The 72,089-nt window shown below is 35.7% G+C and overlaps 2 protein-coding genes across 2 annotated transcripts; one reads left to right on the forward strand and one right to left on the reverse strand.

Annotated features, from left to right (window-relative positions):
* The first annotated feature begins 17,058 nt into the window (after window positions 1–17,058).
* LOC137387178 (putative tyrosine carboxypeptidase MATCAP2) lies at window positions 17,059–30,902 on the forward strand. The gene is made up of 6 exons (XM_068073503.1): window positions 17,059–17,339; window positions 19,537–19,686; window positions 20,885–21,011; window positions 24,851–25,059; window positions 28,103–28,199; window positions 30,130–30,902. The coding sequence occupies exons 1-6, from the start codon at window positions 17,067–17,069 to the stop codon at window positions 30,390–30,392; spliced, it is 1,119 nt and encodes a 372-aa protein (XP_067929604.1). The 5' UTR covers window positions 17,059–17,066; the 3' UTR covers window positions 30,393–30,902.
* Window positions 30,903–31,155: 253 nt separating this feature from the next.
* LOC137387590 (signal transducer and transcription activator-like) lies at window positions 31,156–41,424 on the reverse strand. Its single transcript, XM_068074057.1, has 4 exons — window positions 41,299–41,424; window positions 40,286–40,422; window positions 35,052–35,283; window positions 31,156–32,364 (listed from the first exon to the last, which is right to left on the reverse strand). Exons 1-4 carry the CDS (start codon window positions 41,382–41,384, stop codon window positions 32,265–32,267), a joined length of 555 nt encoding a protein of 184 aa, XP_067930158.1. The 5' UTR covers window positions 41,385–41,424; the 3' UTR covers window positions 31,156–32,264.
* Window positions 41,425–72,089: the final 30,665 nt, after the last annotated feature.

A 72,089-nucleotide genomic window follows, 5' to 3' on the forward strand; every position in this document is an offset into this window, starting at 1 on the left:
TGGAGTGGATCTGACTTTGCACGAATACGAAAGTATCGATCTGCAACTAGCATGATCCTGATGACACCCTCTGATTGACGCACCAATCCTCCATTGTTTTGTAGCTCAAGTACAGTATAGACATGTCGGTGCTGGATACTTGACAGTGGTAACCAGCGACTGACGGCCAATGTCACGTGAAAGCACTTTAGTTAGCTTTTGCACAATGTACCCAGCTCTTTAGACTATACCGTTACCTATAACAGAAATTTGACATCTGAAATCATTGTGAGCTCCACCAACTGATCAACTTCTGAAGTAGCCTGTATGATGAGAATCTCGTTTTGAGCAGTAACATTACTTGTCTTACCAGCATCTGATTTTGCACCACTTATGCGGATAAGTTTACGAAAGGTAGTCTTAAACTGAGTAACAGTAGGATTATTATTCCAACCACTTAAACAAAAGCATCAATTATAACAATTACATAAAATCAACATAAATGAATGTCTTATTCGCATAAACATAGTACCCTTAAGACACAACAATACAGCTAATAAAATAAGCGAAAATAGTATAGGTCAAAATGCTACCATATCTCTATATAAAATGAAAATGTGGCAATTTTTACTGGAAGTCATTCACACACATCTTAGGCATAAAGCTTAATGGAAATTTCTTAATCAAGTATGGATTGCATTCATGAGATTATTTCAATAGAAAGGAAAACAAAAAAGTTGCAGAAATACTGCAAAGAAGTACTAACCATTGCCACAGATGCATTGCTAAAGAAATTCACATCAACATCTTCTGCTAAGCTGTAGACATATTCCTAAGCACTTTCTGTGGCAGCTGTCGCTGTTTTGCATACTGTTTGAGGTTTCTGAAAAATATTTAGATATATTTACTTTAACTTGAACAACCTAGCAGCACTGTGCTTGACACTAAATATTGTTTTGAATTCAATCATTGAAAAGCACCATTCAACATTGAAAAATAAACCCTTAAATGACTGGGCAGTGTAAACAGTGTGGGCACAGCATCTGGTTTCAGTCGAACATTCTGACCTGTTCTTGCGCTGTTATGGGGTTGATGTTAGCAAGATAAGTGTCTAAGCATCAGAAAACAGGATTATATTTTATTTCACACGCCTAGCGCTATGTTGGGCTCCACCGGAAGACGCACGACACTCAGACCTCATTTAGGTCATCATAATACAAGCACCTGTATACACAACATCTTCCTTTTTAGGTTCAAAAGAGTATGAAAACATTTAACATAAAGTAACTGATTGTCTTGCTAATATAAAGATAATGATAGTATCATTGAGTGACTAGAGCACATGAGTACGGTATAATGTAGCTATCTGATTAGCGTTGAGTAAACTAAACATCTCTTGTAAATTATCCATAAGCAGTATCGGTATCCTTTATACTCCTTGGTAATTAGTTACAAATTTTTCATACTTCTTGGGCCTAGCTTTGACCCTTTTAGGTCTGTTCATTGAATGCCTGGCATCAGACATCTGGCTGGCTGGATTGGCCTGACATTGCCCTGTGCGCTCAGAATGCCTGATGCTGCCTATGGTGTTAGACTGGCTGGATTGGCCCGACATAGACCTGTGCTCTCTGCACCTGAAGACACCACAGACGAGTCTTGTCCTTCTTGTAATTCCACCAGAGCACTCCTGTTCCGACGCACTTATTCTTGAGGGATCTGTACCAGTACTGACCGCTGACTTGCAGTGTCGGTTACTGTTCCTTCCCTGGCCATGTCCCTGATAAACACTCGAGATCCGGTGTCCAGAGTCGGTAACTGTTGTGCTCGGCGTCGCTCATCAAAGCTTTCTTTAGTCTTCATGTTGATGGACAACTCCTTGTCTTGAATTTGTGTCCTCTGTATAGGCTTGATTTCTAGATTCCCTGGATAGTTTGGAAGTGTTGTCTACAGCATCCGTCCCATCAAGAGCTCAGATAGCGTACACCCGTTTTCTAATGGAGTGGCACGGTAAATCATCAAGCTCAAATGGAAGTCATAACTCCTTTTTCACATAATTATTATGTAGGTTATTTCAATAAACAACATTTTATTGGAATAACCTACCTGACAGATTGAAGAAAATTGTAAACAAATTTGACTTTAAAAAACAATTAAAATGCTATCTCCTGTCTCTCTGACTGGGGTGGGCTGAGGCCTGCCTTTGTTCTGCTGCTGTTGGCTGTTTTTGGGGCTTGCACGACATTAACTGGGCTACAGTGCACCTATGGCTCCATCATCATTATCTCATGCTCAGTTTGAGTGAATTTTACTATAGTTTTTTTATTTTCTCACTAATTTGTATTTAACCTGATATATTTACTAATATGCAGTTTATTTTTCTGTATTGCTTCTGTTGATGAAAATAAACACACACGCACACACACACACACGTTTGACTGTACCAAATGCACGTTCTGCTTCACCGTTACCTCTAAGGTATCTGGGTGAGCTAGTCGCATGTGTGAAGCCATAGGATTTTGCAAACTCCTGGAAACCCTTGGAGCAAACTGTGGTCCATTGTCAGAGATAATCTGATCTGGAATACCATGAGTAGAGAAAATAGATTTCATAGCTGTGATAGTAGTGAGTGATCTCATAGAGCTAAGCTCTCGAACCTCAATTCATTTACTGTAGTAGTCTATAACCAATAAGAATTGTTTCTTGTTGAATTCAAGAAGGCCAGCTCCTAATCTTTGCCAAGGTCTATATGATAAGGTGGTTAGACAGAGTGGTTCTGTCGGCGTTGGTGAGTTTTTTCTACATAATTGGCATTGCTGATTCATTTCTTTTATCTGTGAAATCATGAAAGGCCACCAAACAGCCCTCCTGGCACGCCCTTGGCATTTTACAATACCTTGGTGCGCCTGGTGGATTTGTTCGAGCACTTTCAGTTGTAAACCTGTAGGAACAACCATCCTGTCATAGATTGAGAAGCCTTTCACGCATGTAAAATGACTTTGTTGCTCCTAGTATGGATGTATTGCAGTGTTAGCATCTGTCTTGTATGGCAGCTATCTTCTGTTACAGTAGTAAGTCACCTGTTGACAGATGGGGTCTTTCTCCTGTGCTGAACATATCTCATTCACTAGATGGCTGTGAACGAGTAAGTCTTCACTGCTATTGAGCTGCTAGCTTCGATCTCCTTTACAAGTAGTATTTCCTTGGTCGTCGGCGGGCCTACAGGTGCTCTAGATAATGCATCAGCAATGTTATTCTGACATCCTTGAACATATACTACTGCAGGAGCGTATCTCATGAGTCTTAGCGGCATCCTTAATATTCTAGCTGGTACTTGATCTAAATCTTTAGTAGTTAAGATAAGCACTAATGGTCTATGATCAGTTTCAATAGTAAATTGTAGATCTCTTACATATTGATCATAACGTTTGCAAGCCTAGATAACTCCAAGAGCTTTCTTTTCTATGACAACATAGTTTTTTTCAGTCTCTGTAAGTGATCTCGAAGCGTAGATGACAGGCTTCCTTGTTCCGTTCTTTTGAATCCGGAACGTGGTAGCCCCCAACCCATCATTGCTGGAGTCTGTAGCAATAATAGTTTTGAGCTTAAGATCATAATGAGCTATGGTTCCTGCTGAAGTCAGCGCTGCTTTGATTTTGTTAAACGCTGAATCCTGCGCTGGTCCCTAAAGCCATTCTTTCTTTTCCTTAAGTAGCTCTCTCATAGGTGAATTAGAAGTAGCCAAGTGTGATATGAATTTAGCCATCTGGTTGAGCATTCTATTTATTCTCCTCAACTCTGTTTTGTTAGTGGTTGCTGGAAAGTCCTGTATAGCTTGCACCTTAGCTGGGTCTGGTCTCAATCCATTAGCTGCTATAAGATGTCGTAGGAAGTTTAAGGTACGCTCCCTAAACTGACACTTGTTCATATTTAGAGCGAGTCCTTACTGTTGAAGTGTTTCTAAGACTTTCTCTAGGGCCTTATCATGGCTTTCTTCATCTTTTCCATGTACAAGAATGTCATCCATATGGCATGTGACACCTTCAATACCACACAGTACCCTAGCCATTGCCCTCTGGAATATCTCTGGTGCGCTGGAGATGCCGAATGGAAGACGGTTGAAGCAATACCTTCCAAATGGTTATTAGAAGGTTGTAAGTCGTCTAGAAGTCTCATCGAGGTTGATTTGCCAGAAGCCGCTGTTAGCATCAAGCTTTAAAAATAACCTGCTGTTGCTAAGCTGATTCTCCTCTTTGGTAACCATGGGGTGTATCTCTCTTTTCACCGCATTGTTCAGACCAGTGAGATCTACACACAGCCGGACATCTCCGGACGGTTCAACTACTGTTCTTAACCCACTATACCATTCAGTGGGTTCTGTAACTGGCAATATCACTCTTCGATCTGCCATTCGTTCGAGCTTCTTTTTGGCCTTTTTTCTGAGCGGATGTGGTATGTTCCTTGGAGTATATATGCATCGAGGCTTGATATCATCTTTTAGTGATATCTAGTAAGTATATTCTTTCCGCAAACCCAAGCATGTAAACAATCCTGGAAATTTAGGGTGTATCGTATCTTTAGCAGTGACAAATCGGTTTTCCTGAACATTGTAAGTCACTAAATTTAGTGCTGAGCAAGCAGATCTACTGAGTAATGAAGTAGGTTGATCTCGTATGACATAAGCAGTCTCCTGGTGAGTTTTGTTTTCTTATGTAAGTTTAGCCTGGAAGGTTCCAACAACATTAATTCGCTTCTTTCCTGGTCCTAGTAGTTCTACTACTGGCTTGTCCAGACGAATGTTGTTTAGCCACGGTTGGGTTGAACTTACTATGGTTCTATCTGCACCTGTATCTAACTTGAACAAAGTCTGGTAACCATTGACGTTGATCTTTGCATTCTGGCTATTTACTTCTCCAATCACTAGCTCTCCAGTGAAAAGGTAATTTCACTATTAAGGCAACCTATTTCATGTCTATAGCCTAATAAACATCCACGCAGCGGAGAAATATTTTGCCTTTAGGCAGGACGTAATCAAAAGTGCGGTATTTCCCAATTACAGCAATATGTTTTATTGCAGCCAATCACGAACAAGAGAACAATGATGGGAAACAAGAATGCGGTGTAATATTTCTATTTACTAGCATTACGAAAGTAATTTGAACAGTCAATGCATAAATTTATCTATCTCTCACTTGATCCCGACGATATAATGTGTCGTTTGTATCACATAAAATATCCTCAGTGGCTTATCGGTATTTTGCCTGTCCTCCATCATCTAAGGCAAGTGAGTCCTTCTTCAGTACGACTGGTTACATCGATAGTGATAGAAGATAGAGACGTCTCACTGAGGGAATTGAATCACTAACGGTAATTAAAAGAAACATTGATTTACTCTAAACTTGTACAGGTGCAGCAGTTCGTTCAGCAATAGAAGAGAGACTTCATTATCTCAGAGAAAGCGGTACCACTAACAGTAATGACCATTATTAATAACAAATTACAAGAAACATGGACTGTTTTATTACTAGATGCACGGTATGTCAGTATTTGAATATATATATATATATGTATACATGTATATCTTTTTTCCATAAATACAAACAAATAAATACATCAATATTTATATTTTTTTGCATTATATTTATATTTGCTTAATAAAACTAGAAATTTTCCTGTCATACAGCCACGACCAAAGTGATATTGGAAAAAAGAAAGGGTATTGCTGGTTGAGAAAGCAATATTAGCAGTCAAATGGCACTGCAGTGCAATAGGATAACTGCAATGGTAGCTGTAATGTACTACGTGTTATTATGTACATCAAACAGCAATAATAAAAGGAAAAGATTATATGTTTATATCTCTCCCCTGCAATAGGAGAAATGCAATATTAGAAGTAAAATGGCAAGCTGCTGTGTAATATACACAGTTTAAAAGTTGTTTATGTTGAATGCAGAATGGTTTTGTCAGCAATCATAACCAAAGTGAAGAAATGGGTCATGATCACAGAAACTATGGTTAAGTCGGGTGTGTGAGATTTAGAGTTATCTACACTAGCAGAAGGAGAAAGTTCTCAGTTATTTTGCCAAAAAAATTTGATTACGGCAGGTTTTATGGTCAATAAACTGAATGCATGTTTACCATTAGTGCGAAAACATAGTTTTGAGAAAACTGGTGTTAAAGTTTGAGAAACGAAAACCAATGCACGATTTTGTTTACATTTCAAAATGTCATAGCAACCAATATTAAGAAGTTGTGATATTTATCTAGATTTTTGTATCTACATGCAAAGAATTACGCTGAATTTAAAAATCTAAACAGATTTTAGCTGGTTGTCATAGAAATAGCTGTATATCTACAAGAAAGTGTAGGCCTATAACTTAATTTTGCAGATATTAAAAATGGCTTGGCAGTACCGTGATATTGGGCACAGCCACAGTATCATCAACAAAATCTTTAGAAAAATAATAACAGTAACATATATCCTTCAATCTTGTAAATTTGAATGATTATTCTTATAATTAAATCTTATAATAATCTTATAAAATTGAATAATTATTCTTACAATTAAATATTGTAATAATCTTATCATAAGAATCGTTAAAAAAATATCATCGTCATTTCCTTTACTTTCACTGCTTTGGACATCAGTTAGAATACCAAAGTACTCATTATAAGTGTTCAACATGTCAGGTACCTACTTTGAAATCGGCAAAAAAACCGATTACTTTTCAGAACTTCTACGTTAATTACAGAAACCTTCGGCAATTGGGCAATGCCATAGACTGGTGAATTGCGCACATTTTATTCGTGAAATACGCACGACTTAATGGTTCTACTCTCTGTCGCACGCCCTTATCGGCGTTTTGTTGGCCGGTCTTAATTTTGATTAAAAAAGGCTTGTCAAGTTTTAATGGCAATTTTCGGCCAAAAAAATCTGTCTATTTATGTATAATCCAATCAGATGGGTTAGTTTTGGGATATTGTCTACAAATGATAGACTTGGTAACATATTTAAATAGGTTTATTTGTGTTTTGTATTGTTATTATAGTTAAACGACTCCATAGAACAATGGTTAAATTTGTTTAGGATATTTGGGCGCAAGGGTTTGGGACGGCCATTCATGAATAATTTTTGTGAGTTGTGTGCGCATATGCATTTATCATAAAGCTCCCAAACAATCGTTTCGCTTGTGTTTGCTTGTTGGATTAACAATTATCTATGCAACATAAAAAATCTTAATCGGATTATTTTTCAATAAGAATCGGTATATCGAATCGGTATCTGAATCGGCTGGTGAAATTAGAATCGGGTCATCTTTTGCTCAAGGACCAGGTCATATTCACTCTTCTGCAGTTGTGATACCATTGTAAATAACGAGAGTTTTCAGTTACTTTGTTTGGAAATCTAAAAATTAAAATAAAACTAGCAGTTAGCGAGCAACAGTAGTAATAACAATAGTATTATTACTCTTATCTCCGTACTGCTAGCTATATCCAGGTACAACAATAAATAATATTATAGGCACTACAAACATTTCTTTCAAGTATTTATTTAAAAATAACACGACGGTTTGTAGTTCCTAAGTATTAATATAATAAAAATTTTAAATTCAAATAATGAAAAACCTTTGTTCTGAAGGAAGAAAAAGTTCACTCACTAGCTTATAAATTTATCTGATCACCGACAACATTCAGTCAAACTCGTACACTCAGTAGTGACACTGATCGACTCTCACGCATCCAGTGACTAGTGTAGTGGAACTAACTAGTGGCAGTACTAACTAGTAGTAGCACAACTAGTAGTAGTCGTAGACTTTAGAAATAGTAATAGAACTAATAGCAGAAGTGACTCACTTGTGAAATGTCATGCCCTTTCCTTTTTGAAAGTCCATTCCTGGGGTTTTTGGAGTTCATGGAATAGCAATAGCACCGTGCACACACACCCTTCTGTCTCTTACATAAATTATTAGTAGTAATCTCCGTTTGTTTCTTTGATTTAGCGGTGTATTCGTGATCTTCTATAGCTATTAAATCCGAAACTAGATTTCTTTCTCACAATGAACACAATGAAATTTACTCAAACTCTAACTTAACATAGCGACGGCCGGATTTCCGGACTCGAGAATGACCTTTTCCATTCCAGGGTTTTGAGTTCAATGATCAAAATGTATCAACAGGCGAGAAAGCTGGCGGCAGGGGAGCCACCACGAATGGCCGACGACGCGAAGGACAGGAAGCTGGCTCGGCCTTTCCGAGCCAAAGAGAGACCGAGCCAACCATCGACCTGGTTGGAGGCTGAGTTTACGATTATGAGAGTTTAGACATTGACGTCATAGCTAGATAGCCGTGGCGGCGGAAATGCCACACCTCTAATAACATATTACTGAGACACTAACTTTCACCTTCCAAAAGCCCATTTTAAAAACTAGCTAGGGTTACTTAACTACAACAATTCCACTTTCCCATTCTTTACTATGTTTGTGACTCTCATTTATTGAATGTCTTCTTTTCTTAGATGTTTAAAAAGATAACTCCAAAATTGCATATCAAATAATTGGTAAAATCCGTTTTTTGAATAATCGTTTTTTTGCATCTTCTGGTTGAATCTTCTTACTATAGATGTTTTGTTGATTAAGCAAACTGTTTACATTGCTCAGGTTTTTTTGTGATATCTTTTTCGCTAATATTTTCACACAACATGATTCAGTACCATTTATGCTAAAGCCGCACTACCTAAGCTAAAAACTGTTTTGTGGCTAACTGTTACAAGTGGCATATGAAGGCCGGATTCCGCTTTTTTACTATAAAAAAAATGTTGTAAGTGTAGAAAAGGCCTTACAACAGCTACAATTGTTAATTCTAATTTGATAAAAAAGTCTGAATGCAAAGTAAATAAAAAAAACACATTCACACAGTCACACATTCTTGTATGAATAGAAAATGAAAAACAACTTTGCCAAACCATTGGATCCGGCACTGGTTTAGCTGGCTTCAGTCACAAAACTAACCTAACTGGTTTTTATCAAAGATTGGCCTGGCGAACGGGGACTAGCCTTCTGAAATGATAGTTGACTTTTACGAAAGCATAGTTCGAAGTTGTTGAAACATTCCTCGAACAGACCGGCGCTCTCTTTTCATCAATGACTGCTACCAAATTTGACTGCAAGCCATTCCTGTAACTATGGCACTGAAAGCGCGTAAGGAGGCATAAATTTGAGCAAAAGCCAGCAGTAGTTTTTTTTGCTATGAAAGCTACATTTGAAGTTTGCTACTCAGATTAAAGCTTGTGGTCTTGAACTGGCCCTCGCACTAAGGGTCTATTTCAGAGCTACCACCTTGTGTGAGAGTATTTACAGAAAATTCTTTCAGTCCTTTGTAAAACTAAGGTTAAAAACATTTAGGTTTTTACTGTATTGCTGGCTGGCAAATGTTTGTATTGCTTATTAATCAAACTAGTCTCTAAACTTTTAATCCTTTGACAGACAAAGATCTAATGGGGTACTGATAATACCACTGATGTATATTATCTGTATTGTGTTTGAGGTCAGTTAGGTTTCATGAAAACTATTGTCTTCATTTTGCTTTGTGATTGTCTTATATTGCCCAGACCGGAAGTGCTGAATTGCGCATGAATATATATATATGACAGGAAATAATGTAAGTCAAACAACATATATAAAGTAAGGTAATAAGCACATAACGTTTCTCCCTCCTCTAGAGAAGTGTCATACAGATTTTTGCAGGCTACAGTCTATGATCCATAAGCAAGTAGTCATCGTGTTCAACAATAACCCCATATGGTGAGAGAAAAGTCAGATATCGGTTGAGTTGGGATAAGAGTTTCAATTGGGGTATCTGGAGAGGCTGAGTTATTATCAGTCGATACAATACTAGCTTGGTTCTGAATTGGAGTTTGGTTAACACGGTTAGAACTGTCAATATGAGGCAATGGGTCTGCTGTAGAGTACCGTGCTGCGTTCCTTTGGTGTAATTTGTCCTGGTGTCTCCGGACACATAGGTGTCTCCAGCAGCATTATGTACTCAATACATAAGTTGTCTAATAGCTTGCACTATGATACCTGGCAACCCTTTGGTCGAGTTTGTCTGATATGATAGGTACCACACCAGGGCTTCTGGGATGTACCTGGTAGCTTTTTCATGAGTAGTTGTCCTCACATCCTTATTTGGCCTTAGCAAATCAATCCAAGTCTTTATGTTGCAACCCATCAGTCTTTCAGCTGCTGTCATTCCAGTGGTTGTATTAATGGTTGTATGATGCATAAAAGAGCTCGCGATTGTCAGTGATTCGGGCAGTACCTGAGTTGTTCTGTATGGCTGCTTGAATGACTGAATGAAGGGTTTTGCTTGTCCATTACTTTTGAGGTGGTAGAGAGCCGTAGTAATGCGTTGTATGCCATTGCTGTCCATAAAACATTTAAACTCAGCTGAAGAGAGCTGTAGTCTATAGTCACTGACCGGAACCTTTGGGAGACCTATTTTGTCAAATAAGTACTTCACTGTAACTGTGGACTAATTAGTAGTGCTACACATGTGAAACACTTTTGGCCATTTTAAGAAAAATTCCACTACAATAAGAAACAGGATGTTGTTCATTGGGTCTGCGAAGTCAATGGAAATTTTATTTACACGGAACCCAAGCTGGTGTCCAACGATGACTATCAGCAAAAGGTGCTGTGTGGTGGGCATTGCACCGCGGGCAAGATTTAACCATCATTTCAATTTCATGGTCGATGGCTGGCCACTGTATGTACTTTAGCGCTGTTGTCTTCATCCTCACTATATCCAAGGAACTAGTTTGTAATTCTTTTAGCAATTTGGACTGCAGAAAAAGGAGAAAAACCAAGCGTGACCTTTGCATCAATCGACCATCTTGATTAGATAGTTCATGGTGGTGTGCATAGTAAGCGTTTTCTGCTGTATTCATGGATTGTGCCCATCTCCTTATGATAAACTTGGCTGAGGACTAGATCTTTTTTGGTTTCTCTGTAGACACATACAAAGGTGAATGGTAATGTGGGAAGATAGACTTGGTGAAATAGTTTTAGTTACTCACTGCATGTGTAATAACAGAACTGTGAGAGGGGTAACATGGCATCTGCGTTAGCATTGATCTCCTGAGTACTTGTATTTAATGGTATAGTTGTAGGTGGTCAGAACAGCTGCCCAGCTCTGCATACTCATAGCAGCTATTGCTGGAACACCTGTCTTAGGTCTCAGGAAGGTTGTGAAGGGCTTGAAGTCTGTTAGAAGGGTGAAATCTCTATGATACAGGTCAATGTGAAACTTGCAAACCCTAAAGATAATAGATAATGCTTCCCTTATGATCTGGGCGTAGCTCCTTTTACTAGGACTCAGCGTGTGGGACACCCAATGCAACTGATCTCAGTTGACCATCGGGCAAGATACATAAGAGCACCACTCTCAAATCATAAACTAAGGCATCACAAGCAAGAGGAAAAGGCTTGTTATTGTCATAAGGTGTTAGTACACAGGTCGCTGGTAATTTCCAGGGTGTTTGATTGCCTAGCAGTAGGTGTAATAAGTGTAAGTGTTCATTAATATGAGCTATATGTGGTACTTCTTCATTTTCATTCATAACTGCGTGCGCTCTGTGTGCTTCCATTTTGCGTCGAGCCAGCACTCGGGCGTTTTTACTCTTACAGACTGCCTGTAAATAGCTTTCAACACCATAATTAAAGCACTCAGCTTAAAAGGAAAAACAATGTTTGCAAAGTATGTTCTTTACTGCCACACGGTGCTGCCTGCTTAGGTACTGGGGTCGCCGTTGATGCCACATGACTGGATATGTTTTGCAAAGTAGTAGTAGTTTCTTTCAAGTTGCATCTGATCCCATAGCACACACCAGGCAGTCGCGCAAGGCCAGGTCCGATCAAGCTCAGGTAAGTGGCTGTCCTCTCATCTCCATCAATGAAGTTTGCGTCTGCATACATTTCAAATCTTTCAAGATAATCAGTAAATATCTCCGATGTTTAACCAAAGGCTTTGGGCGATCTCATCCTCGCCACCATCATTATGTTTGGAGTAAGGGCAGTTAGGTTTGATAAAAATGATTTTCTTAATTGTGCTTTGTGATCCTTTTTGTTACCCAGAATGGAAATGCTGAATTGTGCATGAATATACAGTATATGACAGGAAGTAATGTAAGTCAAATAATGTAAATAAAGTAAGATAATAAACACAACGGTCTGTAAGTTTGCAAGTTTGTCACCTTAAAAATTAATTACTTGAGGATGTCAGCTTGACTTTAAAGTGCGAAAAGGCTATGGGTCTCAACTACTAACTGTGCCGTCTCACCTTGTTAACAATGGCTAGGTCAATGCTCACTTTGGATTCATTCGTGATATGCTTTTCTAAAGAGATCATGCAGTATCTCACAGAGAGCTTATTTATAAGTTATCACATCCGTGTTTCGATGATACATTATATATCCAGCTGACTTAAAGTTCAAATGCAGCATGTGGCAGTTAATGAAACAATAGCTACACTATATTGGATGTGCAACAAGCAACATGATTTTTATCTCTTGTTTTGAATGTGCATAAATGTGTATGTTCAATGTTTTAGATATCCTAAATCTTAAAGCCTATGTTGATGATTTTATGGTGTACTGTAATATTAGGAGACCTGCCATTAAAACCTGCCATGAAAACCTGTCATTAAAACCTGCCATTAAAACCTGCCATGAAAACCTGCCATTAAAACTTTTCAAAAATTCTTACAGATTAATGAAGTGAAGAAAAGACAGGCAAATGAGATTCTACGTTAGCAAGCTTGAATTTATGATCATTGCTAGAACACATTTCTTCCACGCTAATGATATGTTTACAATGACTCAGCACTTTGTGCAACCACTTCACTTAGATCTCTTTATATGACAACTGATGATTATTTGGTTATGAAGTTCACACAAACCAACTTGCTGAAGACACGGCTAGGAAATTACACATTCTAAAGCTTTTGCTTAAAAACCTCCACTTTACCACAAAACAACATTGAAATTAGGCTAAAGCTCTGCAAACTATAGCCTAATTGTATTGTTGAAGGTTTATTCAAGACGCATGTATAAACTTGTTATATAAAAAGAAACAGTACTCAATAAAAAGAGCTTTGAGCTTGGATTGCTATATACACCTAAATCATAAAAGAAATGACAAATTTGTATAATTAACCAAAAAGATGCCTAGTAGGTAGTGTTTGTACTTTTACTACCCTTATATAATACTCTTTTTAGAGCAATAATTGGTCCATTAAGTTCTAGCATCAAAAATTATTTTCGTTTTAATCGATCCAGTTGCTCTCCACGCAGAACATAAATCTTACAACTACGGTTCTATTACCTGATCAATCAGCACGAAACGCACAAAACACAAAACACAAGCCCTAAAACATCACTTTTTGGTTTTGGTTCACATCTATAACATAATCGACATGTTTGAGCACAGCTATTTATGTCTGAACCAACACTTGCATTGGATCTCATCAAAACTCTCAGACATGTTAGCATCTGAAAATTCCTCATTTTTGTGCGATCTGTAGAAGTTCATGAGAACCATTTGATTAACTCTGTTAATAAGAATATTATTGAACTCTCTCAAAATCCGCAAAAAGCAAAGAAGAACGTAGAGGGTCATACTAATTAAAATCAGAATACATATATAATTATAATAATAATATAATAATTAATTATATATTAATAATAATTATAATAATAATTATAATAAAACAATTATAATAAAACAATCTGAAATGAAAGCTAAGATCAAGAAGGAATACATTCACAGATTTATGAAAGTGCTGAAATCAAAGCTGACTGCTGGATATCTCATTACCGCTATCAATACATGGGCTGTGTCCTTGTACAGATACGGAGCAGGGAATATTCAGTGGACAAAGGCTGAGTTACAGCAACTGGACAGAAGGACGCGGAAACTGATGACAATGCATAAAGGTCTTCATCCAAGATCTGATGTAGATAGAGTATATGTTGAAAGAGACCAAGGAGGAAGAGGAATAATGAGTGTTGAGGAAACTGTGAATTACGAAAGTCACAGTCTGAAAAAGTACACAGAAGGCAGCCCAGTCGAATTTATAAGAACAGCAGGTAAGATCATAAATACCAACAGTGAAGATGGAAGACAAGAGTATAGAAACCATCAGAAAACTGAACGAAAGCAAAACTGGCATGATAAGCCAATGAACGGACAACATCTAAGACAGACAGAGGACCAAGCAGCAAAGGAGACATGGCAATGGATGAAGAGGGGATGTCTCAAACGAGAGACTGAAAGCCTGATCATTGTTGCCCAGGATCAAGCATTAAGAACCAACTATAGGAAGGCCAAGATAGAAAAGTCAACAAACGATCCGAAATGCAGATTGTGCAAGCAGAAAGATGAAACAGTGTCCCACATAGTCAGCGAATGCAGTAAGATCGCACAGACAGAATATAAAGGGTGGCATGACAAAGTGGCAAGTGCAGTGCACTGGAGCATATGCAAGAAACATGAGTTGCCCCACACAGAAAAATGGTATGACCACCGTGCAGAAGCTGTATTGGAGAACGAGAAAGTGAAGCTGCTATGGGACTTCAATGTGCAGACAGACAAGGTTATTGAAGCTAGAAGACCAGACCTGATACTAATAAATAAAGAAACCAAACAGTGTCAGGTCATAGACATAGCAATACCTGGAGACACAAGGGTAATACAGAAGAAAGATGAGAAGATTGGTAAATACAAAGAGCTTGGGTTCGAGATAAACAGACTGTGGAAGGTGAAGACCGAAGTGATACCAATAGTAATTGGTGCACTCGGAACAATATCAATGAGGCATATAGCATACTTGGCGGAGGTGGGAGTGAACATGTCTTTTGAGACTATACAGAAGACGGACATCTTAGGAACAGCTCACATTTTGAGGAAGGTCCCCTGTTAGTGCAATTGAGGAAAATGTTGGATCCTTTAGCCTTTTGTTAAGACCCGGACTCAACATGGACTACAACCAGTCACCTACCACCACACGACTGTGAAGAAAAATTTTTACAACAATAATAATTATAATTATATAACACGAGCGAAGCGAGTGTTTGGGAGCTCTATAATAAATGCATATGCGCACACAACTTCCGGAAAATTATCCGTCAACAGGCCTAACCAAACCCTTGTATAAAAATCCCATAAAAAATTTAACCATTTCTGTGTAGAGTCGTTCAAGTATAATAATGATACAAAACACATATAAACCTATTTAAATATGTTACCAAGTTTTTGAAAAGTTGAGACAATATCCTAAAACTTACCCATCTGATCGGATAATACATAACTAGACAGATTAATTTGGCCTTAAATCGCCATTAAAACCTGACAAGCCTTTTTAATCAAAATTAAGACCGGCAAACAAAACGCTAATAAAGCCATGCGACAGATAGTAGAACTATTAAGCTGTGTGTATTTCACAAGAAAAATGTGCACATTTCACCAGTCTATGGTATTGTCCAAATGCCGAAGGTTTCTGTAATTAACGTAGAAGTACTGAAAGGTTATCGTTTCCTTTTTGCCGATTTTATTATTCGGTTTAATTATTCGATTTTATAAGATTATTATAGGATTTAATTATAAGAATAATTATTTGAATTTACAAGATCAAAGTATATAGTGACCGATGGTGTGCAATATGTTACTATTATTATTTTTCTAAAGATTTTGTTGATGCTATTACGGCTGTGTCAAATATCGCGGTACTGCCAGCCGCCTTTAATATCTGCAAAATTAAGTAATAAGCCTACATTTTCTTGTAGTTATACAGCTATTTCTATGACAACCAACTAAAATCTGTTTACATTTTTAATTTCAGCACAATGTTTTAGATATAAGTTCAAAAACCTAAATAAATATCACAACTTCTTGATATTGGTTGCTATGACGTTTTGAAATGTAAGCAAAATTGTTTACATTTCATTGGTTTTCATTTCTCATACTTTAACACCAGTTTTCTCAGAGCTATGTTTTCGCACTAATGGTAAACGTGCATTCAGTTTATTGACCATAAAATCTGCTGTAATTAAGCTGAAATCAAATTTTTTTTGCAAAATAACTGAGAATTTTCTCCTTCTGCTAGTGTAGATAACTCTAAATCTCACACACCCGACTTAACCATGGTTTCTGTGATCATGACCCATTTCTTCATTTTGCTCCAGTTTGCAAAAAACTTCCAGATACATGTGAATACTAATTTTTGCTTTTTGTTACATATCGCTGTCAAAACCATTCTACATTCAACACGACCAACTTTCAAACTGGGCATATTACACAGCAGCATGCCATTTTACTTCTAATATTGCACTTCCCCTATTGCACTTCTCCTATTGCAGGGGAGAGATATAAACATAATATTTTCCTTTCATTATTGCTGTTTGTTGCACATAATAACACCCAGTACATTACAGCTACTATTGCAGCTACCATTGCATTTCTCCTATTGCACCGCAGTGCCATTTGACTGCTAATATTGCATTTCTCAACCAGCAGTACCCTTTCTTTTTCCAGTGTCACTTTGATAGTGGGCTGTATGACCGGAATTTCTAGTATAATAGTGACCAGATACTCGCTAAAATGTAGTATGTACTGTGTTTTCTTGGTCTACTATTGAGTCGAGGTTTATTTTAATGACTTGAAGTATTTCTTGTTAGTCAGTTTATATGATAGCACTGTGCTAGCTACTGCATTCAGATTGCAAGGCATTGTTTGTTTTAACTTTTTACAATTCTATCACTTTTTATTCAGCAACTATTTCTGTCTAACTAGCTGCTCCTAGTTTTATTCAACAACTAATTCTGTCTGACTAGCTGCTCCTAGTTTTATTCAACGACTATTTCTGTCTAACTAGCTGCTCCTAGTTTTATTCAACAACTATTTCTGTCTGACTAGCTGCTCCTAGTTTTATTCAACGACTATTTCTGTCTAACTAGCTGCTCCTAGTTTTATAAACACTGAGAACAGAAAATAAATCTGATGAGTTGAAGTATTGCCTTTTTTCACAACTTTAGCGTGATGAGTCTGGCACCTCTACTTCTCAGAGCATCTGCAAGCAATCCACTTCCTAAGCTCTCACCAGAAAAACCTTCCAGCACTAAAGCGGCTAAGCCAAAGAAAGCAAAGTCTTTGCCAACTCTTGTTGCGGTGAAACCTCTCAACTTGGAAGCTGAGAAAAAGAAGTTTTTTGATTCCGGTGGTACATACAACCCACAGTTTGTGTATCCTGCGGCGATAGACTCAAAGGTCCTGCATCAGTACGGAGAACCATCAAGTCGATACTTAGCTCAGGTATCGATTTGAATAATAACTTGGCACATACTAAAGCAAATTTATACAGATGATATGTAAAAGACCTTTCGTTACGAGCACAAATAAGCATTTACCATATATATAACCAGACTTTTTAAAACGTGTTTCCTTGTGCTAGTTACAACTGTGTGCCTCAAACCTCTCATGCCATTTCATTCTCATTGAGATTTTTTTAATCAAACTGTTTTAAGCATAAATTTTAAGAGCTTCTTCATTGGCATTGGTAGGCATTGGATTGGCACTGGTAGGCATTGCATTGGCACTGGTACACATTGCATTAGCACTGGTAGGCATTGCATTGGCACTGGTAGGCATTGCATTGGCACTGGTACACATTGCATTAGCACTGGTAGGCATTGCATTGGCACTGGTACACATTGCATTGGCGCCGGTAGGCATTGCATTGGCACTAGTAGGCATGGCATTAGCACTGGTAGGCATTGCATTAGGGTTGGTAGGCATTGCATTGGCACTGGTAGGCATTGCATTGGCACTGGTACACATTGCATTAGCACTGGTACACATTGCATTGGCACTGGTACACATTGCATTGGCGCCGGTAGGCATTGCATTGGCACTAGTAGGCATGGCATTGGCACTGGTAGGCATTGCATTAGGGCTGGTTGGCACTGCATTGGCACTGGTAGGCATTGCATTGGCACTGGTAGGCATTGCATTGGCACTGGTAGGCATTGCATTGGCACTGGTACACATTACATTAGCACTGGTAGGCATTGCATTGGCACTGGTACACATTGCATTGGCGCCGGTAGGCATTGCATTAGCACTGGTAGGCATTGCATTAGGGCTGGTTGGCACTGCATTGGCACTGGTAGGCATTGCATTGGCACTGGTAGGCATTGCATTAGGGCTGGTTGGCACTGCATTGGCACTGGTAGGCACTGCATTGGCACTAGTAGGCATTGCATTAGCACTGGTAGGCATTGCATTGGCACTGGTAGGCATTGCATTGGCACTGGTAGGCATTGCATTGGCACTGGTACACATTGCATTAGCACTGGTAGGCATTGCATTGGCACTGGTACACATTGCATTGGCGCCAGTAGGCATTGCATTGGCACTAGTAGGCATGGCATTGGCACTGGTAGGCATTGCATAAGGACTGGTTGGCACAGCATTGGCACTGGTAGGCATTGCATTGGCACTGGTACACATTGCATTAGCACTGGTAGGCATTGCATTGGCACTGGTACACATTGCATTGGCGCTGGTAGGCATTGCATTGGCATTGGTAGGCACTGCATTGGCACTGGTAGGCATTGCATTGGCACTGGTAGGCACTGCATTGGCACTGGTAGGCACTGCAGTTAGTGGTAAACACTAATGATGCTATAAAATAAAGTTAGTATTTTTTTCTTTATGGCCAGTTTTGTCTATTCATTCAGGTGTGTATTTATAGGTTGTGAGCCATGTAGGTTGTGTAGCCATGTAGGTTATGTGCCATGTAGGTTGTGTAGCAATATAGGTTGTGTAGCCATGTAGGTTTTGTAGCCATATAGGTTGTGTAGCTGTACAGGTTGTGTAGCTGTATAGATTGTGTAGCCATATAGGTTGTGTAGCTGTATAGGTTGTGTAGCCGTATAGGTTATGCAGCCGTATAGGTTGTGTAGCCGTATAGGTTGTGTGCCATGTAGGTTGTGTAGCCGTATAGGTTGTGCAGCCGTATAGGTTGTGTAGCCATATAGGTTGTGTAGCCATATAGGTTGTGTGGCCATATAGGTTGTGTAGCCGTATAGGTTGTGTAGCCGTATAGGTTGTGTAGCCGTATAGGTTGTGTAGCCGTATAGGTTGTGCAGCCGTATTGGTTGTGTAGTCATATAGGTTGTGTGCCATGTAGGTTGTGTAGCCGTATAGGTTGTGTAGCCATATAGGTTGTGTAGCCATATAGGTTATGTGCCATGTAGGTTGTGTAGCCATATAGGTTGTGTAGCCGTATAGGTTGTGTAGCCATATAGGTTGTGTAGCCGTATAGGTTGTGTAGCCGTATAGGTTGTGTAGCCGTATAGGTTGTGCAGCCGTATAGGTTGTGTAGCCATATAGGTTGTGTATCCGTATAGGTTGTGTAGTCGTATAGGTTGTGTTACTATATTATTATTGTTATTATAGGTTATTTATTCATGTTCCAATGTTTGTTTGATCTCTTGAATATTCTCAGGCTTTAAAAATTATAAGAACGTCTCTCTCCTTATTTGGCACATTTACAAACTGGGAGAGATGCAGTGGCGGGCATATCATGACCAAGCATGAGGTGACAACTCATATCTCAAAATATCTCAAAGCAGAAGGCATTGAAGATGAAATTCAGGTCAGAAGAATAGCATAATTTATATCTGATAATTTACATAACTTTTTATTAGTATAAATTTAGTTTATTTGTACTTTAATTTTGAGTTGAATGTATTTGACTATTTAGTTTATGTACGGTAAATTCCGGCGTAGAAGTCAACTCGGCGTACAAGTCGAAGTCTATATTTTGATTTGAAAGTCCTGGTTTTGACAAGCGCCTGCCTTATAAGTCGACCTCTCCTCTCTGGCTTTAGTCATTAGATCAGTAACAGGTCAGTCAACATCAGAAGCATGCAATGCGTAGCTGAGAAAATGACATGTTTGCTGATGATTTTGATCATCAGCAAAAACGCCCATGTTTTTTTGCCATTGGCAATACATACAGCAATTAACAAAGGAATGAGAGACGACAGTTCTAGTGAAGACCACAAAGCATGAAAAACAATACTTCACTATCGTATTGGTCCGCCTCACCAATCGAACAAAACTGCCACCTTTGATAATATGCCCCACACGTTTTAACAAAAAACATGCCGCAAGCAGATTTGTTAAAAATCATGATTCATGTACAAGAAAAAGGGCGGATGGACGATAGTGGATATGTCAAAGGGATTATCGAATTGTTGGCTTGTAGGCATATACAACAAAAACATTGAATTCCAAAAGAAAAAACCTTATTCCAGAAGAGATTCCTAGCGATGACAATTTGTATGGTGAAGAGTGAGATTTCGTGTTAGATGCATCTCATGCTAAGTAGGATTAGTAGTATTTCACTATTTTAAAAATAAATCCCACTATGTCATATCATGTAATTTTGATTTGCGATAGATTTTTTGAAGTTGAATTTTAGTATAATTTGTGTAATGAAGAAATGTGACCGCCGTATAAGTCGTGGCTAGATTTTAAGATTGCAATTTGGTGTCAAATTTTTGACTTATTCACCAGAATTTATGGTACATGTATATCCACATTGTTCATTTATATATCCACATCGTTCATTTTTAATAGACTTGAAAAGTTTTTGTAATGCTAAACTGTACCCATTATCATCTATTGCAATGCATATCATGCGAATCAAACCATCTTATTAGCATCCATGAAGTCGTCATAAAAATATGCAGTCAAGTTTGTTTTTGATAAGACAACTCTCAATTGTTGCTAGCAGTTCCATGAAATTACTCCACTGGGCTCATAACGGTTGATGTATTATTCTGCAGGTCAACATTACGCACAATATTTTGGCACGAGCATCTATGACCAGGGTGAAGGGCAAACCCACAATTAATGTCAAAGAAGGAACGACCCATTCCAACTGGATAGAAGGAATGCTCAATCACGAAATAGGTAGCAAGACATATTCTTTCTCCTAACAATAAGCACTCTTTTTTTGAAATAGTAGTGTGTAAAACTAATATAAGTAAATATGCCTAATGTCTGTCTGTCTTGTCAGATTTGTTGAGTAAATCAGCAATCTACAATAAGTTGAAGCTAAATGCATACGTAAAACTATGCATTGTTTTAATGCTGTCAGTTTTATGTCCGTTCTATGTTTATGTCAGTTCTATGTCCGTTCTATGTCTATGTCAGTTCTATGTCTGTTCTATGTCTATGTCAGTTCTATGTACTTTCTATGTCTATGTCAGTTCTATGTCCGCTTAGCTTTTAGACTGACAGTTTAGATTGCTTGCATTGCTGAAGCAGAAGTGAAACCCGCATTGTTCTAGCCTCACCCATTGTGATTTGTCTACACCTGGATCGCTTAAGCCACACCCATATTGCTCTAACCACTCCCACAAATGCTCTCCCTACAATTCTTCAACTACACCCGTAGCGTTCTAATCACACCCACAGTGCTCTAACCTCACCCAGTGATGGTGTACATTAAATAATAACATTGAATATTATAAAAATAACCTGATATATAATGTATATAATTTATAATGTATATAATATCAATATGTATATAATATACTGTGTATATGTGTATAATTTATAATGTACATATGTGTAGAATATATTATATATATATATAATATATATATATTATATATATGTATCTGTGAGACTAATGCCTTAATCTACAGTACAGCAACCGTCATCTTGGAGGAGATGGATATTAAGCCAATGCCAACAAGGCTTCAAGCCGTTCCATCCTGGCAGCTGAGGCTACAAAATAAGATCAAGGACTTGCGCAAGAAAGTTAGTAGGCTCAGTGAGAGATCTAACCACAGTTTGGAGTGTCCAAAAAGGGAAGCCACAATAGAAGCTCTAGAATCTGCCAAACAGCAGCTAGTAGCACTCTCGGCATGACTGAAGCGGTACACCAATGAGTGGGATAACAAGAGAATGAACAAACTGTTCATCACTAATCCATCTAGAGTGTATTCCCAGTTCAAAGGTGAACTGCATAGGCCAATGTCTGAGCCTCTCCAATCTAACACTTCAAAGTTCTGGAAGGACATCTGGGCAGCACCTGGCCATGACATGATTCAAGCCTTCTGGTTAAAGAAATTGACATCACTTCACACTAGAATGGCTAAGCAGATGAAATGCCTAATAGAACAAGGTGACCATCCAGAATGGCTGACCAAAGGACGAACTGTACTTCTGATAAAAGATCCAAAGCAGGGGCCGATTCCTAAAAACTATCGACCAATAACGTGCTTGCCCACCACTTGGAAACTGCTCTCAAGAATAGTTGCAGACAAACTGGAAGAGCACATGAGTCACTATATGACCAGTGCTCAGAAAGGAATTGGGCGCAACACCTGAGGAGCTAAACATCAGTTACTGGTGGATCGGACGGTCTGTCAAGACAGCAGGAGAAGGCAAACCAATCTTGCCATGGCTTGGAGTGACTACAAAAAGGCCTATGACTCAATTCCCCATAGTAGGATACTTGAGTGCCTCAGTATGTACAATTTTCACCCTGCTCTTGTGGCATTCATCAAGATGTCAATGACCAAATGGAAGACGGAACTGGAGGCTAATGGCAAAAAGCTGGCGAGTGTGCAAATTAAGCGAGGCATCTATCAAGGTGACTCCTTATCACCGCTGCTCTTCTGCATATGCCTAAACCCTCTAAGCAATATGCTGGAGGAGACTCAATATGGGTACCAGTTTAAGAGTGGCACCAAGATAAACCACCTCTTCTACATGGATGACATCAAGCTGTACGCTAACAAAGAAAGGGACATTGATGCGCTAATACACCTCAGGTATACAGCAAGGACATCGGAACGACCTTCGGTATTGAGAAATGTAGAAGGCTAATTCTTAAGAAAGGCCATTCTATGCTCACAGATGGCCTAAGAATGCCAAATGGTACCATCAAAGATATAGAAGAAGGGTACAAGTACTTGGGGATTATGCAAAGCAACATCAACCACGAAGCCGAGGTACGTCACAAAGCCATTACCGAATACAAAAAACGCCTTTGGCAGGTCTTACGGAGCCAGCTCAATGCCAAGAACCAAGTCATGGCAATAAATACCTACGCACTGCCAGTAATAAAATATCCAGCAGGCATAATAAAGTAGACTGAGGAAGCCATCAAAGAAACAGATATAGCAACTCGTAAACTGCTGACCATGCATGGAGTACTCCACCCAAAATCTGATACTACTAGATTGTATCTTGATAGGAAAGATGGCGGTAGGGGACTCAAAAGTGTACAGCAGACAGTGAAAGAGGAGGAGCAAAGCATCAAAGCATATGCAGCCTCCATGGCCATCTCAGATAAGTTGCTAGCTGAATTTCAATCGGCTGCTTTTACAACAGACCTACGCCCTGATGATGAGGAAATTGACTGGCACACGAAACCTCTTCATGGTGCTTACTACCAACAAATATCTAAGGTTGGCGATCTTCACCAGACATATATGTGGCTGAACAAAGGAAACCTAATGGCCAATACAGAGTCGCTAATCATGGCAGCCCAGGAGCAAGTGCTCTCAACAAGGCAACTCCAAACGAAAATCTATCACACTAGAGACGATCCTAGATGCAGACTGTGCAAAGACGCACCTGAGACCATCCAACACATCATCAGTGGATGCAAGCAGCTAGCAGGGAACGCATACACTGAGCGGCATAATCATGTCGCAGGTGTTGTGTATAGAAGTCTATGTGATGAGTATGGCCTTAATAAACCTCAACACTGGTGGGAAGCTCCTGGTAAGGTCAATGAAAATGACCGCGCTAAGATCCTCTGGGACTTCTACATCCAAACTGACAAGCATGTCCTAGCAAACCAACCAGATATAGTGGTGGTAGACAAGGAGAACAAGAGGGCTACTATAATAGATATAGCAGTACCCAATGACTACGATATAGCCAGCAAAGAAAAAGAAAAGGTAGAGAAATATCTCTCTCTTGGAGAAAAAATTGAAAAATGCTGGAATGTAAGAACAACTGTAATCCCAGTAGTCATTGGGGCACTGGGCGCAATAACACCGGCGCATAAAATGTGGCTAACCCAAATACCAACAGCAATCAACTCAGGTGAGTTGCAGAAAAGTGCGCTATTGGGAACAGCTAAGATCTTGAGGCGAGTGCTCAAACTCCCAGGTCTCTGGTAGGAGACCCGAGTTAGAGCAGAATTTACCACCCATACGGGGTATCCGGGGTGAGGAAACAATTTTATATATATATATGTATATAATGCATATATGTATATAAAGTATATTGTATATAATGTAATAATGTATATAATATATAATGTATATAATATATATTGTATATATGTGTTTAATTTATAATGTATTTATGTATAGAATATATAATGTATATAATATATATTGTATATATGTGTTTAATTTATAATGTATTTATGTCAATAAGGAATATATGTATATAGTTTAAAATTATATGTTGTATAGTGTTTTGTATATAATTATGTATATTGACATTCAATGTATTGTTAGATTTACAAAGTTCTCTGTTACACAACTCCAGGTTTGCCACTGTCTGAAGACTTGCTAAAGAATTGTTGCAGTTTTTCTCTATGTAGTTTCGCTCAATGGGCGAATAAATGCATGAAACTAGTCTGCGTTGTTATTTGGGAATATTCAACTCTTAAGTTAAAAATGCAAACTCTGGTATTTGCTTGGATCGAGAGTTTAAACCAGTCAGTTTTTATTGTTACAGCGAGCAGTTGCAACATTGAATTTACATGACTTTAGGCACACACTATCTTAGAGCCTACAACAACAAGAAACAGCCGTGGAGGTCCGGCAAGCGACGGAGGCAGCTCAAGCTGCTGTCTTCGAACCCGACAGAGGAGGGGTTTGCCTCTTTGAACACAGTAATGTTTAGGGAGCAGCCTCTCCTCCTCAGGTCCTCTCTCATGTATGTTGTCATCTTCCTTGCCTCAAAGATGTCTTTTTGCCAGGTAGGCACTTCTTAGTTTTTGGGTAGACACAATTATGGAATGGTAATATCAAGTTTAGCATGAGCGTGTTTATTCTGTTCGCAGTCGTGTCAAGGTCTGAAAGATACTCCGGTTATATTAGCATCTGACTCACTGCATGTTTCTTGAATGTGTTCTTGGATGTCTAATGATGTATGAATCTACCTAAAACATTGACGATGAAAATTTCACCCTTTGTGCGAGATGCTTATTTACAGCGTTTAATTCTTTGAGCAGTAGACCCATAAACAGTTATTGACAAGTATTAACTGATACAAATGTTATCCGGTTTCTCTTCATGACTACATATTGTCATTTTGGCTATGGCTAATCATATCACTTTGCTATAATAAAGAATTACGTAAATTAAAATACCTTTGCGTTGAAATCAACAGTTTTAACAACTGATTATCACTAAACCTTTGAATGTAACCTCAAAACATGCTTGAAGATTTATCAGTTTGTAAACCTGTCTTGGTTTAGGCTTGAAAGCCATATATATATATATTATATATATATATTTATATATATTTATATATATATATATTTATATATATTTTTATATATATATATATATTTATATATATATTTATATATATATTATATATATATATATATTTATATATATTTATATATATATTTATATATATATTTATATATATATATATATTAGTTCAATGCCCGGGTAATAAAAAGAGGTTTTGCACAGAAAATTTATCTTTATTTAACATATACCAACAGTTACCAACATATACCAACAGTTACCAACAGTTACCAACAGTTACCGTTCTCACTTTCCAACTACATATCATGAGAAAAGGTTTTCATGCAGTTCAACTAAATTAAGAGAAAAAATAAACAACTGTAAAGGTTTTCAAACAACTGTAACTTTTAAATTTCATATCATGAAAAAGTGTTTTGTTGAAATAAGTTATGAGAAAAATGAAATGTAAATGTGAAATAATTAGCAAGTTATGTCTAAATAAAGTTGGTTTTGCTACGATCACAACAAAAAAATTATTTAGTATACAATTTTATGATTTCAATTCATTTCAGTGTTGGCATCGTAAGGCGAAAATTTCGCATAAAGTAGTATAGAAACCCATAGCAATTATCTAATTCAAACAACCCTTGGTAAAAATCATCGAAATTTTATATATACACTGTACATATAGAAAATTAGTAACAAAACAATATGTTAACCTCAGTAACTATAGTTACCTACAGTAACTTTAGTGTATTTAGTGGTTATGATCTGCAAAAAAGTGTAACATTACAATGTACATATGTGCAGTACGTACCGTTAGAAGTTCTTACCTTTGATACAGATGTATAACATGAACGTTGAATTTAACTTCAATGAATTTTGCTTACTAAACACATTTGAAGCTAAGTTTTGGTATGTATTTTACTAAATTAAATTTCAACTTTGTCATAGGCTAAAATTTTACAACTTATCTGTCTTCAAATTCGTTTTTATTACAACTTACAACGAATGACGCTAAACTGCGATAGCGAGCATTGTATATATCTTTCAGGCATTGTGGGAGGAATTTCGGCTTATAGCATATCGGCATTTTTGGCATTTTTGTTATTTCGTCATAATCAGTACACCGGCTGCTAAATTTTAATTTCAAGAGAAGGTTTTGTTGACATCGTATGGCGGAAATAAGTTGGGAAAAGATTTTTCCCCGTAGTAGCCGCACCGAAAAAAATTCGTCACAAAAACATTGCGTTCCATGCCCCTGGTATAAGACGAAAAAAGTCTTATAACAGGGAAATCGTGACCCGAGGGCGGACTGTAATAATTAATAATAGCAAGTGCACATTCAGCGTGTGCAATCGCAAAAAGTATATACAGTATATGGTAAGAGCGATGGATGTGATAAGAACAGCTTAATCTTGTGGTTATGCACACTTGTTAGCAGACTTGCGATTTGAGTGATGCGAGTTCTAATCTAGAACAAAGGTGATTTTCCGTTGCTTAAACTTTACCAGCGATAGCTGGATGAACAACAGACAGACAATCGATGACAGAGAAACTTCGAGATTTATATATAGAAATTATGGAATTTAGTTTCATACGACTTTCTCTGACGATACTTGTAATTAATTCATCAGAGGTATAATAACTCCCACTAAAGATTTTTTACATGCGTAAATGCTTTAATTCTCACTTCTAATTGTATTGTTATATCTGACTAAGGGCTTGTACCAATATCCTTAAAGAGCCTTTAATTTCACGGTAACTACAGAGACAAACTCTAGCATTCTTATTGGTTGTAAAGAGTGAAAGATCTCAACATCCTAATACCCTAACCATAGTCGTACTACCTTGTATTTACGTTTTGATCCATGAATGGATTTAAAATGGCTAGAATCAGTTACTAAGTTTATTCAACATAGTCGGATATAGTAGTTAGAGTATATAGTCTCATCTAAAACACGTCTTTTAAAAGATGTCATGTAGATTTTTGTAATTGATTTTTGAAACAAAAAACTGTTCTCTTTTATAAAATAAATCTCAGCTTTTAAAATGGTGGTATTACAAAAGCATTTTTCATCAAGCTGGCCTTCAATAGTCATCTCTGAAGTTTTGCATTATTTACACATCATGTATATATAAAAGTTAGATTTAATGGGTACCATTCCAAATCTTATGTATGTCTGGTTTAATAGTCTTTTAGCCTAAAACGGAATACATGTACAGGGTCAAAGATTTGAACAGTTGTCTTTTCTTGCTTATAACATAAAGTAGAGCATAATTCCCAATTTTGACAGTATCTCCACTTTTAAGTTTGACGGCACACTCCCAACAGTCTTTAACTTTATGTTTTTTCTTAGCTGCTGTCTTACTTACAAAATTAAATTTTGTTGTTGTTCTAATGTAATATGATATGTTATATTGTAGGCCGTAGATTTTGCATAGCTATAGTAAAACGGTACTTACGTGTACTTATGTGATACCGAGACTAATAGTTTTCTTATAGTAGCTGAGTGAAAGAGTTATCTGTTTATGTATTAGGTCTATGAGAAGCTAAAGCAGTATATAGATGATCCCGAGGAAAGATGGAAACATTTGCTTAGAGCGAAGCGTGGACTAACAGACACAAGCAAACCAGGTATGACATATTTTCCTCAATCTATATATATAAATCTCAAGTTTGCGTGTGATTCTGTGTGTTCAGCTATAGCTATTAAAATCTTGGAATAAAGAATCCGTTGAGCATAAGATTTGATCTCAGAACTGTCCATTATCCAGACAATATGCTAAACCATTGAGCTACGCGAGATTGATGGATGCATTTGGCGATATGAGTCGATATCTTGGTGAGTCGATATCTTGGTGAGTCGATATCTTGGTGAGTCGATATCTTGGTGAGTCGATATCTTGGTGAGTCGATATCTTGGTGAGTCGATATCTTGGTGAGTCGATATCTTGGTGAGTCGATATCTTGGTGAGTCGATATCTTGGTGAGTCGATATCTTGGTGAGTCGATATCTTGGTGAGTCGATATCTTGGTGAGTCGATATCTTGGTGAAAATATGCGTTACGCAACATGATTAAAGCTTGATCCTACGGTTCTTATTAGTAAGTCTAGTATTAGTTATTAGTAATATACTAGTAATAGGAATATCAGCTTACTCAAATTAGCCATTAGCAATGTGCCAGGCGCACATTGATACCCGCGCAATGCCGGGCATTCCACTAGTCAAATCATATAGCCACATGCATTAGGTTAGTGAGCATGTCAGACTTCTTTCACTTAGTAAGGAACTTGTTAACCCTAGCATAGATTATTGACCCTTGCGTGGCATATTGACCCTTGCGTGGCATATTGACCCTTGCGTGGCATATTGACCCTTGCGTGGCATATTGACCCTTGCGTGGCATATTGACCCTTGCGTGGCATATTGACCCTTGCGTGGCATATTGAACCCTAAACTCACAGCATCTTTATAATCTTGATGAATCACTTGCCTTTGTATTCAAACTTTTAGCACGTAAACAGAGGACTTTCTCGATCGGACTAAAAAGTAAACACATTGAAATAAACAAATAAAAGAAAAAGTTATATAAAATAACAATGTCTTTTTGTATCCTAGCAGACAAAGTGTTATTAGTGAAAGTAATATGTGTTGCTAATAGTTGTCATCTATCATATGCCTGTAATCTGCTCATTTGCTGGATGTCAGTTACCCCGAATGACACATGATTGTGATGGTCCCTTTTGAAATACAAGGGTTCTGTACTTGGTGCGATATTCCCAAGTCATAGTCCAGTCTGATGTTTATGCACCGACCTCTCTTATAATCTTACATGCATCAAAGAAAGACGTCCCAATAGGCTGCTAAAAATTTTCAGGTTCAAACTTTTAATTTGGTAGCCACTTGTGTTGGGATATTCTCAAGGTTTCTGAAGCTGTTCTTTCATTAATAATCATACCCACTTGGCTTAGAAGTTGTCTTCTCCCTTTTTTATGAAACTAGATTGCATGTATAAAAATAATCCTCTAAAAATGTTTTCATATTCTTTAGTATTTTAAAATCAGTATTGTATGATTGTAAAATGTATTATTTCTAATATTTTATTGCCATTATTCAATTTGTAGTAGTGGTTTATATTTTTTAGTTAATGCATATACTGAGCTTGATTTCTCACCACATCCATGGTAGAATTGCATTATAATAAAACCTTTATTCGTAGTTACATAGAACATCTAAAAATAGCATAATTTTTTTTATCTTTGCTCTAAGGACAAAAGAAAATATCTTTTAGTGCAAACAACTACAAGTGTTTTGGTTTCTCATTTGGGCTATAGACTCGCTGACAAGTCAGTACTGATAGGAAAAGGCTGGGGTTTGCTTTGAGATATTCCTAGAATATAGTGTTTAGATTTATCAGATGTCTAGTTATTTGGTTTGTTGAAGGTTTGTCTTTCCACTCTCCAGAATAGAGAACCTGAAAAAACTTGAATGTCCACTTCTGTTGAAGCTCGTGTTGTCAATACCACAACCTCTGTTGTAACCTACTAGCCTGCTCTGTTGAAGGTTGCTTTTCTAAAGACCAAATTTATCTCACCGGTGCCCTACAAATCCTGGCTCGTCGCCACGAGATCAACTTTGAGCACCTCTTCCGATTTGGCAAAGTTTCACACAGAGACCTCGAGAAACTCGAAGAGATCGCTGCGCAAGAAGGCACAAGAGTTCCAAAATTTCTCAGTGATAAGAATGACTATCTGAATCGTCTTAATTATGTTATTCAATTTAATGGATTAACTGATGAGGACTTGAAGGAAGGGGCCAAACATTGAGTATAACATCACAGTATAAAATCAGACTATAACATCAGAGTATAACATCATAGTATGACATCATAGTATGACATCAGAGTATAACATCATAGTATGACATCAGAGTATAAAATTAGACGTGAACATGCTGGAGATTAACAAAACAATTATTCATCGCTCTGCACTGACTATTCTGATGCAATTATTCATCGCTTTGCCCTGCCTATTCGGATGCCATACTAGACTATGCCTCATGCCAACAGACACTAGACTTGATATTAAAAAATTGAAAAAATGAATGTTTGGTTTCCCCCTTCCACTTCAAAATACTGTTTTTTGCATCTTCTCTTTTGAGTCAAATGATATTTTTATACAATTACCGATATTATTTGTTTTGTTACTTCACTTTATAAGGCTTTAAAATATTTATTTCTTCTAGGAATCTTGATAATAGTATTGCTTACATATTTTAACTAAATGTATGGAAGACTGAGAACTTCTAGAAATATCTTTAGCATTGGTCTACTGGTCCACATATCGGTCTACTGGTCTACATAACGGTCTACTGGTCCACATATTGGTCTACTGGTCTACATATTGGTCTACTGGTCCACATAACGGTCTACTAGTCCGCATAACGGTCTACTGGTCCACATAAGGTTCTACTGGTCCACATAACGGTCTACTGGTCCACATAACGGTACTGGTCCACATAACGTTCTACTGGTCCACATAACGGTCTACTGGTCTACATAACGCTCTACTGGTCCGCATAACAGTCTACTGGTCCACATAACGTTCTACTGGTCCACATAACGGTCTACTGGTCCGCACAACGGTCTACTGGTCCACATATTGGTCTACTGGTCTACATATTGGTCTACTGGTCCACATAACGGTCTACTGGTCCGCATATTGGTCTTCTGGTCCACATAATGGAAGCTGTAAATGTTTGATAATGTTCTTCAGTTTGTGTTGTAAGCCATGATTTCTTTGCATCAATTTATAAGGTTTTTTTTACGTGTGAATATTGTATTTTATTATAAATGTTTTTTGCTACAATCGCTATTGCAGCTGAGAACAGTGAAAGTTAACTGAGTGTTATTATTGCTCGGAGAAGCTACCGTTGATTCAAACACATCTCTGCTTTTACTGTTCTGGACTTAGTCTAACTTTGGAAATTCTTGCATGTTGCTTTAAGTTGTTTTTAATTTCAGATCGTTCTTATGGAACACAACTCTGCTCTCACTTTTCTTCAGACTAGAATTGTATAAAGTTCAGCAGTAGAATTATATTAGCTAAACAAAACGATAAATATGTGTAAAGCATTTGATTGCATAATTCTGTATAAAAGCAATAAATATCAAACAACTTTACCACTAGCAAATATAAAGTATTTCTATTTTAGCTATAATCGTAATACAAGTGACAAAAACTCTATATAATTGTTTCGCTTACAGTACTAAAATAAATGTTCTATAATATTTACTATATAATATTAATTGAATTGATAAGTTATAAACTGAAAGATATACTGTTACATTGCAAGCGCCCAGTAACCTGTGCAAATGGTCCTCATAAGTCTGAGTAGAACTAATTAACACTATAGCTTCCCTATTACCTGATTAAAACAACAATGTATGTAAAAGGTTGGGTAGACAATGCGTCACCGTGTGACTTTTGATATGAGCTTTCTCAGAAACCATTAGCTGCTGAGCCGCAATCAATACTAGATAAATGCTACATCTATACCACACCTGTTTATAGATAGTACGCTTGCACAGATAGTGTGTGCAACACAAATAATATTACCCTAAATGTATGTTATTACAGTACATCAGATAGCTATAAGCCAATTTTGAAAAGCTTCAGCGAGTGCACCGTTGGAGTGTATTATGATGAAAGCCCATAGTCCATAAGAGATGTGGCCATTGAAGAACTGGTCGGCGTTTGACTAGAGAGAATATCTGTGTTTGGTGAACTCGCAGGCATTCTGTAAAATCAATTTAAAATCTTCAATGATTCAATAACATTGTGAAACAGTTCTCGTTAGAAATTTATTTTGACATTCGGTATTATCAAGTGTCCAAGAATCTCTGTAAGGAAACATTGTTGGTGTCACTTTAAGGACTCTACTCTTATATCAATATTTCAGAAGACGCTCGGAGGTTCCAACTACCACTATTTATGGCTACCGGTAAACTTCAAACCATTCGTTAAAAATTCTGTCTTGTACTCATAAGAGAAACAACAGTCCACTAGTAGCACTCCAACAGCAGCCCACTAGTGGCACTCCAACAGTAGCCCACTAGTAGCACTCCAACAACAGCCCACTAGTAGCACTCCAACAGCAGCCCACTAGTAGCACTCCAACAGCAGCCCACTAGTAGCACTCCAACATCAGCCCACTAGTAGCACTCCAACAACAGCCCACTAGTAGCACTCCAACAGCAGCCTACTAGTAGCACTCCAACAACAGCCTACTAGTAGCACTCCAACAACAGCCCACTAGTAGCACTCCAACATCAGCCCACTAGTAGCACTCCAACAGCAGCCTACTAGTAGCACTCCAATAACAGCCCACTAGTAGCACTCCAACAACAGTCCACTAGTAGCACTCCAACAGCAGGCCACTAGTAGCACTCCAACAACAGCCCACTAGTAGCACTCCAACAGCAGCCTACTAGTAGCACTCCAACAACAGCCTACTAGTAGCACTCCAACAACAGCCCACTAGTAGCACTCCAACATCAGCCCACTAGTAGCACTCCAACAACAGCCTACTAGTAGCACTCCAACAACAGCCCACTAGTAGCACTCCAACATCAGCCCACTAGTAGCACTCCAACAGCAGCCTACTAGTAGCACTCCAACAACAGTCCACTAGTAGCACTCCAACAGCAGCCCACTAGTAGCACTCCAACAGCAGTCCACTAGTAGCACTCCAACATCAGCCCACTAGTAGCACTCCAACAGCAGCCTACTAGTAGCACTCCAACAACAGCCTACTAGTAGCACTCCAACAACAGCCCACTAGTAGCACTCCAACATCAGCCCACTAGTAGCACTCCAACAACAGCCCACTAGTAGCACTCCAACAACAGCCCACTAGTAGCACTCCAACATCAGCCCACTAGTAGCACTCCAACAGCAGCCTACTAGTAGCACTCCAACAACAGCCTACTAGTAGCACTCCAACAACAGCCCACTAGTAGCACTCCAACATCAGCCCACTAGTAGCACTCCAACATCAGCCTACTAGTAGCACTCCAACATCAGCCCACTAGTAGCACTCCAACAACAGTCCACTAGTAGCACTCCAACAGCAGCACACTAGCAGCACTCCAACAACAGCCCACTAGTAGCACTCCAACAGCAGCCTACTAGTAGCACTCCAACAACAGCCTACTAGTAGCACTCCAACAACAGCCCACTAGTAGCACTCCAACAGCAGCCCACTAGTAGCACTCCAACAGCAGTCCACTAGTAGCACTCCAACATCAGCCCACTAGTAGCACTCCAACAGCAGCCCACTAGTAGCACTCCAACAGCAGCCCACTAGTAGCACTCCAACAATAGCCCACTAGTAGCACTCCAACAGCAGCCCACTCTAACAGATTTCCAGGAAAGATATTATTTTTACATGTCAGTAGAGCATATTAATCTTGCTTACCCTGAGCACTAGGTGTAACAAATGCCGTGGTGAATTATTAATTAACCAAATTCAATTGGCTACTTGGAGCTGATAAGTGCCTTCGTTTCACAAGAATCTGAATTATCCCCTTCACTGTCGGTAGACCAAAATAGAAAAATGTTTAGTTGGCTTTGCTTTTGTATTATTTCATATTGTGTTGTCAAATATGGCTGTTAGCTGAGCAGACTTTTAGTTTCATATTACATATTTCCTTAGTGATGAAGGTTACATTCCAGCTATGTTCATGGTTTTAAAGCCTCAACATTTGGTACTTAGTCTAAAAGGATGCCATCAGGTGTCTGAAAAATCGACAGCCTTTTGAAACATCAAAGTTGCATGCATGCATAGGGGTTCTTGATAATTAGAGTTTTTGGGGAAAGCCAAACAGATGCTCACATCTTTGGAAAATGTATTTTCTCACCGTAAAAAGACATTTAATGCTTGAAACCGGATTGCAAGAAACAATTACTAACATGGCTTCTCAGATGGGCCACACAATTGTATCAACATGGCTTCTCAGATGGGCCACACAATTGTATCAACATGGCTTCTCAGATGGGCCACACAATTGTATCAACATGGCTTCTCAGATGGGCCACACAATTGTATCAACATGGCTTCTCAGATGGGCCACACAATTGTATCAACATGGCTTCTCAGATGGGCCACACAATTGTATCAACATGGCTTCTCAGATGGGCCACACAATTGTATCAACATGGCTTCTCAGATGGGCCACACAATTGTATCAACATGGCTTCTCAGATGGGCCACACAATTGTATCAACATGGCTTCTCAGATGGGCCACACAATTGTAAATTAAAATTTCTTCAACAATAGTTCTTCAATTTCATTACATTGAAGCAAGTGCAAATATAATATCAAACAAAATTTCAATGGTGTTAGTGATACAAAGGCTAATAACTTCAATTGCGCTGCAAAACAACAATTTTAAAAAGCAAAGATTTTTACGACATTCACTAACCCAGGAATCCTCATGCTCAGCGTGTGTTTGATATATTCATCGGGGTGAGGTGGTAGCGTCAGTACCTCAGGGTCAGGACTCCAGTAAGCGCCAAATGCTCTTTCCTTTGGAATATCAGGATAGAGGTACGTGAGTTCATTTATATCCTTGACACGATTAGCTAGAGAGCGTATTCTCAGCTCCTTGTCAGTGAGGGGAGCGAGGTTGCACACATAGACCGGCCTACTGTTTGCTGCAATATATATATATACTGTATCTGAATATACTAGGCGAATACCCAGAATTGCACGAGTAGCAAAAAGGTTTTTGCACGGAAAATGTATTTTTTATCTACATATCGTTATCTACATATTTTTTATCAACATAACGTTTAGCATTTTAATTTTTAAATGAATATATTTGTTTATTTCTGTGTGCGCTTTAAGTTAAATTAAATTAATGCTATAATACATATACTAGGTGAATACCCGGCATAGCCCGTTTTATAAAAAAGTCTTTGGACAGAAAATTTATTTTTATTTAACATGTACAACATTTACCATTCTAACTTTTAAACTTTATATCATGAGAAAAGTGTTTTTTGTTCAGCTCAAATGAAATAAAAGAAAAAGGAAACAACTGTAAAGGTTTTGAAACTTTTTCAAACAACTAACTTTTAAATTTCATATCATGAAAGAAATGTTTTTTTGAAATAAATGGGGAGGAAAAATAATACTAGCAAGTAATGGCTAAGTATATTCTGTTTTGCTACGATTACAATCAAAAATTATTTGGTATACAATTATATGATTTTAGTTCATTTCAATGTTGGCATCATAAGGCGAAAATTTCGTATAGAGGTATAGAGTGGTATAGAAACCCATAGTAATTATCTAATGCAATCACTTCTTGGTAAAAATCATCAAAATCATCATCATTAAAAAGTAGTAACAAAACATATGGTAACCTTAGTAACTATAGTTATCTGCAATAACTTCATGTATTTTGTGGTTATGATCTGCAAGAAAATGTAATATTACTATTTCCCACAAGCAGAGTTCTTACCTTTGAAACAGACGCGTAACATAAACGCTGAATCTAGCTTTTAGTATGTATTTTAGTAAACCTTTAACTAAAACTTTATCACTTATCTGTTTGCTAATCAGTTTTTACCATAATGGATTCACAAACATATTATGATAATATATAATGATAACATATAACAATAACATTTAACGATAACATATATCATATAACGCATAACAATTGCCAAAGTTTAATTTCGAGAGAAATTATTGTTAATATCGTATGGCGGAAATCAAATTTGCCCTAGTATGGTGAGGACAAAAAAGCATAATGTTTCATAGAGTCAGGCAAAAAGATTTCATAACAGGGGCATTGTAACTCGTGGCCGCAACATATCAATAAATACGTTATTTAGCGCGCGCAATCGAGAAAAGGGTATACGATATATGATAAAAGCGATAGAATTCTAAGGACTGTACTTCAGTGGTTAAAAGCATGGTTAGAAATTTGCAGTTGCAAACTCCATGAGTTTAAATCCAGCACGAAGCAAGCTTTTCATTCAAAAATTTTAGTAGCTTTAGCTGGACAAACTGATTCGCCGCTTCGCAAACGACACAGAAACTTTGTGATTTATAGATTCTATAGATTTATAGTATGTTAGGTAATTCTGGGCTTCAGTTTAGTAGTCGAAGCGTGCTAGCTAAAATGTGAAGGGTGCGCATTTTAACCTCTCATCATTAAAGATTGGCAGGTGGAGTAAGTATGTGCTTTATCATTTCATAGTATGGCAAGTAGGCTGTGTCATGTAGTGGATAACAACCCAACTAACAATAACATTACTGCTATGCTTTGTAACCTTATGCTTAAAATAACGTTTTAAGCAAACGTTTTCATAATGTTCTATAAATGTTATCTGGGGATCATTATTGTATTATGTTACAACAATGTTGCAGGATTGTTTTGCAGAACGTTGTGCAAAAATATTACCGTAACGCTCTATAGAATATTACAAGAGTAAACTTTGCTAACGTTATCAAACTTTGTTAAAGGACAATGTTATTGAATGTCCCAGCAATGTTACGTGAAGATTACTTTGGAATGCTTGAGCATAAACGTTCATATAACATTAACACGCAATGTAGCCGAAACTTTATGGTGCAACATCAATTTTACCATCAAATGAATGTCTAGACAATGTTACAGCAAAATTTCTTTGGAATGTCAGAGTGTAAACATCCGTATAACATTGACTTACAATGTAAAGGGAACATTAAGGTACAATATCATTTTTACTCTCAAATGAATGCTACAACAATGTTCTGACAATGTTTCTCCTATAATGCTGTTCAATAACATTTTCATTGTAACATTTTACTCTTGCTGGTTAGCTGGGTCTTTTAAAACTTTTTTGATAGCTTAATAAATACACTAACAACAAACCTTAAAGAAATAATTTAACTTTAGTTTTACTACTTCTGTCCCAAACCAATAGTCTATTTTTGTTGAAGTTGTGAGTAAGACCATGATATACACTTCACAAGCAGTTTTTATAACTATATTTTGAATATGTTTTATGGTGTCTTTTTGTTATTATATCATGCTACCATTTATGCATTTACCGACTGTATAATATAAGGAAGAAATGTTGTGGCTAGGTTATGCACGGTACATTATGGTAACAATGCACTCAGTTTGTTAGAGAAACCTGTGAAACATCAGAATGTTTGAAACAGTTAAATCCCATGAACGTTCTGTACGTAACGTTCCTGAGATGTTAGCTAATATCATTGAGACAACATCATGGGAGAAATAATCATGAAATGTTACGTAGCATTCTCCAATATCGGGAGAATTTTGTCCGAGATCATTTCTTGAATGTTGCCCATACATTCTGTGTGGAACATTTCCTACAACGCTTCTGGAAGGTTGATAAGGTGTCTACACATTATCTTATGACAACGTTGCAATGGAATGTTTCTGAAACTTTTCGGGACATATTGGGAATGTTCTGAGAATATAAAATAGTTAACTAGGATGTCTGTCCGCAGACCCGAGATTTTAGAGTTAAATTCCAGTGCGAAGCGGTTTTTGTTCCTAAAACTTTATCACAATAACTAGACATACGGACGACAGAATAAACGACAAGCACTTACGCTGTAGAATTGTATGTATAGAAGATTCGTTTAGGTAAAACTAAGAAATAGTTTGCAGCTCAATGTCTTCTCTCAAATTCACGAAAATGAAAGCACATTGGAGCCAGATATTTGGAGATGCAGTATCTGGAGCCAGATATTTGGAGATGCAATATCTGTAGTCAAATATTTTAAGAAGCATTTACCAACAGTTAATAGGCTGTTCACTCCGATACGCGTTCCTAGCTATGAAAATTCAGCATGGGACAGTTTGAAAAATTGAAGCTCAGTGTGTCCATCTTTTTTATGAAATTAATTATCAACGGGTTGAAATACTCAACCAGTCAGAGAGAACAATGGAATCAATGAAAAAATATAATATGCTGTCAGTCATTGTGATATCAATCATGTCACGCTACTGTCAGTCAGTCTGATATCAGTCTTGTCACGCTACTGTCAGTCAATCTGATATCAGTCATGTCACGCTACCGTCAGTCTGATATCAGTCTTGTCACGCTACTGTCAGACAATCTGATATCAGTCATGTCACGCTACTGTCAGTCAATCTGATATCAGTCATGTCACGCTACTGTCAGTCTGATATCAGTCTTGTCACGCTACTGTCAATCAACTTGATATCAGTCATGTCACGCTACTGTCAATCAATCTGATATCAGTCTTGTCACGCTACTGTCAGTCAGTCTGATATCAGTCTTGTCACGCTACTGTCAGTCAATCTGATATCAGTCTTGTCACGCTACTGTCCCTCAATGTAATATCAGTCATGTCACGCTACTGTCAGTCAGTCTGATATCAGTCATGTCACGCTACTGTCAGTCAATCTGATATCAGTCATGTCACGCTACAGTCAGTCAGTCTAATATCAGTCATGTCACGCTACTGTCAGTCAGTGTGATATTAGTCATGTCACGCTACTGTCAGTCAGTCTGATATCAGTCATGTCACGCTACTGTCAATCAATCTGATATCAGTCTTGTCACGCTACTGTCAATCAACCTGATATCAGTCATGTCATGCTACTGTTCGTCAATATGATATCAGTCTTGTCACGCTACTGTCAGTCAGTCTGATATCAGTCTTGTCACGCTACTGTCAGTCAATCTGATATCAGTCATGTCACGCTACTGTCCCTCAATGTAATATCAGTCATGTCACGCTACTGTCAGTCAGTCTGATATCAGTCATGTCACGCTACTGTCAGTCAATCTGATATCAGTCATGTCACGCTACAGTCAGTCAGTCTAATATCAGTCATGTCACGCTACTGTCAGTCAGTGTGATATTAGTCATGTCACGCTACTGTCAGTCAGTCTGATATCAGTCATGTCACGCTACTGTCAATCAATCTGATATCAGTCTTGTCACGCTACTGTCAATCAACCTGATATCAGTCATGTCATGCTACTGTTCGTCAATATGATATCAGTCTTGTCACACTACTGTCAATCAACCTGATATCAGTCATGTCACGCTACTGTCAATCAATCTGATATCAGTCTTGTCACGCTACTGTCAGTCAGTCTGATATCAGCCATGTCACGCTACTGCCAGTCAACATCTAGTATCGGTCAGTTTGTCTTTGATCAAGTTACAGTAACCCATCGTATCACCTGGGAAGAATTAAATCGTGCAGATGCGATCGATGATTTATAATTTGCTTGTAAGATTTTTGTAGCAGTTGATTTGGTGATTTTTGAGCACTCGTCTGCTGCCGAAAGCTTGCTTGGTCTCAGCAGCACTTAATACTTACTTAGCCTCAGCAGCACTTAATACTAACTCAGCCTCAGCAGTACTTAATGCTTACTTGGCCTCAGCAGTACTTAATGCTTACTCGGCCTCAGCAGTACTTAATACTTACCTGGCCTCAGCAGCACTTAAAATTATTATATTATCTGTGATTTTATGTCTGATTGATTCATTAAAATTTCATACGTATATGATAGTAATAGTAATATGATAGTAATAGTAAAACATATCGTCTTTGAAATGATGTTATGATGTTCGATATTAATTTAGGCACCAAAATATTTACGTATTCATCAATAAATCCAACAGCAGAAACCCTATATGACTCACAGGCATGGTCAGCACAACTGTAGACAACACTGACACCTCCCAGTTCTGTCTCACTAAACCTGAAGAGGAATGTACCAGGTGGCTTGCCGCTCAGCAGACCATGAGCAGCCTTCTTACTAATAAATCCCATTATAAGCCTGAAAACAGCAAACAGTCAGCAAACAGCAGGCATTACGAGCCCGCTAGCTATGATATAAGCTAACTCATAAGCTTTACTAATGTAAGAGTCTATGAATTTCTCAATAACGCGTTCATATATACTAGCTTAAGAAAAAAACGTAATATTCCTAATTTTAGCTGAATAGGAATGAATGTGATGCCATGGTCTTGAGGATAGATTACCAAAAAATATGCTGCCACAAAAAAAACTGCAAAAAATGATTAATATGTGAGACAAAACAAGTTGATAGCATATTTGTAGTGATTTTTCAGTAAAGTATAAAATTAATTATATTATGATATAATACAATAAAAACAATACAAAATAATATAATATAAGATAACATAATATAATTTAGGGGTAAATAGTAATACTGTTTACCTACATGAAAATGGATAATTTAACTTAAAATTTGAAACAAAAATAAACACTTAAAATTTAAAATGAATCATGGATCAATGGAACATAGTACAGCGTAACATGAAATAGCATAAAATTTGATACTTTAACACTATGCTGTAAGTTATTCTATTTCTCTAATATATTTCAGTTGAATATTTTATTGCAACACCTAACATAATACACAGACATAGGAAACTACCATTAGTAGTTGTCTCCACATCAAATCTTCCTGCTCCCCTAACTATTCATTGAGTCATCACAGAGTATCAAGTACATTTATTTACTGCTGAATAAACTAATATACTTTCACTCCTGACTAAGAAACTACAAACGACATTACTCTTGATTCCAAAGTGAAACTACCGACGACATTACCCTTGATTCTAAAGTGAAACTACCAACGACATTACCCTTGATTCCAAAGTGAAACTACATGTACCAATGAAATTACCCTTGATTCCAAAGTTCGCGAAGAGAGTCTTTTATGACTTTCTGTATTGAGAAGAGCCACTCCCAGAATGTAAACACGGATTTCATCTGAAGTTGATCTTTGTGAAAGCTATTCCTGGTCACTATTGCATTTGCATGGTTTGTTTGATTGTCTCCCCCTGACAAAGTGATATAATGTCCAATATTGTGGGCAGTTAGTACTAAAGGTCACATCTACTCAGATAGTGCTCACGACTGAATCATTGAACATTCTAGATTCTAGCGAAAAGAGATGTAGGAGAACGATTGTTGTTTGCTTTTAATGTTCTAAGGTGAGCTGTACATAGGCCCCTATCACTAATATAACAAGTCTAGGGTGAGCTGTACGTAAGCCCCTATCACTAATATAACAAGTGTAAGGTGAACTGTATGTAGTCCCCTATCACTAGTATAACAAGTCTAAGGTGACCTGTACATAGGCCCCTATCACTAGTATAACAAGTATCACTAGTACGCTGGCTTTATTCTAGGAATGCTGAATCAGCACATTCAGCAAACTCAGTGTCAGAAACCTCCTGTTGCTTGTCGTATCAAACTGCGTAAACCAGTATGGAAGATATTTCATAGGTCGCAGTCAGGCCATGTGATGGCTCTTGTCAAAAACGTATTGAAATTGTTGTAACTTTGGATAAACCTTTGCATAAAATTTTATCAGTAATGATAGGTTTCTATTTAGAACAAACTACATAGGAATGTACAGTCAATGATCACTTAACTGATGTTACCAATCACTCACAGCACTCTATCAGGTGTCTAATCTGATTTTTCAACAATAACAATACCTGTACAATAACAATACCTGTACAATAACAATGTCTGTACAATAACAATACCTGTACAATAACAATATCTGTATAATAGCAATACCTGTACAATAACAATATCTGTACAATAGCAATATCTGTACAATAACAATATCTGTATAATAGCAATGTCTGTACAATAACAATACCTGTACAATAACAATATCTGTATAATAGCAATACCTGTACAATAACAATATCTGTACAATAGCAATATCTGTACAATAACAATATCTGTATAATAGCAATATCTGTACAATAACAATATCTGTATAATAACAATATCTGTATAATAACAATAGCTGTATAACAGCAATACCTGCACAATAACAATATCTGTACAATAACAATATCTGTACAATATTAATACCTGCACAATAACAATATCTGTAGAATACCAATACCTGTACAATAGCAATACTTGTACAATAGCAATACCTGTATAATAGCAATACCTATACAATAACAATATCTGTACAATAACATTACCTGTACAATAACAATATCTGTATAATAGCAAGATCTGTACAATAACAATATATGTACAATAGCAGTACCTGTACAATAACAATATCTGTACAATAGCAATATCTGTATAATAACAATACCTATACAATAACAATATCTGTACAATAGCAAAACCTGCACAATAACAATATCTGTATAATAGCAATACCTATACAATAACAATATCTGTACAATAACAATATCTGTACAATAACAATATCTGTACAATAACAAAACCTGTACAATAACAATATATGTATAATAACAATACCCGTACAATAACAATATATGTACAATAGCAATACCTGTACAATAACAATATCTGTACAATAACAATATCTGTACAATAACAATATCTGTACAATAGCAATACCTGCACAATAACATTATCTGTACAATAGCAATACCTATACAATAACAATATTTGTACAATAACAATATCTGTACAATAACAATATCTGTATAATAGCAATAACTGTACAATAACAATATCCGTACAATAACAATATCTGTACAATAGCAATACCTGTACAATAGCAATACCTATACAATAACAATATCTGTACAATAACAATATCTGTACAATAACAATATCTGTACAATAACAATATCTGTACAATAGCAATACCTGCACAATAGCAATATCTGTATAATAGCAATACCTATACAATAACAATATTTGTACAATAACAATATCTGTACAATAACAATATCTGTATAATAGCAATACCTGTACAATAACAATATCTGTACAATAACAATATCTGTACAATAACAATATCTGTACAATAACAATATCTGTACAATAACAATATCTGTACAATAACAATACCTGTACAATAACAATACCTGTACAATAACAATATCTGTATAACAACAATACCTGTACAATAGCAATACCCGTACAATAACAATATCCGTACAATAGCAATACCTGCACAATAACAATATCTGTATAATAGCAATACCTATACAATAACAATATCTATACAATAACAATATCTGTACAATAACAATATCTGTACAATAGCAATACCTGCACAATAACAATATCTGTATAATAGCAATACCTATACAATAACAATATCCGTACAATAACATTATCTGTACAATAACAATATCTGTACAATAACATTATCTGTACAATAACAATATCTGTACAATAACAATATCTGTACAATAACAATACCTGTACAATAACAATACCTGTACATTAACAATATCTGTATAACAACAATACCTGTACAATAGCAATACCCGTACAATAACAATATCTGTACAATAACAATATCTGTATAATAACAATACCCGTACAATAACAATATATGTACAATAGCAATACCTGTACAATAACAATATCTGTACAATAACAATATCTGTAAAATAACAATACCTGTACAATAACAATATATGTATAATAACAATACCCGTACAATAACAATATATGTACAATAGCAATACCTGTACAATAACAATATCTGTACAATAACAATATCTGTACAATAGCAATACCTGCACAATAACAATATCTGTATAATAGCAATACCTATACAATAACAATATCTGTACAATAACAATATCCGTACAATAACAATATCTGTACAATAGCAATACCTGTACAATAGCAATACCTATACAATAACAATATCTGTACAATAACAATACCTGTACAATAACAATACCTGTACATTAACAATATCTGTATAACAACAATACCTGTACAATAGCAATACCCGTACAATAACAATATCTGTACAATAGCAATACCTGCACAATAACAATATCTGTATAATAGCAATACCTATACAATAACAATATCTGTACAATAACAATATCTGTACAATAACAATACCTGTACAATAACAATATCTGTATAATAGCAATACCTATACAATAACAATATCTGTACAATAACAATATCTGTACAATAACAATATCTGTACAATAGCAATACCTGCACAATAACAATATCTGTATAATAGCAATACCTATACAATAACAATATCCGTACAATAACATTATCTGTACAATAACAATATCTGTACAATAACATTATCTGTACAATAACAATATCTGTACAATAACAATATCTGTACAATAACAATACCTGTACAATAACAATACCTGTACATTAACAATATCTGTATAACAACAATACCTGTACAATAGCAATACCCGTACAATAACAATATCTGTACAATAGCAATACCTGCACAATAACAATATCTGTATAATAGCAATACCTATACAATAACAATATCTGTACAATAACAATATCTGTACAATAACAATACCTGTACAATAACAATATCTGTATAATAGCAATACCTGTACAATAACAATATCTGTACAATAGCATTACCTGTACAATAACAATATCTGTATAATAGCAATACCTGTACAATAACAATATCTGTACAATAACAATATCTGTACAATAACAATATCTGTACAATAACAATACCTGTACAATAACAATATCTGTATAACAACAATACCTGTACAATAACAATATCTGTACAATAACAATATCTGTACAATAGCAATACCTGCACAATAACAATATCTGTATAATAGCAATACCTATACAATAACAATATCTGCATAATAGCAATACCTATACAATAACAATATCTGTACAATAACAATATCTGTACAATAACAATACCTGTACAATAACAATATCTGTATAATAGCAATACCTGTACAATAACAATATCTGTACAATAGCATTACCTGTACAATAACAATATCTGTATAATAGCAATACCTGTACAATAACAATATCTGTACAATAACAATATCTGTACAATAACAATATCTGTACAATAACAATACCTGTACAATAACAATATCTGTATAACAACAATACCTGTACAATAACAATATCTGTACAATAACAATATCTGTACAATAGCAATACCTGCACAATAACAATATCTGTATAATAGCAATACCTATACAATAACAATATCCGTACAATAACATTATCTGTACAATAACAATATCTGTACAATAACATTATCTGTACAATAACAATATCTGTACAATAATAATATCTGTACAATAACAATACCTGTACAATAACAATACCTGTACACTAACAATATCTGTATAACAACAATACCTGTACAATAGCAATACCCGTACAATAACAATATCTGTACAATAGCAATACCTGCACAATAACAATAACTGTATAATAGCAATACCTATACAATAACAATATCTGTACAATAACAATATCTGTACAATAACAATACCTGTACAATAACAATATCTGTATAATAGCAATACCTGTACAATAACAATATCTGTACAATAGCATTACCTGTACAATAACAATATCTGTATAATAGCAATACCTGTACAATAACAATATCTGTACAATAACAATATCTGTACAATAACAATACCTGTACAATAACAATATCTGTATAATAGCAATACCTGTACAATAACAATATCTGTACAATAGCATTACCTGTACAATAACAATATCTGTATAATAGCAATACCTGTACAATAACAATATCTGTACAATAACAATATCTGTACAATAACAATATCTGTACAATAACAATACCTGTACAATAACAATATCTGTATAACAACAATACCTGTACAATAACAATATCTGTATAACAACAATACCTGTACAATAGCAATACCTGTATAATAGCAATACCCGTACAATAACAATATCTGTACAATAGCAATACCTGCACAATAACAATATCTGTACAATAACAATACCTGTATAATAGCAATACCTGTACAATAACAATATCTGTAGAATACCAATACCTGTACAGTAACAATATCTGTATAATAGCAATATCTGTACATTAACAATACCTGTACAATAACAATACCTGTACAATAACAATACCTGTACAATAACAATATCTGTAGAATACCAATACCTGTACAATAACAATATCTGTATAATAGCAATATCTGTACAATAACAATACCTGTACAATAACAATACCTGAACAATAGCAATACCTGTACAATAACAATATCTGTATAATAGCAATACCTGTACAATAACAATATCTGTATAATAGCAATACCTGTACAATAACAATGTCTGTACAATAGCAATACCTATACAATAGCAATATCTGTACAATAGCAATATCTGTACAATAACAATATCTGTACAATAACAATACCTGTACAATAGCAATACCTGTACAATAGCAATACCTGTATCATAGCAATACCTGCACAGTAACAATATCTGTAGAATACCATTACTATACAAAAACAAGCTTAGCCTCTTACCAAAGAGTTTAGCAGCAAGATATGTAAGGTGATCCGCTCTAAGAGCATTGCCGGTTTTCTGACCAAACCAAGAAGAAAGAACCTGTGCCAGCTCATTCCATGTTACTTGTTCAGACACCAAAAACGGTATTCTGTGCTAAAAACACATACAATTGAGCCAATTGTAAACAAAGATAAATATAAATAACGGTAAACAAGGATAAAAACATTTTATCCTAAAACAACATGACATAATAGACATGGATATGAACAACATAATGCAAAGTATTTAAAAAGTTACCGTCAATGAATACTACTAGCACTTGTTTGTATCTATATTATAATGAAAGGGTACTACTAGCACTTGTTAGTATCTATATTATAAGGAGAGGGTACTACTTGCACTTGTTTGTATCTATATTATAATGAAAGGATACTACTGGCACTTGTTTGTATCTATATTATAATGAAAGGATACTATGGCACTTGTTTGTATCTATATTATAAAGAAAGGATACTATGGCACTTGATTGTATCTATATTATAATGAAAGGGTACTACTGACATTTTTTTGTATCTATATTATAAAGAAAGGGTACTACTGGCACTTGTTTGTATCTATATTATAATGAAAGGATACTATGGCACTTGTTTATATCTATATTATAATGTAAGGGTACTACTGGCACGTGTTTATGTCTTTATTATAATGAAAGGGTACTACTTGCACTTTTTTATGTCTGTACTAAAAACGGCACTGCTTGACTTCTTCTATACAACTGTACACTCGCACAAGTCTATTTATTGATAATAAAATAGTTTCCAAACCAACGACCACCTTTATGTCAATCAGATCTTACATCTCTGATACACCGACCATTGTACCAATCTTGTTCCCCTCTAAAATTGGGGCTTCCGTATATACGGCAGATATAGCTGATACGACTGGTTACGTAGGTTGATTTGGCAGATATTAGGGATTCCGAAATATGAGTCATAGGACTCACTGAACATTAATTAACAAATGGAAGCCCAAACATAGTATCTCGAATGTAGTAGTAGGCAGCCAAGTGGAATGTAATATAAAAAATTGTATCAAGTACATATTGTATATAAAAGCACAATATAATCCACATTAATAACAACTTTATTGCAAAATATATGTATATGACGCTATATAATGTTTTGTAAGGCATGAAACAACATAGCTCACCTGCTGTGAAAATGCATTATCCCACAGTATTGTCGCTTGAGCTTGACAATCTTGGTTGCCATGGACTGTAACAACTAGCGGGAGTGATAGCGTCTAAAATCATAAGATCATTTATAGAAACCCGCCTGATCTAAAGAACCAAAACTATAGCATAATTGTAAACTAAAGGTACAAGTAAAAGCTTTATCTACATCCTGTTACACGCATGCTGGATTGTAAATCTGATTGCTGTATCTTTAATCAACGCTAATCAATATATTGTTATTATTGATTATTGATATTATCAACTATTACATTGTTGCTCAGTAGCTCATGTCAAAGTTAATCATGATGAGAGACAATAATAATTAATCCTCATTATGTTAAAATATTCTTTCTTGGCTCATTCGTGTCTATAGATTTTATTGTTTCACTGTGTCTATTTGGTTTCCTATGTACCCTATTCGCTGAAATATCGTTGGGGTTCATAAGAGGGAGTAGGCTGAAATATCATTTGGGTACGTAAGAGGGAGTAAACAAATATTATACTTTTCCAGTTTGTGGTAGAAAATGATAATTGTCATTGTTCCCTAAAAAGGCTTCTGAAAGAGCCCTTTTCTTTTTGGACCCCAAAGTTTTTTGCGTGTTTGAGTTTCGTGGTTTGAACATTTAAGCTGTATATTTGGCGGGATTGAAGATTATGAGTTCTTTCCAAGAGTGCCAGCCTTCTGAAATAAGATTCCTGAAAAGCCCCTGCTAAGAGAGAGATCTCTGCAAAATAATGCTGGAGACCTTTTTGGCCCTATGGCACACTCATTCAGGCTATGAGTGGTGAGTTTGCACACTAGTATCGCTTTCTTGATCATAACCCGGTGTCAAGATTTCACAGTGCACTGTCTGTCTTTACAGTTCTACAGGGTAGGTCATAGTCATCACCATTCCTTTGATCATCTGATATAACCTTCTGTAAGAGTGATGGGACCTGGGTAAATGGTGTATGGGAGGAGGGCCTTGGTAAAAGGTGTAAGGGAGGAGGGCCTTAGTAAAAGGTGTAAGGGAGGAGGGCCTTAGTAAAGGGCCAGTCAAGCTGACATTACTCACTTCCTGTTAAGGCTACTTTACTACTTATGATCAATACTAATAATATTGTTATTGTTATCGTTACCATTATTGTAGCTATCATAACTCACCCATATATCATGCCAATGCTGTCTCACTTGGAGCTTTGTGTGGAACCGTATGCAGAATTTCTCTTCAACGACAAGCTTTAAATAAATTAAACACTTAATATAGAATAAAGAAATAGACAAGTAAATAAATATAGAAATTTCTGTCTTTACAGAGCTACATAAGTCATGTGAAAACATTTAGTTGTTGTTAGTTTTGCCAACATTGAATATATTTATTAGTTTCATGTTTTTATTTCTGCTTAACTTATTGGTTGACCGAATGTACCGACAGCTGACAGTACAGATTAGCCTTTAGTGTGGGTAATACAGATGACAGTACAGACTAGCCTCTAGTGTGGGTAGTACAGATGACAGTACAGACTAGCCTCTAGTGTGGGTAGTGCAGCTGACAGTACAGACTAGTCTCTGGTGTGGGTAATACAGCTGACAGTACAGATTAGCCTCTAATGTGGGTAGTACAGCTGACAGTACAGGCTAGCCTCTAGTGTGGGTAATACAGCTGACAGTACAGACTAGCCTCTAGCGTGGGTAGTTTATAGCTTTTCTTTTCTATTTATGTTCACATATGTAGCGGGCGATTACAAGTACACGCGTGTAGAGGACTATTATAAGTACACACGTGTAGAGGACTATTATAAGTACACATATGTAAAAGACTATTACAAGTACACACATGTAGAGGACTATTACAAGTACACACATGTAGAGGACTATTACAAGTACACATATGTAGAAGACTGTTTTAAGTACACATATGTAGAGGACTAATACAAGTACACGCGTGTAGAGGACTATTATAAGTACACATATGTAGAAGACTATTATAGGTACACACATGTAGAGGACTATTATAAGTACACATATGTAGATGACTATTATAAGTACACATATATGTAGATGACTACTACAATTACACACATGTAGAGGACTATTACAATTACACATATGTAGAGGACTATTATAAGTACACACATGTAGAGGACTATTACAAGTACACATATGTAGAGGACTATTAATATTACAGTTACACTCAGTACTCACTTCCTGTCCTTTCCTGTCAGATCTTTTTATCTTTTTCAGTTGCATATTTCGGAAAGTTGCACTGAACTGACCTTGCACTCCCTCTATGCTTCCCTTGCCATTGAGGATAGACCCAGAGGTGAGTGCTAGTGAGGGATGGGCTTGCTCTTGCATTAGTAGTCTTGCTTGCTGTTCACTTAAATAGTAGGCAGAGTTTGTAGTGTAATCACTTTAATGTATAACCTGCCTGTTCTTTTTCTTCATAATCTTTCATATCCTAATAATTATTATTTATATTATTAATGATTACTGCATGTATTCTTATTAACACTTCTATTTTTACAATGTTTATTTTTATATATTTTTATATCAATTAATAATATTATTGCTTTTGTGATAGTTAGATTTTTATTTAAGTTAGTATTATATTTATTAATTATCAAATTTGAATAATTTATTTATTCTTGCTACATAAATGTTGATTACAGTTTTTAATAGCCTCTTTACTTCCTTTCACCTTTTAATATCCAAACTAACTTATTGGCAGTCAAAGCATATCTTGTTAAGGTTATACTCATACCTTATCGTTTTTTTCACAGCTTACTTTAAATACCATCTCTTATCTTATTAGCTTCATGATTATATCTACAAGTAATATATGCGCTTAGTGCACATGTATGTTCAATTCGGAGTTTCTACTTTGTGAGCCAGATAAAGACAGTCAACTCTCCACACTTACTTGATGATGTGCGCTTCGACTACTGGGATATTGTGGAAGAGATTCTGCTGATTTCCAACCAGTAGTCGAACAGTCGCAGAAAATCTTGCATCCTTTTTAACCACCTGCGGAGGTTGCCAGTCTACGACAAATGACCTACATGCAAAAAGGGATATTGTAAATACGGAGTGGAGACTAACAAGGTAAGTTAAGGTTGAAACAGAAGGCCTATGCATGCGTGCAGGGCTTGCCTTATTAATACGCCACAGGAAGAGTAGTAGCGTTTGGTCAAGGATACTTTTAACATGTAAAATAATACACTAGGTTCAAATCTAAGCCGGTCTGCTATTTTTCACTCAAAATAAATTTTTGCCGAATTTTTTCTTAATTTTTCTAAATATATATAACAGGTAATATATATATATATATATATATATATATATATATATATATATATAACAGGTTGTATCAGCAATAAATTAGCAGCTTCACTCGTGAATCAAAATGTTTTGATTTATTCAGTTCATATTGCATGTTTTCTTACTTCATACTAACAATTCAGTTCATATTGCATGTTTTCTTACTTCATACTAACAATTCAGTTCATATTGCATGTTTTCTTACTTCATACTAACAATTCAGTTCATATTGCACGTTTCTTTCCTAAAATGTCTGACCATAAAATATGATAAAGATTGAAAGTTGTACTAAACAGGTAAAATATGATAAAGATTGAAAGTTGTACTAAACAGGTAAAATATGATAAAGATTGAAAGTCGTACTAAACAGGTAAAATATGATAAAGATTGAAAGTCGTACTAAACAGGTAAAATATGATAAAGATTGAAAGTTGTACTAAACAGGTAAAATATGATAAAGATTGAAAGTTGTACTAAACGGGTAAAATATGATAAAGATTGAAAGTTGTACTAAACAGGTAAAATATGATAAAGATTGAAAGTTGTACTAAACAGGTAAAATATGATAAAGATTGAAAGTCGTACTAAACAGGTAAAATATGATAAAGATTGAAAGTCGTACTAAACAGGTAAAATATGATAAAGATTGAAAGTCGTACTAAACAGGTAAAATATGATAAAGATTGAAAGTCGTACTAAACAGGTAAAATATGATAAAGATTGAAAGTCGTACTAAATAGGTAAAATATGATAAAGATTGAAAGTCGTACTAAACAGGTAAAATATGATAAAGATTGAAAGTTGTACTAAACGGGTAAAATATGATAAAGATTGAAAGTTGTACTAAACAGGTAAAATATGATAAAGATTGAAAGTTGTACTAAACGGGTAAAATATGATAAAGATTGAAAGTTGTACTAAACAGGTAAAATATGATAAAGATTGAAAGTTGTACTAAACAGGTAAAATATGATAAAGATTGAAAGTCGTACTAAACAGGTAAAATATGATAAAGATTGAAAGTCGTACTAAACAGGTAAAATATGATAAAGATTGAAAGTCGTACTAAACAGGTAAAATATGATAAAGATTGAAAGTTGTACTAAACAGGTAAAATATGATAAAGATTGAAAGTTGTACTAAACAGGTAAAATATGATAAAGATTGAAAGTTGTACTAAACATGTAAAATATGATAAAGATTGAAAGTTGTACTAAACATGTAAAATATGATAAAGATTGAAAGTTGTACTAAACGGGTAAAATATGATAAAGATTGAAAGTTGTACTAAACGGGTAAAATATGATAAAGATTGAAAGTTGTACTAAACGGGTAAAATATGATAAAGATTGAAAGTTGTACTAAACAGGTAAAATATGATAAAGATTGAAAGTTGTACTAAACGGGTAAAATATGATAAAGATTGAAAGTTGTACTAAACGGGTAAAATATGATAAAGATTGAAAGTTGTACTAAACAGGTAAAATATGATAAAGATTGAAAGTTGTACTAAACGGGTAAAATATGATAAAGATTGAAAGTTGTACTAAACAGGTAAAATATGATAAAGATTGAAAGTCGTACTAAACAGGTAAAATATGATAAAGATTGAAAGTCGTACTAAACAGGTAAAATATGATAAAGATTGAAAGTCGTACTAAACAGGTAAAATATGATAAAGATTGAAAGTTGTACTAAACAGGTAAAATATGATAAAGATTGAAAGTCGTACTAAATAGGTAAAATATGATAAAGATTGAAAGTCGTACTAAACAGGTAAAATATGATAAAGATTGAAAGTTGTACTAAACGGGTAAAATATGATAAAGATTGAAAGTTGTACTAAACAGGTAAAATATGATAAAGATTGAAAGTCGTACTAAACAGGTAAAATATGATAAAGATTGAAAGTTGTACTAAACAGGTAAAATATGATAAAGATTGAAAGTCGTACTAAACAGGTAAAATATGATAAAGATTGAAAGTTGTACTAAACGGGTAAAATATGATAAAGATTGAAAGTTGTACTAAACAGGTAAAATATGATAAAGATTGAAAGTTGTACTAAACGGGTAAAATATGATAAAGATTGAAAGTTGTACTAAACAGGTAAAATATGATAAAGATTGAAAGTTATACTAAACAGGTAAAATTAAAGTTTAAACAAATAGAAGGAGAATAAAATAAATAGAAGTTGAACACTAGACAGCCACTCCTGGTTGAGCTCCAAATACATTTCATCTGTTTGAAAGATCTCCGAAAAAATTTTGGTAGCGTTCTGTGATGATACTGAGTCATAATGCTGCATAGTATTGAGTCATAATGCTGCATAGTATTGAGTCATAATGCTGCATAGTATTGAGTCATAATGCTGCATAGTATCGAGTCATAATGCTACATGATATTGAGTCATAAAGCTGCATGGTATTGAGTCATAATGCTGCAGTTACTTGGCAATTAACGCATTTTACAACAATCTGTTCTTCAGTTGTACAAAATATAAGTGTTCAGTTGCGGTCAAAGACACCCATATAGTTGTAAATTAGGACAGCTTTCTGCGGACATCAATATTTCAGATTGCTAATATAAATAGAAATAGTTCAACACCCAAAGGCTAGTGTCATTGTGAAAGTAGGTCATCCAAATGGTGCTTGAGTAAGTGCCAATGACCTCTAAAGCATCCTGAATCAAAAGTAAATAGTACGACTGCACCTGAAAAGTATGTAATGCAGATATCTTTGCACATCGTCCTTGAGTTTGTTCAGCACTGATTTGTCATGATTACCTCTGAATGCCTCGATGGCCAGTTCGAGTTTCATGAGCAACTCTGAGCACTCATTCAATATGCCTGCCAGATCCTCACACCTATTGGCAAAAGTAATCTGTGTAAATCGAAAATCTACGATCCAATATACGATGAGTTTTAATGATTTGATTTAAATATATGTGATGCATTCAAGCCAGTTGAGTGCAAATATTTATTGCTTCAATGACTCTTGGAAATTCTAATATCTAAACTAACTAATAATTAACTAATAAGTAACTTATAGCTAACTAATAAGTAACTACTAATTAACTAATAACTAACTAATAACTAACTAATAACTAACTATTAACTAATAACTAACTACTAACTAACTAATAACTAACCAGACCTCATCATTCCAAATAACCAATCAGAAATATTTTAATATAGCTAGAGAGGCTAAATTGCAATTGAAACTCATTAGCAAGTGAGCCAAGGTGTTCCAAGTTAGTGGTGTTAACACATACTTGTTTATGTTGAAGAGATATTAATAACTGCTTTTTGCCAATGCTTTGATGAGAATATTGACTGGGCATCATGGAACCTACATGTTGGGGGATTCTTTTGCAACTATTTTTGCATACAGAGAATCTTTACTGAAAATTTTAACTGGTTTTCTTGTAATACGTATTTGTATCTTTATTTATTTCGTTTAATTGTCAGTTTTATTATTTTTCAACAAAATATTAAAATTGCGCTGTTTCTGATTTGTAATTTATGATACATGGTTTGTGTTATAAATTTACTCAAACATTTAGTACTAATGGTTGGAGGTAGGCCTTTGCTGTATGTTACTATTACTATAGGTAGGTCTTTGATATATGTTACTATTACTTCTAAGTTGCTTACCTCGATAAAACCTGGTGAACATACTGAGACATGTTACAAAATATATTCATTCTTTTGTCATCACAACTTTCTGCTTAGTTTATGAATTGATGAGAAAACAAAAAGCAATGCATATTAATTTAGCGCTACTAAATATGGAGTGGACTTGAAAAACCTTTCGTAGTTGTGATGGAATTTTTTTAATAAATTTGCAGCTGTTAATGCTTGTAGTAGTTTGTTTTAGCTATTCAATACTAATCCTTTCTCTGTTTGTATCTTAGTGAGATCTATTAAATATGTTTAGACATGTCATAAGGACTCTTGTTTTTCTCTCTGTAGTCACATGATATGAGCTCTGTGATTAGTCTGAGTACGTATGATATAGTGACAACAAATGATATATACACAACATATGATATATACACAACATATGATATATACACAACATATGATATATACACAACATATGGTATATACACAACATATGATATATACACAACATATGATATATACACAACATATGATATATACACAACATATGATATATATAACATACGATATATACACAACATATGATATATACACAACATATGATATATACACAACATATGATATATACACAACATATGATATATATACAACATATGATATAGACACAACATATGATATATACACAACATATGATATATACACAACAAATGATTTATACACAACATATAATATAAACACAACATATGATATAGATACAACGTATGATATATACACAACGTATGATATATACACAACGTATGATATAAACACAACATATGATATATACACAACGTATGATATATACACAACGTATGAAATATACACAACATATGATATATACACAACATATGATATATACAACATATGATATATACACAACATATGATATTTAAACAACATATGATATATACACAACATATGATATATACACAACATATGGTATATACACAACATATGATATAGACACAACATATAAAGTACATGTAGATACAACATGTGATATAGATACAACATGTGATATAGATACAACATATGATATAGATACAACATATAAAGTACATGTAGATACAACATGTGATATAGATACAACATATGATATAGATACAACATATAAAGTACATGTAGATACAACATGTGATATAGATACAACATATGATATAGACACAACATATAAAGTACATGTAGATACAACATGTGATATAGATATAACATGTGATATATATATACAACATATGATATAGATACAACATATGACATAGATATATCATATGAATTAGATATGTCATATGATATAAATTATTAGATAGACACATGGGAATGTATAGAGATCAAGCGGCAATAGACTTAAAGCAGAACTCAGTTTAGTGGAGGCGCTAGCACAATGAATAAAGTCAAATATAATTAAATTAACCATATATGCATGTAATAATAATACTAATAATAACAATTAACAATGACATAACAATTATTACTATAAATTAATTTTAAAGAATATTTGTCTATTTTTGTCTCTTTTAGTTTGTACCTGAAAGATGTTAATAATTCATAGGGGTGCCTATTCGGGTCTCACCAAGTAGTCCGTGTAACCATTGCAACCAACATGCACTGAACACAGTTGTGCAAGCGTTGCTTCTCAATGTTGACTTATATGTCTATTAAAAGAGGTTTACTTGTTGTAATTATTCAGATATTTCATTGATATTATATATATTGTATTGATATATTATATATTGATACTGTGCGGGTTCATGGAACCCACAACAATTGCTAAACAGTATTCAAATATAAAGTGAGAGTATTTGCTGTAGAACTCAGCTATATCGGTAATTGTTTTAAACCATATTTTGGTTTTACAGTATTCCATAACATAGCGCGAGTAAGCGATAGCTACAATTAAGTTACTGGTTCGGTGGAAAAATTTTTTTACATGTTACATAAATGAGAATTGAATTTAAATTTATAGTTGACAGGAAAATATGAAGAGATCTTTACTTTTTTGTGCACCCTTGTATAGTGACATCTGAACTATTTCCTATTAGGCAGTAACACTGATGCGGACAGCACCTATTGAAAAAATCACAAGTCAAGGGAGACAATTTCAAATTTAGGTTTGGCTCTGATCAACCGGTCAAGAGGTGTTCTGTGATAAAATCTGTAAAATCTTTTTGTTTTATAGTATTTTCAGAAACCCACGAACTTGCCAGAGATGTAAACTTTGATTGCCAAGTATGAGTACTACAAAGGGAAGTGATTAAATTTTAATTTTTGACTGCTAATAGGGCAACTGTGTTGTGTGTTGCATATAGCAATGTAAACTGAGTTACTGGCAAGAATGTTTCCGATGAAAAGTTGTGTAATTTACTTTATTGATACTGCACCTAGTTTTCAACAGCCTGCTTGCACATGCCATGTACATGTATATAGCGTTTACAGAGTAAGGCCAGGCCCATCGAGGCAAGGAAAGGCGGCTGACAAACATTAGAAGGAAAATCATTTGCGACAATAATGAGATGTAAAAAGTTTGTAAAAAGTTTGTATACACCGAAGTGATGACAAACCAATAACCACAAAATCAGCTAGCTCTATTGACTCTATCGACTATAATAGGCGTCAGATATGGCACAGCATTGTTTCTGATATTAACTCGTTGCTGAGCAAGTAGAAATAAGCCATATATGATGATACTGACTCCGTGATGCTAGCTCTCTGCGCTATACAGTCATACCTTGACATGCAAGTGTCCCAAGTCCCAACATATGAAAAATTTGAAACATGAGGAAAATTCTATGAAAAGCAGATTCTTTCTCGATGAGGTCGCTAGAGGGTCGAGGATATGAGAGGTCGGTTACGAGAACAGCAAAGGGCAAGCCGAAAGAAGCCAACATAAAAATTAAAATAAAGACAAAATTAGGATTAGATTTAGTGTAAGATTAAACTGTAGATGTGTGCTTGGTAAGCTAAGTTTATTTAAGTTAAGTTTAAAATTTATATTATGTTATGGAGCATCACAAAAGTCTAGCGTATCAAATGTGTTGCTGTCAAGGCTCTTTCATACCGCCATTATCTGCTACTACGTTTGTCTAGAAGTAAATAACTCCATGTAGTTCTGTACATATGTTACATTTTATTTCAGATCATAACCACTAAATTTGTTACGTTGTGAGCAAAGGTGGTGAACAAGACCAAGTGAAAACACATTTTTCCATTGTATTATCTTGTTTTTATGTAGTTTTTTTAGTGTGTGGAAACAGATTAATTTGTATTTAGTCATATTATACAGGAAAATTTGATTTAAGATACGAAATAATCGATATATGAGCTTAGTCCGGGAATGCATTAAACCTGTATGTCGAGAGTTGACAATACACAGAATGAATAATCTCTTATAAGCAATCTTGCTTATCCTGCAACATCAATAAAATAACGGTTTATATATTATACTAGCAAAATGCCAGGCATTGCACGGGTATTACAAATCAGCTTATAAACAGAAAGAGGTAATGTAGTTGCCTGCCACTTGGTATTAGCCTGGCACATTGCCAATGGCTAATTTCAGTAAGTTTACTAATAAGAGCTGTGAGAGCAAACATAGAATTACGTTGCTCCGTAACAAAGAACAGTGGCGTATTTTCTCCCACAGCGATATATGTCGCCCAATGAATCCATCATCTCGCATAGCTCAATGATTTAGCGTATTGTCTTGGGAATGGAAGGTTCTGAGATCTCATTTTATTCTCTACGGATTCTTTATTCCAAGATTTTAATAGCTATAGCTGGACACACAGAATCACACGCAAACTTTGAGATTTATATATATAGGTTAGGCAAACCATTAAGGCTATATTAAGGTTCATGCACAAATATATAAACTAGCACAAATATATAGATTATTTTGCTACTATTAGTAGACTAGTAATAGTAGAATAATTGCTTAATGAATTTGAGTAACTTAAGCTAGTAACTTAAACTAATCTAAATCTTTACTATAATAAGAGCCGCGCCCGTCCGTCTGTCTGAAGCCAGCTTGTGCTTATAAATGTGCTTATAATCGTTACATTATGCGTCATGATCTCTCATTCAACCATAATCTTCAAGCGTGTTAGTAGTAACCAATAGCAATTTTGCATGCACTTCAAGCATGCGTAGTTCAACTGATGTAATAATTATGTCTACAATTATTCATTTGTGCGACTCGTTAGACACATAGTGTAATGGATAGTATGCCTATCTGCAAAACTAGAGACTCCAAGTTCAAATTCAGTGCGAAGCGGATTTTTCATTCCTAAAACTTTATTGCCCCAACAGGACAGACAGATGACAAACTTTATTGCCCCAACAGGACAGACAGATGACAAACTTTATTGCCCCAACAGGACAGACAGATGACAAACTTTATTGCCCCAACAGGACAGACAGATGACAAACTTTATTGCCCCAACAGGACAGACAGATGACAAACTTTATTGCCCCAACAGGACAGACAGATGACAAACTTTATTGCCCCAACAGGACAGACAGATGACAAACTTTATTGCCCCAACAGGACAGACAGATGACAAACTTTATTGCCCCAACAGGACAGACAGATGACAAACTTTATTGCCCCAACAGGACAGACAGATGACAAACTTTATTGCCCCAACAGGACAGACAGATGACAAACTTTATTGCCCCAACAGGACAGACAGATGACAAACTTTATTGCCCCAACAGGACAGACAGATGACAAACTTTATTGCCCCAACAGGACAGACAGATGACAAACTTTAGTGCCCCAACAGGACAGACAGATGACAGACTTTATTGCCCCAACAGGACAGACAGATGACAAACGACAAACACTGAGATTTATATATATAGATACATGTAGATGCGAAATATTAAAAAATGACACACCACAGCATTCAATATAATCATATGGCACCGATGACTCTATCTAAGGAGGAATTAAAGAGAGACAGCATATAAAACTGTGGCAAGTACTACTGATGACTCTATCTAAGGAGGAATTAAAGAGAGACAGCATATAAAACTGTGGCAAGTACTACTGATGACTCTATCTAAGGAGGAATTAAAGAGAGACAGCATATAAAACTGTGGCAAGTACTACTGATGACTCTATCTAAGGAGGAATTAAAGAGAAGCAGCATATAAAACTGTGGCAAGTACTACTGATGACTCTATCTAAGGAGGAATTAAAGAGAGGCAGCATATAAAACTGTTGCAAGTACTACTGATGACTCTATCTAAGGAGGAATTAAAGAGAGACAGCATATAAAACTGCGGCAAGTACTGCGAACGAACATAATAATGACAGTACTAAGTTTTATGACATAACAAGAGCATAAAAACTAAGAGCTACGTAACTTGGGCTAGCCTCAGTAAACTATGGATAGAGTGAACTATGGCTATAATAGTGCACTGTGATTTTAGTCAGCCATGGCTATAGTGAACAATGATTGTGGCAAACTCTGGGTATAGTGAATCAAAGCTATAATGAACTATGACTATAGTAAACAATGTCGAGGATGTATGGTTCAATGTAAGCAGTCTTATATCTATTGTAAGTAACCACAATTTCTGTAACTTATTGAGGATGTTTGGTTCAATACAAGCAATCTTATATCTGTAGTAAGTACCCACCATTTCTGTATCTTGTTGAGGATGTTTGGTTCAATACAATCAGTTTTATATCTGTAATAAGTACCCATCATTTCTATAACTTGTTGAGGATATTTGGTTCAATACAAGCAGTTTTATATCTGTAGTAAGTACCCACCAGTTCTGTATCCTGTTGAGGATGTTTGGTTCAATATAAGCAGTCTTATAAGCTGATCGGCGTTGCATGTCCTTCCAGATATGCAACTCTTCTACTAATATTCTCTGAGATGTCATTGAGAATTGCAGCAAAATGTGATTAACTTTGTCCAATATCATCTAAAAATAAAAATGGTATCATATACCAATATAAAATAATGCTACAGTAAGTACAAATAAAAATATGCCATAAGCCATGAAATGATTATACCTCATATCATTCTTATATTTGCACTATATATTAAGAAACCGTATATACATATATTGCTCTGGAAAAAAACCTTTGCTAATATAGACCGAGTGTGTAACGGGTAAGACTTGAGGCTATAGTGTCTGAGTGGCTTTAAAAAAGGATGGTGAGGTTGTCTACAGGCAAATGCTTCACAAACCGATCGGATTAAAGATAGCTGATGTCATGAGTGTATATGTGTTATTAGTAGTTAAGTATAGGTAGTCTATCGAAGATCTGTTATTAGTAGATAAGTATAGGTAGTCTATCGAAGGTCTGTTATAAATAGATAAGTATAGGTAGTTTAACGAAGGTCTGTTATTAGTAGATAAGTATAGGTAGTCTATCAAAGGTCTGTTATTAGTAGATAAGTATAGGTAGTCTATCAAAGGTCTGTTATTAGTAGATAAGTATAGGTAGTCTATTGAAGGTCTGTTGTTAGTGGATAAGTATAGGTAGTCTATCGAAGGTCTGTTATTAGTAGATAAGTATAGGTAGTCTATTGAAGGTCTGTTATTTTCTACTTTCACTTCGCAGCAATTGCACTTGCTGAGAAGTCAAAGCAGCAAAATGGGAAAAGCTGTTTCCTTGTCAAAAATTAAAGCAAGAATTTTCTTGGCAGCATCATCATATTTGTTAAATTTGCTGCAAGCATGAGAGAAGCTTTAGTGATGTACGAGAGAATCTATCCATGTGGCAGACCAAGCTGTGTAGCTGATAGATCAATTAATATAGAAGTCCATCAAAAGGCAGCTATCCTTTCCTCTTCAACCGAAAGCCCTCTTTTTTTTACTTCCTTCTCTAGGTGATCTGTTAGAACTTGCACAGAATCTCACCTTTCGAGATAAAAGTAGGCAAATGACATTGTGCAGCAATGGAACTGTCTCCACAATTGCCATTTAACTTTCTCACCCTTGACTCTTTGGGGCCTTTGAAGGTTCTTTTCAGGGCTTTTTCAGGTCCAATGAGTCAAAACTAATCCAATTCATTAGTCAAATTCATAATAAATGATATTTTTAAAGAGCCAATACTATCAATTTCAAAAATTGTGTTGAAAGTTTTGCATAATTTAATTCGTGTTAAAACTTAATAAGATAATCTTTTAGAATAGTGAAAATTTTAGTGATGTTAAAAGTTAAAACATATTGAGAGATATTAAAGGCTCGTTAATCATCCTAACACAACCCGACCGTCAACTGTATAAGCCAATGGTTACCGCTGATCACCTATAGGTTGTTACATCTACAATTGTTTATAATCACCTATAGGTGGTTACATCTACAATTGTTTATAATCACCTATAGGTGGTTACATCTACAACTGTCTATAATCACCTATAGGTGGTTACATCTACAACTGTCTATAATCACCTATAGGTGGTTACATCTACAACTGTCTATAATCACCTATAGGTGGTTACATCTACAACTGTCTATAATCACTTATAGGTGGTTACATCCCAACCAATTTTAAACATGCCAACCTGAAACTATTTGTAATCTGATAAAGCTAACAAGTTTAGGTTAGTTTAGTCTTTTTTTTTCACGGCTCGTACTAGCAGCCTATTCCCGTCGCCTACTCTTACACCCGCAAACACCTGTGGTTTTACTGCCCATGAACAGTGTTTGCGCGTATGCACGGGTTGGGTGTAAAAAGCGGAAAACAGGCAATAAGTTTGCGGCATAGTACGACATCTATTTTTCGTAGCCATATAGTAATCAATGATGCAGTTAAATGAGTAAAAGACGGACATAGACCTCATAAACATAGACACCACAGATCTAAACATTAAAAACAGGCATCACAAATATAGATTTCACAGACATAGACACAAAAAGCATAGATATTACTGACATCAAAATCACAGTTGTTTGTAAAAAATGAACTGTTGCAAAAAGCCTAAAAAATTATACAAACAGAAACAACATAACACAAAGCAGAGTTGATAACAGCACATACGAATATTAAAAGAGAAATGCTTTGATTTAGTACTCATTTTGCCAAAAGAATGAACAAGAAGGCAAAATCTTTCGTGCATGTGAGACCTTCGCATCACAAAACTTAGTCTTATATTTGAGATTGTTTCACGAAACAATGAGAAAATAGAAGTACTGTAACAGATTGATTCACCTTGTGAACTAGTTATCGTACTTAAGTTTATCTAATGGTAAATTAAAGCAATTCCCTGGTTGCTTATTTTACTGCGTTAAAGTTAGCTACAGCCTCTTCCACACAACCTACTACTAAATTAGCATGCCATCTCCCCGTTACATTTGGAAACAAAATAACTTTTTCTGAGCAATAAACGAGGCTACATAATGACATGAAAGTGATCAGAGTTGAGGGAAGGCAGCCGCCAGAAAAAGATGACAGGGTAACAACCAGTGATGTAGTGCTAACCCTTTTTTAACCATAACTGTAAAGTTGAAATAAGTGGATGTAGGCGATCAAGAGTCGCAACACGACTCCACCGCCATGTAGTGGCGGTTGAAACAGCTGGGAGCCTGGGGGCGCTGTAAGCCCCCAGTGGGTCCGGGGCGAAGCCCTGGCCGCCAAAGCTTACAGGGCTTTAAAATCATGTTATGATTTGAGAAATGAGCACATCTGTTACACAGTAGTAATGAATAAGTTGTAGACAACCAATTAGGATCACAATCTTGTCATGTTACATGAACATTACATCACTGTATTGTACTGCATGCTGCTTTTATATTGAATAGCCATTGAATATCGATTATAATGACATTAGTGTACTTGAATCAATGAAATAGAGCTATAATATACCTTGAGAATTGGCGAAGTCGAAATTTTTTTAACTCTAACTATAGTTATACATAAAAAACACACAAATTTTCCAACCATAACTTAGTTAGGAAGAGTTAGGATAGCACTGCATCACTGGTAACAACCTGCTCTAGTCTTTCTCAGAACTGGGAGAGAGATATGTCACCCATATGACTTTTGGGAAATTCCTACCACATGTTACTACCAGTGTCAGCCAGACAAGGCTGCACTTACCACTGCCCATAGTTACGTGATCAGGTGGAGACAGGACTCTGGGGCTATTGCAGGCCTTGCATAAGAAAACGGAACCTACTTATGATTGTAAATAAAGCAATCTAGAACTAACTAATGGTGGTGAGAATTGAAACAAAAAAATTAAAAACCTTTTGTAGCTTATAACATTGTGACATCAGGCCCTTTAGAGTGTAGCTTATAACATTATGACGTCAGGCCCTTTAGCGTGTATCTTATAACATTGTGACATCAGGCCCTTGAGCGTGTAGCTTATAACATTGTGACATCAGGCCCTTGAGCGTGTAGCTTATAACATTGTGACATCAGGCCCTTTAGCGTGTAGCTTATAACATTGTGACATCAGGCCCTTTAGAGTGTAGCTTATAACATTGTGACGTCAGGCCCTTTAGCGTGTATCTTATAACATTGTGACATCAGGCCCTTGAGCGTGTAGCTTATAACATTGTGACGTCAGGCCCTTGAGCGTGTAGCTTATAACATTGTGACGTCAGGCCCTCGAGCGTGTAGCTTATAACATTGTGACGTCAGGCCCTTTAGCGTGTAGCTTATAACATTGTGACGTCAGGCCCTTGAGCGTGTAGCTTATAACATTGTGACGTCAGGCCCTCGAGCGTGTAGCTTATAACATTGTGACGTCAGGCCCTTGAGCGTGTAGCTTATAACATTGTGACGTCAGGCCCTTGAGCGTGTAGCTTATAACATTGTGACGTCAGGCCCTTGAGCGTGTAGCTTATAACATTGTGATGTCAGGCCCTTCAGCATGTATTTTACAACATTGTGATGCCAGGCCCTTCAGCATGTATCTTATAACATTATGACATCAGGCCCTTTAGCGTGTAGTTTATAACATTGTAATGTCAGGCGCTTCAGCATGTATTTTACAACATTGTGATGTCAGGCCCTCGAGCGTGTAGCTTATAACATTGTGACGTCAGGCCCTTTAGCGTGTAGCTTATAACATTGTGACGTCAGGCCCTTGAGCGTGTAGCTTATAACATTGTGACGTCAGGCCCTCGAGCGTGTAGCTTATAACATTGTGACGTCAGGCCCTTGAGCGTGTAGCTTATAACATTGTGACGTCAGGCCCTCGAGCGTGTAGCTTATAACATTGTGACGTCAGGCCCTTGAGCGTGTAGCTTATAACATTGTGATGTCAGGCCCTTCAGCATGTATTTTACAACATTGTGATGCCAGGCCCTTCAGCATGTATCTTATAACATTATGACATCAGGCCCTTTAGCGTGTAGTTTATAACATTGTAATGTCAGGCGCTTCAGCATGTATTTTACAACATTGTGATGTCAGGCCCTTCAGCGTGTAGCTTATAAAATTGTGATGTCAGGCCCTAGTACATGTCAGGCATACATGTATATACATGTATGTGCATGTATATACATGTGTATACATGTATATACATGTATACACATGTATATACATGTATATACATGTATGTACATGTATATATATGTACATACATGTACATACATGTACATACATGTGTATACATGTGTATACATGTATATACATGTATATACATGTATATACATGTATATACATGTGTATACATGTATATACATGTATACACATGTATACACATGTATATACATGTATATACATGTATATACATGTATATACATGTACATACATGTATACTTACAGTGTATATGCATTGATACTTTCAGTGTATATGCCTGTATAACTACAGCGTATATACCTGTATATTTATAGTGTATATAAATATATACATGTACTTAAAACGTGTGTACATGTATTCTTACAGTACAAATACATGTATACTTACAGTATATATACCTGTATACTTACAATGCATGTTTATCTGTGTGTAAAAATTTACCATTGAGCTATTGACACAGAGTTCCGAGCTTCTGGAGACAACTCGAGGCAAGTAATATACGCATTCAAGTAGCAAGCTAATTTATAGTAAGAAGTAAAACTTTCTGAAAATTTATTTTTGTACAGAAATTTCAATTTATGGTATGAAAACATACATTTTATTTATACTATAAAGATATATTTTATTGCTAGTGTTTGCAAATTGATTATGATTTTATTTAAAATCAGCGATTTATTTTATTTGTTGCCATAAAATAATGAATTTAGATATTTCAATGTCAACAATGCTCTACACCTGAGAGTACATGATGGCCTAATGAATGTTTATAGATTTTCAAACTTCTAAATTATAACACGTACTCACATTTCTAGAGCCAACAAGTTTGGCAGTTTTTTCCCTCAAGTCTTTGTCCAGCCTGTCAATCTCAAGTCGGACCTGATTGGCTCTCTGTAAAGCATGCGAGCACACAATTATGCCAATATTTCACTATGCTAATCATACCATATCAAGTTATTCCTCGTTACGTAGGTCCATCAATATAATCACACTATTGGCAATGTTTTAGCCACAGCCGTGAATCAACATCTCATATAAAACCACCAAAATAAATTACTTGCTAGTTATGCAAGCGCTAAGGTCACAGAAACTTCTTGTGAGGTCTCTCGTAGATGCTAACAAGGAGGTGGTGAAAGGAAGTACTCTCGAGTTTAAGCAAAAAGCTAAAAAACTCGCAACCAGCAATAAACCACAATTACGTTATCTGAGGAACATTGTAAATTACAAAGGAATGTTTGTGTGGAAGCGATAAAAAGCTAATTTTTTTTCAAAACACATTGATTAAAGATCAATAAATACTTGCAGTATTTGATTATATAACTTATTATATAGAGTTATGGTAAGGCAGGGCAGGTACGGGAGGGAAGGGGAGGGAAGGGGAGGGAAGAGGAGAGAAGGGGAGGGAAGGAGAGTGAGAGGCAGGCCAGGAGCAAGACTTGTCAGTCCGTGTGAACCTATTTAACCAAAGAATAAAATACACTATCATGTATTTTCATGTATTTTATGACTCTTGGTCAACGGATACTATCCGTTGGATAGTGAGAGGCTTCTCAGTATTCTCTAATCAGAATGTATAAGTTTGTTTGCTAAGAAATCAATAAGGACAGCAGTCCTTGCTGACTTTAGAAAATAATATGAAATCTAACTCATAACCAGATACTTGGGTTAAAAATAAATTTTTAACAGTGAGAATTTGAGTTTTGAATTTAAATTTTTAATAACGAAGGACTATGAACCAAGGCTATTCCCGAATGTTTTCGACTATTTCCAATGAGAACAATGCAATGATGCTCGGTAGATCCTTTAAAGTGATATATAGCAAGCGCAACTGTATTTCAATAACAGTTTTCATATTAATAAAGGAGAATTGTGGAATGGGACCATTTCATAAGTTATAAGAAACACATGTACGAGGGTCAGTCAATAAGTAGTGGGAATTTGGTCATAACTTTTGTTCTATTTTATTTAGCAATTTGATATTTTCTAGACTTTTATAAATGGGAGTTCTCATCACTTACCTAAAAATTCATCATTTTAGTGATTCAACTGTTTGATATTATTTATATTCAAAATGGCCGCCAAGCTGCAAACATGCTCACCCATAGAGCAAAGAGCTGTTATAAGATTTTTGAGAGCTGAAGGTGTGAAAACAAGAGTCATACACAAAAAAATGAAACAACAATATGGGGAAAGCTGTACGTCACAAACAAGCTGCTATTGGTTGGTTGGTGAATTCAAGAATGGGGGAGAAGACAACCTCTCCTGCAAAGAAGAAGTTCAAGTCCAGATCTAGTACCAAGCAATTTTCATCTTTTTGGACCATTAAAGAACCACATGAGAGGCAAGCACTTCATTACTGATGCAGCCGTCATGGAAGCTGTGCGCGAATGGTTTAGAACCCAGCGGCCAGAATTTTATTCTGCAGGAATTGAGAAACTTTCAGAAAGGTGGAACAAGTGCATAGAAAAAAAGGGGATTATGTTGAAAAGTGAACAAAAAATTGTAGCTATATCTTATTATAATAAAATGTTATGACAAAATTCCCACTACTTATTGACTGACCCTCGTAACAAGGAAAGATGAAATACATGTAACAAGGACAGATGAAATACATGTAACAAGGACAGATGAATTACATGTAACAAGGACAGATGAATTACATGTAACAAGGACAGATGAAATACATGTAACAAGGACAGATGAAATACATGTAACAAAGACAGATGAAATACATGTAACAAGGACAGATGAATTACATGTAACAAGGACAGATGAATTACATGTAACAAGGACAGATGAATTACATGTAACAAGGACAGATGAATTACATGTAACAAGGACAGACGAAATACATGTAACAAGGACAGATGAAATACATGTAACAAGGACAGATGAAATACATGTAACAAAGACGGATGAAATACATGTAACAAGGACAGATGAATTACATGTAACAAGGACAGATGAATTACATGTAACAAGGACAGATGAATTACATGTAACAAGGACAGATGAATTACATGTAACAAGGACAGATGAAATACATGTAACAAGGACAGATGAAATACATGTAACAAGGACAGATGAATTACATGTAACAAGGACAGATGAATTACATGTAACAAGGACAGATGAAATACATGTAACAAGGACAGATGAAATACATGTAACAAAGACAGATGAAATACATGTAACAAGGACAGATGAATTACATGTAACAAGGACAGATGAATTACACGTAACAAGGACAGATGAATTACATGTAACAAGGACGGATGAAATACATGTAACAAGGACAGATGAATTACATGTAACAAGGACAGATAAATTACATGTAACAAGGACAGATGAATTACATGTAACAAGGACAGATGAATTACATGTAACAAGGACAGATGAATTACATGTAACAAGGACAGATGAAATACATGTAACAAGGACAGATGAATTACATGTAACAAGGACAGATGAAATACATGTAACAAGGACAGATGAATTACATGTAACAAGGACAGATGAAATACATGTAACAAGGACAGATGAATTACATGTAACAAGGACAGATGAATTACATGTAACAAGGACAGATGAAATACATGTAACAAGGACAGATGAAATACATGTAACAAGGACAGATGAAATACATGTAACAAAGACAGATGAAATACATGTAACAAGGACAGATGAATTACATGTAACAAGGACAGATGAATTACACGTAACAAGGACAGATGAATTACATGTAACAAGGACGGATGAAATACATGTAACAAGGACAGATGAATTACATGTAACAAGGACAGATGAATTACATGTAACAAGGACAGATGAAATACATGTAACAAGGACAGATGAAATACATGTAACAAAGACAGATGAAATACATGTAACAAGGACAGATGAATTACATGTAACAAGGACAGATGAATTACATGTAACAAGGACGGATGAAATACATGTAACAAGGACAGATGAATTACATGTAACAAGGACAGATGAAATACATGTAACAAGGACAGATGAATTACATGTAACAAGGACAGATGAAATACATGTAACAAGGACAGATGAATTACATGTAACAAGGACAGATGAATTACATGTAACAAGGACAGATGAAATACATGTAACAAGGACAGATGAAATACATGTAACAAAGACAGATGAAATACATGTAACAAGGACAGATGAATTACATGTAACAAGGACAGATGAATTACATGTAACAAGGACGGATGAAATACATGTAACAAGAACAGATGAATTACATGTAACAAGGACAGATGAATTACATGTAACAAGGACGGATGAAATACATGTAACAAGGACAGATGAATTACATGTAACAAGGACAGATGAAATACATGTAACAAGGACAGATGAATTACATGTAACAAGGACAGATGAAATACATGTAACAAAGACAGATGAAATACATGTAACAAGGACAGATGAATTACATGTAACAAGGACAGATGAATTACATGTAACAAGGACAGATGAATTACATGTAACAAGGACAGATGAATTACATGTAACAAGGACAGATGAATTACATGTAACAAGGACAGATGAAATACATGTAACAAGGACAGATGAAATACATGTAACAAAGACAGATGAAATACATGTAACAAGGACAGATGAATTACATGTAACAAGGACAGATGAATTACATGTAACAAGGACGGATGAAATACATGTAACAAGAACAGATGAATTACATGTAACAAGGACAGATGAATTACATGTAACAAGGACGGATGAAATACATGTAACAAGGACAGATGAATTACATGTAACAAGGACAGATGAAATACATGTAACAAGGACAGATGAATTACATGTAACAAGGACAGATGAAATACATGTAACAAGGACAGATGAATTACATGTAACAAGGACAGATGAATTACATGTAACAAGGACAGATGAATTACATGTAACAAGGATAGATGAATTACATGTAACAAGGACAGATGAATTACATGTAACAAGGACAGATGAAATACATGTAACAAGGACAGATGAATTACATGTAACAAGGACAGATGAAATACATGTAACAAGGACAGATGAATTACATGTAACAAGGACAGATGAATTACATGTAACAAGGACGGATGAAATACATGTAACAAGGACAGATGAATTACATGTAACAAGGATAGATGAATTACATGTAACAAGGACAGATGAATTACATGTAACAAGGACGGATGAAATACATGTAACAAGGACAGATGAATTACATGTAACAAGGACAGATAAATTACATGTAACAAGGACAGATGAATTACATGTAACAAGGACAGATGAATTACATGTAACAAGGACAGATGAATTACATGTAACAAGGACAGATGAAATACATGTAACAAGGACAGATGAATTACATGTAACAAGGACAGATGAAATACATGTAACAAGGACAGATGAATTACATGTAACAAGGACAGATGAATTACATGTAACAAGGACAGATGAATTACATGTAACAAGGACGGATGAAATACATGTAACAAGGACAGATGAATTACACGTAACAGGGACCGTAGCGCTAGTAGCAATTACTTTTAAACATAAATAAGATTTTTGGGCTTCGCGATTGTAAAACTATCACAACAGTATGAGACAGCCTTGAGCTGCGTATGAAATACGCACTGAACAATAATGCCTACATGCGACCTACAGCTGTTAAAATTTTGTTATTGAAAGAAATATTATTTAATGTACTTGTATAGTGAACAGTGGCTCCCGTTATATATTCTGCATTGTGTACATTGTACAGTATCTTATACAGCATAGTGTAAAGTGAAGTGTCTGGTAAAGTGTACTTCATCTTATACAGTGTAATGTACAGTATCCTATACAATGTATTGTACAGTGTTTTGACACTATAGTGTACAGTATATCATACAGTGTAGTGTACAGTATATCATACAGTGTAGTGTACAGTATATCATACAGTGTAGTGTACAGTATATCATACAGTGTAGTGTACAGTATATCATACAGTGGAGTGTACAGTATATCATAAAGTGTAGTGTACAGTATATTGTACAGTGTAGTGTACAGTTTATCATACAGTGTAGCGTACAGTATATCATACAGTGTAGTGTACAGTATATTGTACAGTATAGGGTACAGTGTATCATACAGTGTATTGTACAGTATATCATACAGTATAGTGTACAGTAAACGATACAAAATAGTGCACAGTATATTTAACAGTTTAGTGTACAATACAGTGCACACCACGCACCACAGTGCGCAGCAGGCAAACCTAAACATACTTATTTAAGTTTTTTTCTGGCAGACCTGAGGTTTGATAAAAATAAAAACCAAGGTGCAGAATGCGTGTAAACACTGTCTCCAAATGTCTATAAAATCGTCTATTCAATTATAGGCAACTCCAAACTTTGGCCTCAAACTTGAAGCAACAGTTTCTGCTAAGATAATGAGTAATATA

The sequence above is a fragment of the Watersipora subatra genome, chromosome 2 (assembly GCF_963576615.1).
Source record: "Watersipora subatra chromosome 2, tzWatSuba1.1, whole genome shotgun sequence".
Classification (NCBI taxonomy): Eukaryota; Metazoa; Bryozoa; class Gymnolaemata; order Cheilostomatida; family Watersiporidae; genus Watersipora; species Watersipora subatra.

Excerpts from the sequence above, each read along its gene's own strand:
- LOC137387178 (XM_068073503.1), top strand. The coding sequence starts at position 17,067 with ATGAGTCTGGCACCTCTACTTCTCAGAGCATCTGCAAGCAATCCACTT. Across the intron at positions 21,012-24,850 it reads AATGCTCAATCACGAAATAG|GCACACACTATCTTAGAGCC; the intron begins GTAGCAAGACAT and ends ACATGACTTTAG. Across the intron at positions 25,060-28,102 it reads CAAAGATGTCTTTTTGCCAG|GTCTATGAGAAGCTAAAGCA; the intron begins GTAGGCACTTCT and ends TTTATGTATTAG.
- LOC137387590 (XM_068074057.1), bottom strand. The coding sequence starts at position 41,384 with ATGAAATCCGTGTTTACATTCTGGGAGTGGCTCTTCTCAATACAGAAA. Across the intron at positions 35,284-40,285 it reads CAGTTGTGCTGACCATGCCT|CAAACAGTAGGCCGGTCTAT; the intron begins GTGAGTCATATA and ends TATATATTGCAG. Across the intron at positions 32,365-35,051 it reads CTGAGCATGAGGATTCCTGG|AATGCCTGCGAGTTCACCAA; the intron begins GTTAGTGAATGT and ends TTGATTTTACAG.